Source organism: Chamaea fasciata, unplaced genomic scaffold (assembly GCF_029207755.1).
Source record: "Chamaea fasciata isolate MVZ Bird 193981 ecotype frontalis unplaced genomic scaffold, bChaFas1.0.hap1 SCAF_19, whole genome shotgun sequence".
In the NCBI taxonomy this organism is placed as follows: domain Eukaryota; kingdom Metazoa; phylum Chordata; class Aves; order Passeriformes; family Sylviidae; genus Chamaea; species Chamaea fasciata.
In genome coordinates, this window is record NW_027094104.1 from 954,316 (window position 1) to 1,026,404 (window position 72,089).

Consider the following 72,089-nt stretch of genomic DNA (forward strand, 5'->3'; position numbering starts at 1 on the left):
ATCACAGCTGAAGGGAAAAGTACTCTGTAATCTTCATGCAGTGCTCAAAGCAGTGTAATTCATGTTGTACTGCTGCAAACAAATTGTGGTAGGCTAGAACATGAATCACTCTTTCCTGTGCCATGTCTATTCTTTAGTCAGTGGGATGGAAGAAGACTCTATTTAAAGGTAGTGATCCTGTTCCTAAATTAACTTTATCTGAATGTAGCCTGGTTTTAATACAGTGACTCGTGACCTTATGCTTGCTGGGGAGAAAAGTGCTTTACCTTAGACATACTATGGTCTGGCACTGATTGTTTTGAATCCTCTAAGATAGCTCTTTTAACCAAGAATGGACTTCCTCTGTAGCTATATAAATGAAGCACAAAAAAACAGAGGCTGGGCCACCTCACAGAAGAAAAAGCTGTGTTTTAAATTGTAATGAAATGGTAACTTTAAGCCCCATACACCCAGCTGGCACAACACACACAGCACAAAGCAGTTGAGGCTAAGTTTTAAAACAATCCAAAAAGAAAAATGCTGGAGCTGGGGAACACCACACCCTCTTAATGCTGCACCTCAGCATCGTCTCAGCACACAGCCTTTACCTCATAGAAATCTTTAATTCTGCCCAGCCATTTTGGTGAATGGTGCCATGATGAGCTTCCTTAAAAAGCACTCAGAGGAAGCCCTGCATACTGCAGTCAGTTCAGATAGTTTAATGTTAGTCAGAACTGAATTGTGTTGGAAGGAGATGTGAGTAATGGATTATCTTGCTATTTCCACATGGGCAAGGCTGTGCAGCTGCTCCCTGTGCCGTTTATTGTCCTGCATTATGGATGAGGTAGCTTTGCCAGCAGGTACGTAAACACGAAAGGAGGGAGGGAAGAAGAGCACAAGAGAGCAAATAATGTATTGCCCAATATACAAATCTTAGCAATAATTTTTAAAACTTTTAACACTTGTGTGCAAATATGTTGGAACTGTAGCTCTGAAATGAGATCTTTCTGCATTCTTGCAGAGAACCCAGTGGCTTTACCATGAAACCACTCTTCCTTCTGTTGGAATTATCTTAGTTAATAAGGAATTATTAGCTACTGTCCTGCAATCCCAGGACATCTGCAATCCCAACAGTGTGCCCTGAAAACGTGACGTCACATCCTAAAAAAAGAGCTGTGCTCTTTCCTTTCTCATTGCTTTAAGGGGATTTTAGGTGCTAAGTCCATTTGTAAACCTGCTGTTCAAACTGCTAATATGTAGGTGTGTAGGGAGTAAGAAATGCCAAACGTCTAAAAAGCACCCACCAGGCACTGGTTTCCAAGCACCCACCATGCATGGATTTCCAGCAGGCACTAGGGAACACTCTGCTTAGGGATTTATTATATTAATCCTACTGGGCTGCCCTGTTGGTAGTCAAGTCACTGTGCTGTTCTGTCTGTGAACACTCACAGGAAGTCCTAGACCCTCACATTGCTGGGTTCTCCCAGGCTGGCTGTAAATTCCTTTCTGATCAGCACTCAGCTGCTCCAGAGATGTTCCAGCTGGTCCAGTGAGGCCAGTTCCAGTCAGCACAGCCCCTCGGAGATGTCAGGGGAAAGGTGAAGCTGGTGACTGTCACTGCTCGCCCATGGGAGAACACAGCCCTTCAGTCTGCAGCTGCAGTAGGACTAATCAGAATAAATCACCACTTCAGGCCAGGAAGGATGTCAGAATTTGGCTCTTTATCAGTTGTAATGTGACTGGCATGGAACTTGGCATCCACACAGCTGGGAATCACCGCTTGTATTGACCAGAAGACACTGGCATTTTGTCAGGGTAGTTTCTTAGCTTTCAGAGTAACACCTAAATTGGAAGGGTTCACTTCTATCTCTTTAAATCTTGTGAATGCTGTGCAGAACTGAAGGTCATTACAGTTTTCCTGGATGAGCTGTCATGGAGAGCAAAAGGAGAGACAGCACATTGCAAACCAGAGGTAATATTTAGACATTTTGTCTCTAACTATGAAATCCAATGGCAGAATCTGTGATTTCTCAGGAAGGCTGTATGAGCACAGGCGCCTTTTCAGGGTATAAATTGCTGTTTGTTAGTTCTGGAACAAGCTAACTGATGAGCACTGCAAGGGCACCGGAGCCAGGGACACATTTCATGGAGTGAAAGGGACCTGACAACCAGCACAATGTGAGACACCAAAGCTGCTTCTCCAGACATTCTTCCCTCGTAGGACACAACATATTCTAAATATCTGTTACATTTTTAGAGTTGGGTTTTTTTAGCATCATTTAATACTTACAGTGTACCACTTCACATAAGACTGCTTTAATATTGAGCACAAGTATAGCCCTTTTTAAAAACGAAGCCTTTTGAAGGCCATGACAGATGCCAAGATGTTTTTTCTATGATTTGCATCAGATGGGTAGAGATATGAACTACCAGTCCTGAGCTCATGGATTTGCCTTGTTGGGATTAAACCTTGAACTCAAAATATTACTCCTTCCTCATGCATCTTCCCAAAAATTTCTAGACCATGCCATCTCTACTCAGAGAGAAGCAAAAAGAGAACTCAACAGTCTCTTAGGTGAGCTCTAATTCAGATCCTCATAGGCTTTTGAGACTATTTATCCTCAAATATTACATCTTTGACCTGGCAGAAGAAACAAACTCAACCAGCTAAAACCATTTCTAAACTATACCTGGCAGGTTGGATCGATCCTTTCTGCATGTTGGAATTGCCACTAATATACTTAGAAAATAGTAGTCCATGGAAGAACCAGCCTAATTCTAGACAGTGTTAATACTGAATGCGAGAGTATGAGGATTGATAGTCCTTGTAATCTCTTATCTAAGCATAGAAGAGCTGCATATGCTGTTCATAAAGCACGGAAATCAATCATCATAGTGGCAGGCAGGTAATTGGGAAGCAAGCTCCTGCTTGTGCCAGCTAGGAAAGGATAACAGCCTTCAGCAGGTTTTTGGGTTTTTTTCAAAAACTATTCGCTGTCTCAGGTTTCAAACCTCAAAATCTAAAAAAAAAAAAAAAAAAAAAAAAAAAAAGTCACAAGATCCCTGAGTGTGAGCACTCAGAAAGACAGCATGGCTTTCAAAACTGCACAAACCTTGTGTTTCTTGCACAGCTTCAGAGAGCATGGGGGTTTTCCAGCACTTCAGATAGAAAGGCCTGGAAAAGAGGGGAGCCAGAGCTCAGTGCTGGCTGCTGATACCTGACTGCAAAGAGAGGATTCAGAGCTGCGAATCCTCTGAATAGAAATAAAAAACCAGTTATGTCTGCATGGCCCTACAAGTAGGATCAGATTTTAATTAAGTCCTTTGAAATGTTAAGATTTAAAACAATTATGTGACTGCATAGCTCTGCATTTTGACAATCAGGGTTTTGTAAGAGGGATCCTGGAGCAGTTAAGAACAGCTCTGTTTACATGTTCAATCAGATGAGGAGAGTCAGAAAGACTCCATAATTAGAGTTTGTTACTAAAAGCCTTCTCCATGTATTAAACATTAACAGAATGTTTCTAACTATGTAATGAACTAGACCTAACTAAACTTGTAGGAATTAGCACTGCTCACTCTCTGATTTTTCAAATTAGTTACATTAATTTTAAATACTGTTTTCTGCCAGGAAGAGGTTGTACTAAAACGCAATACTAAAAATTGACTGTGCCTCATTCAAACATTGAGAAAAGAATATACTCTTTGCATTTTTTTTAATTTTGGGGTTTTTTTGGCAAGTCATAATCCATGACTTTCATTGGGATTGGTGGCATATATCCTCTTTTATAACAACACCAATAATTATTTTGCTTTGTGTTTTATCGCTTATTAATAGGAATGGAAATTGTTTCCATTGCTTAGAGAAGCACAGTTAAGCTCTAAGAGGTGTCTGTGGAACTGGCAATGGTCCCACTTCTCTACACAGCACTACACAAGTCCTCTCAGTCCCTCAGATGGGAGAACTTATCTGTACTTTCATAATTCCAGAATAGCAGTTGTTTCCCTGATCAAGGAATGTGGTTTGTTTGGAGGATTTCTGATTTGTTTGAGGTTTTTTTTGTTGTTTGGTTTTGGGGGGGGGGGGCGGTTTGTTGGTTTGGTTTGGGGTTTCGGTGTTTTTATATTGTTGGGTTTTGGTTTTGTTGAGGTTTTGTTTTTTTTGTTTCCACAAATTGTGTTTAGGATCCCAGTCTTGCAAGGAGTGTGCATGTGGGCAGAGCTGTGCATCCCTTCGTCTCCCCTGAAGTGTGAAATGCAAACTGCTGTTTGCCTCGTCACGTCCCATCCCATCCCATCCCATCCCATCCCATCCCATCCCATCCCATCCCATCCCAGTGCTGGCTTTTGGCAGGAAGGACTGCTGGTATTAATGTTGTGGGTTGCAACCACAGCTTGCTGGAAGTAGAACGAGCTGACAGTTGGCTGGGTGGCAGTGGAAAAGCAACAGAAGAAATGTGGGAATTTTATTTCTTTTTTACATCCTGTGATAGTAAAGCATCTTCTTATAGCAGACCATGCGTTAAATCTTTGCTGCTGTACATTGCATTTATTCTCTATGAGTCATAGCATGACGGCAAATCCTATATTTTCTTCCTTAATATGGTGGTATTTTTAAAAGTGCAAACAAAAAAACCTCATCTAAGTTTTCAAATTACTTGAATAAATTGCTAGGTTTTCAGCTGTTGCACAGTATGTGTTAGCATTTGTTTCAGAGTTTCTTTGTAGATAGACAAAAGGCTCTGAAAAAGGTTGGCCCTCTTCCTTCTCTGGAGACATTGTCCTCTCCTTTCCTTTCCTCCCCACTACCTAACTGCTATCACCCAAACAGAAGACTCACCCAAGAAGAAGTTGTCTTGTTCTAGAAATATTTACATGCTGTTCAGCACAACAGAGTCCTGATTTTAACCTGATGTCTTTAGATGCCACCTTTATGCTTGTCAATAAATAACCATCCCTAAAAATACACATGGACATGAATCTTGATAAACGCAGCATCTGGGTCTGCATCAAAATTTCCTTTTTACAATTCTTCAGCTGTAATCCAGCATAAACTCTGTGATATATTACAGAAGAGCTCCCTGGTAACACCATAATGACTCAGCCTGCTCTGTCCAGCTGTGTCTTGCTCCTCCAGGACACTGCAGGGAAGGTGCAGCACCGGAGCAGTAAATTCATCCTAATTTTCTGCTTGGAGTCTGAAACCCAGATGGAATTGGCATCAAAACATCCTCTTGGGTCTAGATTTAAAATGATGCTTGGCAAGAACTGGAAGGAGCTTTCATCTCTACATGAGTTTGGGCTGACATGGGAAGCTGCTCTGGTCTCCCAGGGTAATGCTGAGAGCACACGGGTCCTGTTGGCTCAGATTAGGGCTAGGCCAGAGCCACTTCACATTTGCCAAGGATTTAGGCAACACCCTAGGGGTGCATGCAGGAGCCCTTATCCTTTATGAAGAGGATTTTACACTTCTGTTTTAAATTACAGGTTAATTGATCATAGTGCTGATTTTTCCCATTCGTGATAAAAGCTGCCTGTAAATGCACAGCCATCACAACTATTGACATTGTCAGAGTTTAAAACACATAATCTCAAACTGAGTACTGTCTTTTCTCTTTTTAAAAGCATGTTCTTTATAAAGGAGGCACTGCCTTAAATACTAGTTCTGTGTACAGAGTCATGCATGATCACTGCAGCCCACACAAAGAGCGAGCAGCAAGGCAGCTGCTGGGAGTGGCTCAGAGTGAAATCCTACATGAGCTGATGCTGTTGGAGCAAGGCTGAACGCTGAGAGCTGTGAAATGCAGCAAGTGGGAACTGCTGCACTGCAACTCACAGGCTCAGGTCTCTGATTAGAATGACATAACAGCTCTATGCAAATATTGGTCAATAATTCAAGGGCAAGTAATCAGGCAGAGCTGAGGCCACACCTCAACTAAGGGTCCTGAAATCTTTAATGGCAACAAGTTATTGCATTAGAAAAATAAAAGGGGAAAATGGGTTATTTTAAATTGGTTAAAATATTTAAATACGAGTGCATTTGAAATGTTTTGTCTCATGGGAAGTTCATATTTAAAACAGATATTTGGATGTCTATGTTCTCCAGGCTGTTTCTGTCAAGAAGGTAAAAAAAAATTGCTCCTGTTTTCTGGGGTTTTTTTTTGGCAAGTTATACCACTGGCAACCTGCAGGTTTTGGAAATAAAACAATATGTAGCAATTTTATCTTTTAGTTTCCTTTGCATATTGTCCAGCCACGAGAAATACTGGCATCTTTGGCTCCTTTTTTGGATCAGAGGGTGTGAAGTGTAGTTGTCTTATTTCCTAAGTATATCATCATAGATCCAAAATGATCCTGGCCCCACACTGAGGGTTATTAGCAGGTACAGGTTGCCCAGAGAAGTTGTGGATGCCCCAACCCTGGAAGTGCTTCAGTTTGGATGGAACTCTGAGCAACCTTGTCTAGTGGAAGGTGTCCTGCCCATGACAGGGGAGTGGAATTATGATATATAAGGTCCCTTCCAATCCAAACCATTTTATGTTTCTATACAAGAAATGTAAAACTGAGCATACTTGGAAGTCCCCTGTTTTTCTTCAGATTTTATTTGGGGTGAAAATGTTTATTATCAGAACACTGGAAGATGAAACATGATCCATCTGAAATTGTCAGTCAGTTCAGCTCTTTTAAGGAGCCACCCTTTCCTGAACACTTCCCAAATTAGATTTCTGTTACACTTATTTGGGGCTATTTCAACACCTTTATGGAATCAAGTCATCTTCTCTTTCAAGGATGTCACTAATTAAACCCAAGATGAGCTTGGTGGGTACGAGAGAGGCGTTGCTGGAGCACGCCTCCAGGAACATCAGATGGATAAATATTGCTAAGCTGTCCAAGAGCGAGTGTCTGATTCCTAAAGCAAGGGCTTGACTGAACTCTGGTGCCCGTCTGAGATTCTGAAAAGGTCTCCAAACATTAAACAGAAAAGGCAGTTTGCCACAAGGATTGATTTCATCCCACCCCTCCAGACTGAGCATGGGACACGGCCCCTGCCAGCTCTGCCCAGGTGTTCTGACCTCTGCACTTGACAGAAGAATTCAAGCAAGGATCTCTGCTGAGAGACACAACGTTGCCATGGAAAGCTGAACAAGCTTTGGTCTGCCCTATGTCCCTGGTGCTCTCTGTTTCTCCAGGCTTACCCGGCTGTGTACACAGCAGGGTCTAGCTCCAAAATCCATCCAACAAGATGCTCCCTAGATTTATAACAAGATTGACTGCTCCACATCCAGGCTGGCATTTCCTGATGGGCACCCAGGAACTGGATCTCTCTCTCTCTCTCTCTCTCTCTCTCTCTCTCCTCATATATTTTCTCCATGTAAAAATGTTTGGAATTTTAATGCTCATTCAAAGGCAGGAGGCCTTAGTCAAGCACAAGGAGTTGAAAGCAATTGTAGTCATGGTGCCTACATTTCCAGGCAGAAAATGTGAATATTAATTGCTCACCTCCAAGAAATTATTACACACTTACTTAGTGGTTTGGGTCCACGGGAGAATTGGTAAATAAGGACATCCGAGATTGTCTGTATTTTTAAGTTTTGGTAATCTTAGACTGCCTGCTTCAAGTTAGCGGTCAAAAGGCAAATGGAGATAAATAATTACCTTCTAAAATAAATTTTCCAAACTGGTTTTATTTGCTTCAATTTTATGTAAGTTTGCCACTGTTTCTGCAAGCATTCTTCTTAGAGCTTTTGTAGCACCTGAATATTTTTGTAAATAGCAGTCCTCATCACTGGAGGTCTGAATCTGCCCACCAAAATGAAACAAAAATCTTATGTAAGCCAAGATGTTAAAAAAACTTCCTGCAGCCAGTACTTTGAAATTCTCTATTCAAAGAACCAGACTGAAGAACATTACAGAAGTGGATTAAAAACATCATTACCTGCTCCAGTTATCAAAATAATGTTAAATTCTTCCTTGTGGATGCAGAAACACCCACTGCAACTCCATTTTTCTTTTAAGCCAAGTGGGATTTCAAGGCATGCAAAGCTTTTATAAGAATTCAAGGTTTACATTTGAGGCATGTGAAAACAATGTGGTGTTTTCAATATTTTCATTGTGGTCACTGCAGGACAAAAAGGCTCTCTTGAGTCCCTGTGTTTGTGTCACTGCTGTAAATTCCTGTGTCAGTGGCATTACCTTAACACAATGTGACTGATCTAACTAGACACCATGTGTCCCAGCAGCTGCACACCAGTCTGGAGGCTGGGAGAAGCCTTTCAAGTGATGGCAGCTTTATGTGTTCCTTCCACCTGTGATGAAAAACACAGCTGCTTTCAGCCTGGAGGCCACACCCTTTCCACTGTCCCCTGAGGGATAAGAGTGACACAGAGCTGGGTACAGACAGTGCTGAGCCCCATGGGGTGTTCACAGCTCCACCCTCATCTGCACCCCATAGCTGTGGGCACAGCTGGGCAATTTGGGTACATCCGGCTGGGCACCTCCACAGAGACCCAGTGCAGGGATGGGCACATCTGCCTGGCACTGTGATGGAGCTCCAGAAGCTCTTCCAGCACCACTGTGGAGGGGATTGAGAAAGGGGCCAGCAAGGGAAAGCAGGTGGATCTCCACTTTGTCTTTGCCCTCAATCCTCACCTGGTCACAAAAAGCACATCCACGACCAGCATTGAGGCCACTTTTGTGTAGTGGCAGTACCCTGGCAGGACATGGTGATGTATATGAAGCTTGGCAGAAGCTGGACCTCACGCAGCCCCTGGACAACCAGGTCTTCCTCTTTGACCACAACTTTAATTATCAAGATTTATGAATTGTAATACCCTGTGAAATAGAAGAAAAGGAGTGTGGGAAGATGATCCAAATGATGGGGCTGTCAGAGGAAGGAGTCATCAGTATGGAAGATATCATGAAACATGTCAGGCAAGACCTCTGCCAACATTCAGTCCTACCAGAGCCAGGCTGCCTTCCACAGCATTCTCCAGAAGAGAGAAAATTTTGTATGCCAAGTTTTCCCTAATTGATTTGGCTGGGAATGAGTGAGGCACAGACATCTCCGCTGAAGACAGGCAAACCAGGCTGGAGGGGACTGATGTTAATAAAAGCTTCTTGGCACTTGAAAGTAGGGGGTTAGACACGTAAGGAAAATATTACAGTGTTGTTTCCAGTTATTTTTCACTGTAGAAAGTAAAATTGGGCAGTTGTGAGGATCAAACTGCAGGAAAAGGCAAGAATTTACAGAAAATGTGTCTCACTTTATATAGGCAGGTTTCCCCCTCGTGCATTTGCACACACACACACACACACACCCCCCTCTATAACTCCCTAGACGGGGCCTGCTCCAGGGTCGTGTCAAACAGCACCAAAATCAAAGTTGTTTTTCCAGGGCAGGAGGCATTTGGAGTGATTTAAAAAGGTGTTGGAGTGCAAAGCACTGTCATCTCTGAGCAAGATACCTTTGGGAAATCAGGATTATTTGTCATGGCATAAGCAACAGCTTTATTACACCATCAGCTCACGTTATTCTCTCTCTCCTTCTTTCTTAACTATGTTCTTGTGAGACTTTAAAGGATGCTGGAACCTATCTTCAGAAAAATGAGACTAAAGATGATGGCAGTTGCCTGGCCGATGGGGAGAGGATGTGCTTTCTTTGCAGAGAGAAGCTGGGGAGTCAGTGCCCTGTATCAGGGGCCTTATGAGAGATTTGCCAGATCAAAGGGTCAGAAAAGCTGCATCCAAAAAAGCACCATCTGATAGTGCTTATCAGTGCACAACCTAGACTGGGGCTTCATTCCTGAGGGGAAATGCTGCAGAAACTTCTCTTTTGCAGGGAGGTCAAAGCATCAAGTATATATCTATGATTACAATTCCATTTGGAAATTAATTAGCATAAAATACTGAAAAGAAAACAAAGAAGTGGATGAACTTAAACTGTATAAATCATATCTAATTAACAGATTATAATCATCCTCAATTTCCTCACACTCTGACTGTTGGTCCCATACACCAGTTTGTGCCAGCAAATATTTAAATACCTGGCCTGAAGTCTGATGAAAAGAACAAAAGGACTTCAGCAGTCTTTGAACCAAACCAGAGATTTATTTTCAGTGATGAAATTACGAAACAGCAAATATTGTTTAAATGCTGGTCATCTCCTAGTAATCATACACTGTGCTTTTCAGCTCCAGTGTACTCCACAGGCATTTATTCTTTGGCATCTTATCTGCTTTGGTACTCCCAGCTTCAGCAGCTCATGGTGTTCAGAGAAACAAGAGACATAGGTGCTACTTGCCAGATTGAGATAAAAATCTGTTGTTTCCAGAAGGGATTTACCGTGAGAGGGTTTTCTCCTTTCTGAAAAGAAACTTTGTTGAGGTTACTTAGAGTGTCTCTTGGATTCTGGTGTGTGAAGTGCTCGATGGAGCAGGGCACCACAGGAGCATAAACAAGCAGAGGGTCTCAGTCCCTGGGACTGTCAAGCTGGCTCCCTTTTCTCTGGGTGTAGGAAGTGTTTTCCACACAAGGCATGAGACAGATTCACTCTTTTGGCTGCCTGTGCTCTGGTCCTTCCTCCAGGGCTGAGTTCCTGCTGTTCTCCTGCTGTGGCTGTGCGTTATCTGTAACTCATGGGCACAAACCGCTTTGGCAAAAAGGGGTTTGGATTAACTGAATTGGGCACAGTTCTAGAAACACGGTTAATGAGCTGGAACAAGGTCATATCAGGGTGGGATGGTTTGCAGGGAGTAGGAAAATGACTTTCATTCTCTCCCTGTTGATACTCACACGTTCAGGCAGCTCTTTGCAGCTGAGCTCTGGAGGTGACTCTTGAGCACAACCTACTGCTTCCCACAGCACCTGCAAAAGGAGTTAACTAAATTAGCTTTTTCCCTCAATTTTTGTGTTTAAGTAAAATGTTGATTAACCTGTTTTCCTTCTCTGATGAACTTTTTTCTCATATTTTCCTTTTGCTTTCTAAACGTAAATCCTGTGTATGTAGAGTGCAGAATCCCTTCTTCCCATTACCTGGACTTAAATGACTTCTGCCTGGTTTCCATGAGTTTGTAGCCACAGAATAAATAGCCCTCTGTATTTTGGGCTTGGAAATGCAGTTTAACCATGTTTACATGTGACTACAGAGCCCAACTCGTAAACTTGCAGAGATTCAATCAAAATTCCCTCCAATTTTTACTGGCCTTTAGAATGAAACCAGCACCAAAGAATGCTGCAGCATAGGTTTGCATCGCTCTGGTGACCATAAATGTTCAATTAAGTAAAGATCCTTAATTACTTACACTGAGGTCAGCCATTCACTTAGCTTGTTAAACAACTGAAACCCTTTTATGGGATGTGTTTTTGTTTATAACTGACTGTAGCTGAATGAACAAGAGGAACAATGGCTGCATAAATGGGACCTGGTTAATCTAATCATTTAATGCCTGATAATTAACCACAAATACTGCTATTCTGTTATACTTCAAGGACGTAAATCTGTTCTCTTCCTACCTGTGTCATTTCTAGGGGGGAGATTTCATTGCTACTGAGATACTTTACCTAGGAGCTTTACACATCCATAATTCAGATGCCTCTGCTTCACTTCAGTGTTTTATAAGGACTGAACACAGACATTCAACAAGTCAGAGCAATTCCCGTTGCAAAGACAGACACGTAAATGTTGGTCTAATTTTCAAGCTGCTGTCTTCCTAATTCTGACCTGGGAACAGCTTTGACTGAAAAACATACTCATTTTTCCACACTTCTCTAGTGTGCGCCACACAATTTTGTCAGAGCAGCACTGCAGTGCCTCCACTGCTTGATTAAACTCTTTGTTGGGGTTCCTCATCGCTGGTTCCAACTCTTGCATGTTCTCCCCATGAAGTCCTCAAAGGCTTGAATTTCCTCAGCTGAGGAATGCCCATATGCTCCCTTGAACAGGCCAACAGTTCAACCCATCACATGTATGACAGCTGAAAAAGTAAAATTGATTCAGCCACAACAATTTTGAAGCATTTAATTGCTTTGCCCTCTGCTCTCACACCCATTTGCCTTTCCATCTCCCACTCGTATTCAAGCTCTCTTTCTGGCTGTGACACTCCACACCAGACAATCAGCTGCAATATTGTTGCATGTATCTTAGAATCTTTCATTTCAAAATTTCTGCCAGCAGTGCCAGCTCTCATCTCTCACAAAATGCAGGTTTTTTCATTCCCCTTGTGCCTTCCAGAACTATTCAATTGTCAGAATTATACCTAAAGTGATTAATCTTTTAGACTTCCTGGTAGCAGAAAAAAATTACAGTAAGTAAGATACAATATAAATGTTTATAAAAAAGCATTTAAATGCTGAAAAAATATTTACAGAAAGTTAATCTTGTGAGTTTTGGCACCAGAAATAAAACATTTGAAAACTTGACTTCGGCAATACAACTCTGCTTAAACCTTCTTTGGTTCAGGTAGTTGAGATCAAGCCTGTGCAGGGCTTTCCTCAGTACCTTTGATAACCAGACTTTGTTGACCATTTGAAGACACCATTATTTGGCTTTGTTTCTGTGCCAGTTCAGGGGAACAAGATTTTTTCTTGAGGCCTGGAAAAGCCACATCTTGATTCGGTGCAAGAGCTCACCTGGGGCACACAGCAGCTCTGATAGAAGGTGGCCCCAAGCAGATCTAGGAGGGTTCAAGGGTAGAACTGGAAGTGAAGTAAGTGAGGTCCAACCCCACCAGCAGCCCCCAGCTTCCCAAAATGCTGCATCTGGAGTTTCTAACTCAGTTCTGAGGTTTCAGTCAAAATGGGAGCTGCGAAGAATGGATCAAAATAATCTGTACCCTGCAGAGACAGTCTGGGACAACAAAGCACCTTCTGGTCCTGACTCTGTGACAGCACTGTGCAATTTGCTCCATTCAGCATCAATTATAGCTGAATTTAGCCCTTTATTTTTGACTTTGTTATTAGCTGAGTGTTACAGCTCAGCCTGTTAACATGAGGCTAACTCACAAGGTTTTATTCAGATTTTTCTCTCCTTTCTGCTCAGACAAAGCCCAAGGCAACTGGGATTTTCCAGAGGAGAGAATGACTTGTCGCTAATAATAGCTTTAGTCAGCAACATATGTTTAGTGATGCACATCAATATTTTGCTTTCACAGTGACTAAGATTTTGCATTTTCAATGTCATTGTGTCCATGAGCATCCTTTTTCTCAGTGCTTTAAAACTGCATGTAAAACACTGGATTTTTATATCTACATTTCCCACTAGCTGAAATTCCTCTGTGCTACCAGGCAGCATCACATTGCAAACCATCCCATTTCCTACCTGGTACCAGACTCCCATGAATCTTTGAAATATGCACCTCAGTTATGATTTATAAGATACTTGTATAATTTTCCTTTTCTTTTTCTACAGAGGCAGGTAATGCCTCATAGGACATGTTGAAAGACTTCATGTTTTTAAGCAATTCACCTGGTGTTCTGCCTCACTTGCTCCTTTAGCTCTAGAAGGAATATGTGATAAAGCAGTGTTATTATTCCTCAGATTGTTCCTTCAAGTTTTCTCTCGTTTCTAGTTTTTTACTGAGTTATTCTTCTTGTGACCTTCTAATAATTTCTTCAGCCAGAGGCTGGAAGGTGACATTAGGAGAGATGAATTCAAGTGAAGAGGAAATCTTAGACTTAAGGATTCTGGTTACGTGCAAAACTGGCAATTTTTGTCTAAATAAACACAGAAATGTTCAATTTGAATCAAAATGTTTTCAAAAGCAAGCACAGTTCTGCCTGCAAAATAGAAAATTCCTGGTGGTTTCCTCAGACATTGGACTGGAAGGAGGAGTTGCCCTCCTCATTTTAATACCGGGGTTTTACTGAGTAGGTCTGATCAAATCTGCATGGTATAAGTTCAGCATCTCTTCCAGAGCATTGGTGGGTTTGTTTGCAATAACCCCTAGTTGTGTGTGCAGTTCAGGTGTTCTCTATCAGGAAATGATAATTGATCTCCTTCACATTTTGGAGGACAGAGGTTTAATGAAAATCTACCATATGGCTTTCATTTTTTTTTTATAGACTTAGGTTTTGCTTGAAGCAATTTATGTTTCCTAAACTCATGGTAAGATGCAAAACATCAGGAACCTCCTGGGCACTGACTGGTGACAGTACCATGCACCAAAATGCTTGTCCACTTTTTCTGACCAAGTCAGCTGGTCACAGAGAAGCATTTTGTGTCTTATGTTATGGCTACAAATGGGCTCCTACAACCACTGAGCACAGAGGTTTTGTTGTCTCTGCGTGAACTGTGTTCTTGATATTAAGGAGTAGAGTGGTAGCTGGTGAACAGCTGCTGCGTAATAACCTGTCTGGTTTCCTCTGTGTCTCACCCTGAAATTGATGTTTAAATTCATTCTCATTTGTTAGACTTCACTGGTTTTGCTCATCACCCAAAAGCTGGCTCTGCACAGGTCTTGCTCGCAGCCGAGCAACAGGGTATCACGCCACTCTGGTGCTTCATATATTGTTCACAGACTAGTTTTCATATTTTTGCATCATTTCAAGCAGTGTTAAGAATTTTGAAATAGAACTTTAGAGCCTGGATTTTGCTTGGCTACTTAATTCCATCCTCCAGCAGACTGTCCCCATCTCTAATTGCTGTGGGATGTTGCCTGTAATGCTTCTCTTTCATTACTTTTCTCTCAGCGCTTATAATTATGTCCTTTCCTTTTGGTCAGTTCTTATGTGACATCCTCCATGTTATCATTCCAGGGAGAGAAGAATAAATATCCTGCCTATCTCTTTGAAAGAAAGAAGTCTAAGCAGAACTGTTTCCATCTCTAGTATTTCCTCTGTTAAGCTTCCCACATCCATTTAGCTTTTTCTCCCACTTATGGGCAGTGGTGCTATTCTTGTGTGACCCATTTGCACAAGCCATGGCAAAATAAATTTTTTATTTTATTTAAACTGACTTTTATTTTACTTAAGTATTTATGTGCGTAATTTTATAGATGAAAAAACACAAAGAGGTGCAGGATTCATGTTTAGAAAAGCCTTGTGTGTCAGTGAGTGCTCTGGCTTTACTCTTTTGACTTAGCAGCTTTGTGCAATGGAGGCTGAAACTACCAATAACTGCAAATATAACCCGTTTTTATTGGCATAACAGTGACATCTATTGTTTGCTGTTATATACATCTGTGCCACTCTTAGCAACTGCATACAGGTATTGAACTATCTCAATTTCGTAAGGTACAAGCGTACAAAGTCAAATTATTGATTCAAAGAATTAGGTAACGGCACATGTAGTAATGCCATTGGACAGCTATGCAAAATTAAACCTAATTTGTTTTGTCACAGCCTAATTTACAGATCAGTGTGGGCTGATGCACAGAGAGAGGCATCTCCTGTTTCAGTGTCAGCAGATGTTGTTTTCATGTCACACCAGCCATGCTGCATCACCCCCCTGGGGACAGCCAGAGGTTAGCAGCACCCAGAAGATGATTCTCCCAGAAAATCTGCCTTGGCATCGCCCCACAGTGCAGCTGCAGAACATCTGCCCTCTGCCATCCCCACGCTGAACCACAAGAACCCTGGTATTGCAGGCACTGGCACAGAAAGTGAGTAGGGAGGGCAGGCAGTGAACAAAGCCCTGCCCATGGATTTCACTGAGCATCTGCTGTAAGGCAGACCCACAAACCAGGGCTGGTTCCTGCCTAGGCCAGCAAAGCTGAACCCTTCCAATCCAGCCCCAGGAGAGTGTGAGGGCTGCACTGTGCCAGGTACCAGCCCCAGGTGTTTTCAGACCAGCTCTTACACTGGAAAGAGAATTCCAAAGCATCAGCTGGGGGAGTTAGGAGAGTTACTTTAACTCCTCTCTTACTTGCCTAATTTGATTATCTCTGTTATTTCTCGCTTCTTTTAATAGAGAACACAGAATTCAAATAGGAAAGATTATAATATAGCAGTAATGAAATACAGGGACTATCAGTGTGTCAGACTCTGTGGCTGATTAGACTTTCTGATTCGTGGGCTGGCACTCAAGGGAACAGCAACTGTCTCTTTTACTGCCTTGTCTATGAAAACAGCAGAAGGCTATGTATGCTCATTACTATTTTATGTGATTCTGAACATTAGAAGAGAAACTCAAAGAGCAAAGCTATAGAAAGATGTTTTAATAATTTTAATGGAATACTGTGTTTAATTCTTATATAAGCAAACTCTAGCTAAGCAATTACTCTAAGCAAGAATATTTGGTACTGGTAAGTGAAGCACCATAGTTCCCCTCTTTTTAAGCCATAAGCTGTAATATAAGGATGTAGAATTGTAGGAAGCATGGCTAAAGGAAACACATTGCCTATAGACCCTGCTGTGAAAATAGCACTGAAATATGTGCTAAACATTCAGCTTACACTTAGAGTTCACTTGGGTACATAAATGCTGTCTTTAACAACCACAGCATATTCCTAAACTGAGGATATAAAGTTGGGCTGTTGTGTAGCTCACCAGGTTTTCCATCCTAAGAATAAATACTGTCTACTTCTCCATGTATCTGTACAAAAACAGACTTTTCCAAACCTCCAGGCAGCTGTAAAGGCTGCAGGATGAAATATTCATATTAAAAATCTTGGATTAAAATCTACAGCCTTTCATGTATTGTTGTCCACAGTGACAGAAACTTGCTTCTAATTTTCTACCCTCCAGCCTCCCTTTTTTTAGATTTTTCCACAGAGTAGCACCCAGCTGAAAAGGTAACAGCAGCTGCATTTCTAAGGGCCTGTGTTGAACTTCTGTGCTTTCCAAAGAGAGAGAAAAATAAACATTATAGGAACAAGTAACACAGACTTCATAAATAAACAGGTTCTGGAAATCTCACTGATACCTCAGCGGAGAGGAAAAATAAGTGTATGTAATGAAAGCTCTGAATCTGTGCAGTGTTGGAGGGGCTGGAGATGAAGACAGGCACCAAACCCCAGAGGAACAGATTTTATTTTTTTTTTTCAGAAAAGCACTGAAAGATGCTTTTGTGAACAAAAAATTGATGGTTCCATGGGTGAGGAACTAAGAGAGCTCCTGGTGACTACAAGGATCTGTGGAGGGGCCAAGGAAAATGGCTCTGCTCTCCCACCCTCGGATGCCTGAGAGGACTCTGGGTTTGCAACAGGCACAAAAGAAAAGCTGCAAGGTTTTTCAAAAGACCCAAGGGATGTGGGAGCCTGTGTCATACTGAATTCAGAGGGCACCGTGCTGTTAATTCCCCACACGTCCCCTTGAGGTTCAAGTCCTCTGTATTCATTGATTGTCTCGCAAGTTACATCCCTCTAAATGGCAAAAGCTGGGAGTGAGTGATAGTAGGTTCTGAAAACTCAGCATTAGTAACAAGCAGGCAGCCCCCAATCTGAGTGGAGGGCAGTAATTTATTATCCATTAGGTGCACTGTCAGTCAAAAAGGACTAACAGTGCAATAAAGTCTGAAGTGATCAGTTGAGTTCAGCCCATACCACTAGCTGGCTATCAGAAAGGTCAGGGTGGCGAGATGGATGATTTCCTCTTCTCCAGACACTCCATCTTTCTGTCTGGTGACACATGCTACTCTCTCTCTCTCAGCAAGTAAGATTGTCAGATATGTCCTATTCATGGAGCCAATTCCAACCCAACTGCATATTTAACTGTTTCAGAGGAAAGAATACAAAGTTTTTACATTTTGCTGAAACATTCTCAAATTAGGAAAATGGGTCCTGTTCTAGTGGTGTTGTAAAGGGGCTGCAGCCTCCAGTACAAAACCCAGCCTCCTTGCAAGGCTGATGGTCCACAGCTATGCAGGGCTCCAGGGCAGCAGGAAAGTTTCAGGGAGACTGTCAGAAGTTTTTCTCTGTTTTTTTCACTATAATCAGTGTGCCAGGGCCTATATGTGGGTCTTCTTACTTAGGACTCAAGGGGTGCAAGCTCATTTCTTGTGTTTGACCTGATCCATCAACCTGTGGGCTCCTCCAGGGTGAGGCCCTAATCATCCTTTAATAATGATCCTGGAATTACGGATTCACTAAGCCAGACAGAGAGATTCAGAGGCTCCATCCCTGGAAAAAGGGAAAACTCAGATTATGGTCCAAAACTGTGTCAAGTGTTTCATTCCCCACTTGTTCCAAGTAAAACAGGAACATTCCTGGAGGCAGCAAGTAATATGTGTTTTGAAAGGCTCCTCTGAAGCAGGTGGAGCTTTCCCAGCCTGCTGCCCTGACACATTAATATTTCCAACAGACTTCCCTAAACCCCAACCAGACAGTCTTGCTCCTGGGTGGCCAAGGAAATGCATTTCTCAGTCAGACTTGTAGCTCATTGGAGGGCTCTCTCCAAACACTGCACACGGCAGCCTGGAGCACACTCGTGATGGGGAATTAATCCATGCTCTGACACTCTCCTTGGCTCCATCCTTCCCTCCTCACTCCTCATTGCATTGACAGTTGTTACCAGTCTCTGCCTTGCAGCTACAGGCAAAAGTGTAACCAAACTTCCAAGCCCCAGGAAGGGAACTGGAAATGGTCCCAGCATCAGATGCCAGCCCAAAATGCAGCTCTGGTATTCCCCATCCTTATTGTCACTGCAATATCGTGCCCATGTTTATCTGTCATGCTCTAACAAGCCGTATGTGAACAGCCAGCTCCTTTGTTCTCAGAGGATAGATTAGAGCAGCCAGTCTCCTCCTGGAATAAGTGGAAGTTGAATTATTTATTTCCTTTTCTTCATAAGAAGCTTATAGCACGCTGGATGAAAAGTCAGACATAATTAAGAAAAATGCTCTGCATTCAAACAGAAGAAACACTCAGGGAACAGCTGAAATGCTGGTCACAGCTAGTCTCAGTGTGGGCTTCGGATAGGAAGGGAATCTCTCCTTGGTGTTGCAGGAATTACCCTGGAAGGATGCAGTGACTATGTGGATGCCTGATGTTTACCTGGACAAATTTCTCCTTTTCATTTTCAGCAGTAAATTTCTGGGTGAGGCTTTTTCCCAGGTGGTGTGGAAATCAGACAGGTGACTGCTGTCATGATGGGAGTATTAGAGAAGGGGATACTGAGGTACCAGTAAGGGGGTACTGAGGCATTACGTATAATGCTTGGTTTCATTCTCACCTGTATTGCTGGTTCAGCCCTAAGTTGTATCCTCCCACCTAGTTGTCCATCTTGCCTTAGACCATGCCCCTTGTTACAGAATGTTCCATGTCCTTCCTCCTACTCAATTGTCAATCCCACCTTGTGCCAGCCCCCTGCCTTGGAAATCCCCTATTACTCAAAGCCCCTTTGGCTTGTGTGAACTGCTCCCCTTCCCCCGTGCATCCGCACTGGTTTATGTACTGTAAACCCTGCCTTTAGATCATCCCCACTCCTCTCCCTATTGGTGGAAAATTTATACCCACCCCTAGATCTCCCCTGTATAGAAGTCCCTGCACAGCAGGGGTCAGTGTCTTTCATCCCTGGACCCTCCTTGGTAATAAACCACCTTGGAATCTATACGGAAGATCTCTCCCTCATTCTTGTCTCTGCCTTCGGTGCTTCAGCAGACCACTTGTAGAGAATAAATTGTTAGAAAGTTGATATAAAGTTCCAATGTTATAAGTTAATGAGGATAATGAGTTGAATGAGCTGTTGTGTAAATTCCCTTACCATCAGGTACGGCCCCTGCTGCTCTGCTCTCCTCCAAGATAGTGAACCACCTGAGACCATGAGGAGGAGGATGACATCACCCAATATGTAAAGGTCAGATTCCCATGAGACTTAGTGGAGAAGGAATTTGGCTAGTGGAGACCCCTAAAAACAAGGAGCAGGTAAAGAGTTGAAGTAACACTTCTAACCAGAGGGGACATCGGACGACATCAAGGCTCTAGTCAGGATCCCTCGCCTTCGTCACCCTAACCAAAGTGAGCCAGGAGTGACATGGGGACCCTGAACCTGAAACCAGCAGGCGTCTTCTTGGAGACTCTTGTGAGGAAGGAAGGCCCAGATCTGCCGGATGACAGAGCTGACATTCTCCTCCTCCACACCATATTGGGAGCTGCGGTGGTGTGCGTGGACCCCATGGGCCCTGCTCCCAGACTGTTTCTTAATAAAGCTGAAATCACTAAGGAGCTGGTCTCTTGGCATTCATTACAACTGTGCTGTAGAGGGCAAGCCCTGCTCTGCTGTTACTCTGATCACATCGCATCTGGGAACAGCCACTCTCGGAGCGTTGTTGGGAGCTAGCAAGTGATTCCAGCACCACATCAGAGGCTCAGAGAAGGGATGACATTTGGGGGCTTGGAACATGATACCCCTTTAATTATGCTGTCAGGTGTGGCTCTTTATTTTTAATATCGATTTAATAATATTGCTAGTGTTTTCCACACCAAGTTTGGAAATACTCCTTCTCTTTATAGGTGCAACTTTTTTTAAAACACCGATGCCTCCCTCAGAGGAGAAATTCTGCCTTTATGAGTTTCTATTCATTGGTCCCATACCTCAAGCTGGAATTCTGAGTAAAAGACAACATTCCCTGACAATGAAAGTTAGAGCTGGTTAATAAGGGGTAAACTAACATCCCTTTAAAAAACCAAACAACTGTTGCTTTACAGACACTGAGTTGATTTTACACTGCCCAAATACAGGTTAGATGTGTCAGCTTGGGAGTATTACAAATACTGACAAGTCCTTTAATTGTGATACTGATAATGCATGGAATAGGATTTTCTGAAAGAGATTTAAGGAAAAAATAAATTTCAGGGACTAAAATAATCAGTAACGCCTATTGCTGGAATTCTGTGTGGGAATAAATAGCCCAATATACCCACTTCAATTTAAAAAAGAAATACATTAGTATGAAGGTGTTTTGAATGAAAATGTAATCTTTCCTTCAACCCAAACTGAGTCTGGCCCACCTAATCATACTTTTTACTACACACAAATCCATGATTGCTCATAAAAATAGTTTCTTTAGGTCTAAAACCAATTGCTGCTCATGTTTAAGTGAAACAGCTCTTTCACCCGAGGCATGGCAGAAAATATTCCTCTCAACCTATCACCAAGCCCTTAGAGTTTAATTACTGACTGTGAGTGCTTGGAAATCATCAGGAAAAGGTAAATATGTGATGATGACTGCCTTGGCTCACCTGCCCTAGGAGTGCCTGGAGTTGAAAGCCTAAGCTGCTGCAGTGGAGGGGGAAGAGCAGGGCTGGGCTTTAACACCTTTCCCACAGGCCTGTGGATATCACACAACAGGGACTCGTGACCAGTGAATTACCCAAAGGTGTTATTCAAAGCCACAGGCAGTGTTCTACAGAATCCTCAGCAGGCAACCAGATTAAGTACCTACTCTTGGATTTGGATATTTTTGAGGTTAAAATCCTCTAAAAAATACTTGAAATACAAGTATTTTTCTAGAGCTGAGCAGAATCCAGCTGTTCAAAGAAGCTGGGATTTTCCAAGCTCCCCAGGGTAGCTGGGTACCCAGCTTCTACTGAAGCTCGCCAGATGCTAGTCCTAATTTTCTTGGAGTCTTTTGAAATCCTGGAGCTGGTAAAAACTGATTTACAAAGGTTTTTAGATTGTTAGGAAATAATAAAGCATAATCTGGATACTTCAATTGGGTTCCACTTACAGCTGGGACACATTCTTCTGTTTTTTCTCTTTCAGGTAAATCCTTCTGTATATATTTTAGGCTCCATAATTTATCATTTGTGAACTCCATAAATTTCCATTCTAAAAGTCACTGAGTGCTTCCCAGGCAGTGCAATATTCTTTGACCACCTTCCTGGATATCCTTTTGCTGGTGTGTTTCACAAGTTCTTTTAAAGTAGGTCAGTGAAATGTTCTCTCTGCTAAGGTGGTTTTTTGTTGTTGTTGTTGTTTGGGGGTTTTTTCCTTCCTTTGAATCAACCTCTCAAGAACAACCTCAAACTGCATTGTGAAATCCATCCAGGACATAATGTATAGCAGTATATGGGATACAAGATTCATTGACTTAGCTGGGTTTAAAAAACTAATCCTTGTTCCCTAAATCTTTGATGAAACATTATTTTAGCTTGAAATGTTGTGTTGTGTGGCATGTAGTAATTCTTCCTGGAGTATAAAATTTTATTTCTGCTTCAAGCCTGTTTTGGAAACCTTGGCACTTTCAGCTTACTGCAGTCATCTGCCACAGTATGAAAAGTTCTTTGTGATATTGGAAAAGCAAGGTGCCCCAGTGCTGTGTGATGTGAAAACTCAATTAATTACAGGAAGGAACAATATATGATAATTTCAGAATTAAAACATTATCAGTGCTGGAAGCACAGAGGTAAATCCTCTGCTGAATCCAATATTCAGAGCAGAGGAGTGACTGACAGATTCAGAGGATTGCTCTAATCCCAGGTTGCTTAGGAAATCAGGCCACTGCATAGGTTAGAGGACCCACTGAGAACTGGTGTGACCTCCAGGAGATGGATGCATCAAGCTGCAGGGACACAGTGTGCTCTGAAAACACTGTCAAACACTCTCCACCCAGTGGAGACCCTCCCAGCCAGGAATGTGGGCAGTTCAACAGCAGGAGAGAGCCTGGATATTGTTAAGAGCCCATCCTTATTTTATCTGAGCTGGCTCCTTAGGAGATCTGTTGGATCTCCTAATCTGCTTACAGCAGATCATATTTCCCTTACTTTGAAAGTTACCTTTAAAAAAAAATGGTCAGAAGTCTACAAGCTGAATATTTTGGGAACCTTTTAAATCTAATGCTGTTCTAAATGCAACATTGGAGATTTGGAGACTTCTCCTTTCTTGCTTTTGTTTCCCACTTAATTGTTCAGCATCACCTATTTTTGCTTTGCAGGCAGATGTCCTAAACTCCAGTATTTGTATTATCCTTATTACCTTTGCACATTCTTGTTTAATTATTTTTAAACATCCTGACCCATTATAGATTAAAAGTCATGAATGAGGTTAATGTATAATTAATGAGAAAGGATGTTCATGGTGACAGCTCAGAATAATGATGAATGAGCTGAACAAGAGATCTGACGAGCTGCCCAAGGTCAAATGGCACATGGGAGTGTTAATGTTGCCTGACACAGCTTTATTTCTTTCTGATTTCCTGTTTTAAACAGATTTGTTATTCTTGCAGAGCTGTTAAGCCATTTAAAGGGATGCCAGGGTGTCCTCTGACCTCTAAGTAAGGAGTGCTCCTTGCTGGTAGTCCTTTATATCATCTGCCGTGAAATATGTGATCCAAAATTCACTCTTTTCTCTTGAAAATATCCATTAGATTCAGAGGGCAGCTGATCAGAGGGGCAAGGAGGGAAGAAGGTAAGAAAAAGCACCTGAAAAAGGACTGAATTATTGACTCAATGGAAAAAAAAACCTCTTTCCCATTTCCATACAGCAAATACTTCATCTACTGAAATAGTTACTTGGTGACAGACTGCAAACAGCATTCCTGGCTGATTTTTCTCACAATTTTTATCAAAATTCTGCGGTTTCTGATACCATGAGAGTCTTGCTGTTTTCCCCAGAGGAATCATGAACAAAATCTGATGTGGAATAGTAGCTGACTGGTGAGAATGGTATAGAAATAGTATGTTCAAAATTGGAATTCATGGAGCTGAGGCATATTGTGATCCAAGGTCCTGTCCTGTGACCTAAATCCCAAGGCTGCAGAACAAACAAAAGAAAGGTTTTACAGCAGCAGCAATTAATTCTGCCCTTTCTCCTTACTTAAAGGTGGGGTTCTTCGCCAGTAGCTTTCCTTGGAAAATAAGGAGGATGGATAGATTGTGTGTCAGGATTGCTGGGAAAACCATTTGTGCCTGCTGACTTCAGGGTTTGTTGCTCTGGACCGTGGACCCAGCCTGGTGAGTGCCTTGGAAATGGGCAATTTGTCTCCTTGCCATGTTTTCCACCCAGTATTAATTTACAGTTGCCTGGGGGAGGAAGGAAAGGTTTTCTGTCTCTCCAATCATTTGCTATGTAAGTTGCTGCCACTTAATTTGTTTTCTTTGGTCACTGTTGTCCAAGTTTGTGCTCCTCTCTCAATCGTGCACGGAGTTAACTGAGTGCACTCCCCATCTTTCTGCCCTCAGCATTCCACTCCATCAAAAGGAAATAGCACAAAAATATTGAATATTTTATTTTTTCCTGACCAGTAGAGATTCTGAAAACACTGAGACATTTCAAGCTGTTCAGGAACATAAACATGAGCTTCCCTCAGCATTAAAACTGAAAGAGAAATCCCACAAGCTGTAGCCACGTATCAAATGTGATAATGATTGTGCTAAATTACTTAAGGAAAATTACCACAATGTCTGAATTGCACAAATTTAGAAATTGTTTTTATTTTGTCACGTTCACAAGTTTAGCATTTGCATAGATTAAGATGGTTTAGAATGTCAGGAAAATTAATCTAAGATGTCAGATGTTTACATCCAAAAAGGAGACAGAGGAGTCCTGTAATTTTATTCTAATAAAGGGAGAGGCCATGGACATTTCCCATGGGGTCTCTCAAGTTGTTGGAGGATGCAGACTCCTTTTTATCCTAATTTCCCAGCCGCATTTCTCTTCCCCACTGGCTGAGGTACTTGAGTGGTACAGACGTCCCTAATTGCTTATTCCAGACTCCCTTCTAATCTGCACCCCACGGTTCTTTTTCTTTGTGTCTCTGTTCTTTTTCTCTAAGTCCAGAATTTTAGCATGGCCTAGGGTAAGCAACAGTCTGTGTCAATTTGTGGAATTCCTGTGGAATTTCTGGTTTCTCCCCACTGCTTCTTTCACCTATCAGTATGTGGCTTTACCTACCAGCAGGCCCACAGTCTGTTTGTGAAGACACCTCCCCTTTCAAGCAGAATATTTACCTGCTGGTTAGTGCCCATAAACAGGATTAAGGCAAGCTAGAAACAAGCAACCCTTTTATTTCCCCCTGTGCCACATGCAAAGCATGGTAAGTCACTCTGTACACACCGTACCTGTGTGATTTTTTTTCAGTTAAAGGTTAAGAAATATCTGAAAATGGGCAAAAGTTGCAAAACACAGCACAGTTGTGGCATTATGCGTGTCATAACTAGAGCAACCCGTTCAAGTCAATCAGAGCGTGTGAGACCTGCCTCAGGCTGGAACCTTTTCAAGGATTGGGTCTCTCCAAGGCAGGAGGGTGGCCCCAGAGGCCCTGTGAGAGGAGGCATCGCTGGGATCACAGCACCCCAGACAACTGTCCCAGACCCTGATTTGTGGTTCAGGAAGTTCCTTTGTTAAACAAACATGTGTGCCCTCACTTCCATGGATACCATCCTGGAAAACATCTGCAGTGTTTCATGCTCACACATCTCAGGACAGATCCTGAGTTCAGATGTTTCTGTAGAAGCCACAGGGTCCCTTTGCTGCCTGGCAGAATAAAGAGGCTCCATGGGCAGAGGCAAACTTGCCTGGCTCCTGCAGCTTCACTGGCTCCTGGCTCTGCTGGCTCCTGGCTCTGCTGGGGATCCAAGAAGTTTTCCTTTGCTTTGTGTCGCAGTGGAGAGCAGGACACTGACCCCACCCAGCTCTGCAGCCAGGAGGAGACAAAGGCAGGAAAGAAATGAGTTTACTATGCTTTCCACAGCACTTTCTGTCACTCTAATCTTCATAGGTATGAAATTTTGCCTGGAATAAAACACAACTGCGTCACACATTTGACATCAGGGACCAAGTGTCCAAAATATATTTCTTATTTTCTCTTGCTGAATTTTCCCTTCTGCTTCCTATATTTTCTTTCAGCTGCTAGGCTTGAGATTGACTCAATATTCAGGTTAGAAAAATTTCACATGTCCTTCTTTGAAGGTGTAATGCTTTATTAATGTTTATTGTTTTCTTGCAGTACTGTTTCCACTACCTTTTTTTTCTCCCCTTTTCTTGCCATGAAGCCTGCTGAAGCAAATTCTTAAAAACAAGGAAGACAAGATAAGCAATAGCCTTTCTACGTAAAAAAAAACATGAATTCTGGCAAATTTTGAAATGTGCGTTTAAAGAGCAAACATTCTTCTTATTTCTGAAAAGAAACTTTCCCACCACTTGGGAAAAGGCAGTTCCTCTGATATGATTTATTGTCACTTCTTGATGTCCTTCAGTAATGACTGATCCAACAGCACCCTCCAGGCATAAGATTTTACCTTGATTCGGATGAATTGCCACCAAGCACTTTCTTTTAGGAGGAAATAAAAGACCACCTGTCCCACACGTACAACCCCACCTGGTACTGTGGAAGTCATGACTGCAAGAACTGATCTTTGTGAGCAGTAACACAACTGTCTGAATGGATGAGAAAAGCTGAGTTTTGGGTCTGGGTGGGGTTGGTTTTGTTTTCTTCATTTTGTTTTTAGAAGAGAGTTGAATAGGGGAAGCTACATTGAAAACCACAATAAGCAATGTCCCACTTGGAGAGGGTGGCAGCATTTCGGTCTGGGCCATGTGGTGTGTATTGGTTGCTAACTCATTAGTTCTGAGCAGAGTTTAAAGAGCTGGTTTGAATCCTAAAGGGTTGACGTGTGCCCATCCTTCTCTTCTCTCTTCTCCTGCGCTGTGCCAGAAAATGTAGATTTTCACCATTCTTTATAGCAAGTGAATATTTCCTTTACTTTTTGTGTTGGAATTAAAAAATCCCTGCGTTACCAGACCCTGGGTCACTCATCAGTTAAGCCACAGGGGCACTGCAGGAGCTCTTTGCTGAGAAGGGCTCTGTTCATCCCCTCCCATCATTTCCTTTGCACTTGGTATCCCACAGCCTCTCTCCCTCCATGAAGTGTCACCCCTGAATAATTTTTTCCTATCCATTTGAGCAAGTCTGAGGTGGGTAAACACTTGAGTGTCTAATTCAGGGTCTGGAAGTTGTCACTGCCTCTTCCAGATCAGTACCTGGTGTGTTAATCCGAGAAGTAATTAACAGCATGGAGTGTGATGCTAATGGAGTGAGCCCTGTGCCAGGCTTGAAACCACACAGGAGGGAGGGGAACATGATTCTGGCATGTTTTCCTCCTCAGCATATGTGCCAGATCCTGGGCTCTGCCTTGTCAGTAAAACCCTGGCTTCTAAGTAACACTTCATGGTATTTTTGTCACTGATGCTGTGAATATTTGCAACAGCCAAAATAATTTTGATAAGCCTGTATTGGTTAGTTACCATGGTCACCTAATACGCAGTGGCTTTGGGAAGCCTTTGCTCAGGTGTAAGGGAGGTTTTACTGTGCCTTCTGCTGGTAAATACGGATGGAAAATGTGTTAGGCTGTTTCAAGTAGTATTTTTAGTTTTGCAAATAAAATTCCCTTGATCCAGACCGAATGTTAGGATTTCAAGGAGTTGTAACAGAGATACAGACAAAGCTGGAGTTGCTTGTCAGTGAAATGGCTTCATGTTAGAAAACAAGGCTGAATGTTTTCTCTTTCTCTTAATAGTCAGTTTTGAGATAAAAGTCCTAATGCCCAAATTAGACAAGTCAAGTACTCTGTTTATGTTTGTCATCCTCAGCATTGAGTCACAGAAGCTGTAGAACATGTGCACACATATTTTTGCATTACAATTTATTGAAAACATGATTTTTTTTTTTTTCAGGAGAAAAACTAGAGCCCACTTGTCCAGCAACAGAATCAGCCAATCTTACGGAGTGGAGGGCTGCTGCAAATGACATTGAAATACCCTGTAAGATGCTCGGAAAGGTAGAAAAAGGGGAATAAATCCGTATTTCTTGGTGGGGTGGTGGTATTGTTCTCATTGTCATGTCCTGCTGGAAAGATAGAAAAAGAGAAATAAATCTAAATTCCTGGTTGAGGGGGTGGGAAGTTTCTCAGTGTCTGGTCTTGCCTTGCACTTGTTTGGTGCTTTTAGAGGAGGGACAGACCTATCTGCCTCCCAGCTTTGGGCAGTTGGTCTCTCTGGCCCTCAGCCTTCTCTGGCTCTGAGCACCAGCACTTGGGGCCACGGCTGCCACAGGGACACCAGTGCTTTGGTGGCAGGACATGAGCACCCAGCTGTGTCACTTGTGTGACTGCTATATGTGACCCCCTACATAACACAAGGGAGCTCAACCTTTACTCTCCAGCTCCCAATTTAATGATGACCTTTTGAGGTTCATCCTGGATTTTTGACTAAAAAAAAGTTGTTAAAAGAAACATGTCCCAAATCATCCCCCTCATCGTTGCTTCTTTTTCCTTATCTAGTGAACATTCTTGTGCAGTTTGTTTCCCAAAATACCAAAAATATATTTGAAAAGCTCTAGTGCTCAGTATGTAAGAAAAACAATTTTTAGCTCGTAAAACAGAAAAGCTTGTAAAACTCATTTTGGGCCAGCTGTACTTGGCAGTTTCTGTTCAAGTTAGGGGATGCTGAGCTGGTGGGTAGAGCTTGGCAGAGTGAGGCAGCAAAGCTCATCTGTAACACGGTCATTATTGTCCCCCTGTTCTGTTCTCTCGCTAATTTCATCTATTAAACAAATAAATGAGTGATTATGCCAGATGAGTTTTTTTGTGTGAGAATATCTTCTACTAGCATTGCCATCTTTTAGTGGTAATTATGCAGTCATACAGCTGTTGCTTGCAGGCAGGTTTGAAATAATATTTTTATAAGCTGTACAAATCACACCATAAAAATAAATGGAGAAAAGAGTCTGGTCTGAAGACAGTAAAGAAAAAAAACTGGGGATCTGAATTATGGAATACCTAGAGAAATACAGTCAGTGGTGACTATAACTGGGCTATGTAGTCACATAATTGCAAAACGGAATCATAGAATGGTTTGGATTGGAAGGCACCTTAAAGGTCAACTGGTTCCAACCCCGTGCCATGGGCAGGGACACCTTCCACTATCCCAGGTGGCTCCAAGCCTCATCCAGCCTGGCCTTGTACATTCCCAGGGATGGGCCAGCCACAGCCTCTCTGGGCAACCTGTGCCAGGGCCTCACCACCCTCACAATGAAGATTTACTTCAGTAAATCTAATCTGAATTTCCCCTCTTTCAATTTGAAGCCATTCCCTCTTGTTCTGCCACTACAGGTCCTGGTGAAGAGTCTCTCTCCAGTTCCCTGCAGCCCATTCAGATCCTGGAAGGTGCTCTGAGGTCTCCACACAACATCCTCTTTTCCAGGCTGAACAGCCCCAACTTTATGAACTTGTCAAGCCTAAATCAATCAATTAGGGCTCTGGAGCTTAAAAAAGAATTACACAGATGCTGAAGTGTCCACATCATGGGCAAGTCAAATATTTTTGATTTCTCTGCCCAGATTCACAACGAAAAGCTGGGGGAAAATTCCTGCTGCAGAAAGTCAAGTAGATGTGTCATGTTTTGGAAGATAAAAGCAGACCAGCATGAAAGTGTTGAGAAACCTAAGCCCCCAACAGTCCCAAGCTCACGAACTCCAGCATGAAAATGTTGAGAAACCTAAGCCCCCAACAGTCCCAAGCTCACGAACTCCACATGCAACACTTTGCTAACACATTGACTCATACTTTTGGATCTAGCTCCTTCCCAACATATGGTCTGAAATGGGTCTCTCCTGTAAATTTCATGGAGTTATTTTCTTTATGGCTTTATTCTTCCAAAGCTCAGTAAAAATGGCTGTTCTCTGTTTATTCTGGCTATTTAGTCTGGCAATTATGTAACGTTCATGAAACAGAAGCAGCACATAATTTTTATGGTTCATAATATCTCTCCTCAGGAGAAAGGTGTCCACTTAGAGGAATTTTCTTCTCCCAGGATGCTTTTTTGGTGATGACTTTTTGGCAAAACCAAACTGCTGCAGCCTGGAGGGAGTCATTTTGTAACTGATTGACTGTTCTGTTCTTGCTTATGAGCATTCATAGCTTCCATTGCTTCACTCCCATTTCCCCTTTCTAGCTGAGGCAAATAAGAGATGAATGTCTAATTTTGGCTTTTAAAGCTGCCACATTTCAGGATGGGTTGGTTGGTTGGTTTGTTTGGGGGTTTTTTGTGGGTGTACTTTTCAATTGAGAATTGAAGAGACCGCAGATGAAAAAAAGAAGAGAAAAAAGTGTCAGTTTAGAATTTAGAGGTGCGGAAAGTTCATGGAAATTTTCTGTCTCCTGGGTTACAGTTCAGATGTGTTTTCACCATACAGCTGTGCTTATAATATCATGATGGTTTTGTTTTGAACCATAGGACACTAATAGAAGGATGCAATCCCAGACTTGTCTCTCATTTTCATGTAAACCCACAGCAGTTCCGTTGAAGCCAAAGAATTAGTTAAAAGGAAAAAGACAAAGGAAAACTAGGAGACTTTTTATGAGAAAAGTTTTACATCTGAATTTTAAGCAAATATAAATTAAGTGGAGGAAAGAGTTGGAAAATTCCATTTATTAGGCTTGTATACAGCAAACGGACATGGATGAAGATGAAACCTTTATTTGAATGAGTGTTGCAGTTACTGAGATAAATATTTATAGGAAAGGTGTGAATTATTTATATGTGTTCCAAGATAGCAGAGTATAATAGCATCCTTCCTCTGGATTTATTACCCTGTAAGCTGAGGATTGCATGCACAGTGATATGGTAACTGATATTAGAGGATTTGTGTTTGACATGAAGAGATTGCAGTGGAGGGAGGGAACAGCCCTGTGTTTGAGTTTGTATTTGAAATTTGTGCAAAGGCCAAAAAAAGCTCACAGCTCAGAGTAAAGAACATTCAGGGCCCCATAAATCATCCACCTAATGTTATTATGCTACAGTGGCAAATTATGCTGGGTTTGTCTCTGCAGTTAGACAGAGCAACAGATGGCAAAGATTTGCACAACCAGTTAAAATTCTTGGCAAAGCACATTTTTTGAATTTGTAGCTGAAGAGTTAGTTGGGATACACTGGAATATTTGTACCAAATGGGGGAAAAAAAGCCCAACTTTTTTATAGTCTCTCTTCCACTTAAAAAACTATAATTTTAAACATTTGCCTAACAAGCAGTGCTGTTACACCAGCAGGTCCTATTCATGTTTGCACTGTGGTGGAGAAAACTGCCAGCCTCAAATTATCCAGGAAGCTGTTTCCAAAGGGTAAATGCAGAGCAGAGAGAAATTACCCCTCTTAGGGCTATTCAGGAAATTGCTAATAATACAGGCACATCGTGTTTGGCTGCACAGAACAGGCTTGCTCTGCTCCTCATTTGCAGATTGGTGATTTCCAAATCTTCCACTCTGGGCCCAGCAGGTGTAAAGGAAAGTTAGACCATACTCCTCAAAGTGGATTCACAAGGGGAATATGGTGGAGAGGTCTACTCAAAACACAAACTGGTCTATATGCTTATTTCTCGTCTTTAATTCATCATTGTGTTACAGTCATAACCTACACTACAAAGGCTGTAATTATGTTGTAGTTTAGGTAAAAAATTACAACACGTTTTCAGTGCATTTTGATACATAATTATCTGTTAGTTGATAAAGCTGAACAGTTATGTGTTTAGAGGCCTTTTTTATTCCAAAGGAATAATTCTGAATACGTGTACCATTAAAATCCAGATATTATAACAAAACCATACTGCTCCCATGTTCATTCTCTGTTATCCAGTGAGGGGAATTGGGGCTAATTTTGAAGTCAGTGCAAATCTCTGTTTAACAGCAGTGCAGTTTTCCACTAATGTTCAAGGGCATTTTTCTCTGCTGGTTGATTCCTGCACTGACTCACATGTGCAGAGGGGTGTGGGACATGGGTTTGGTCCTGCTCTAATTTGCTCTTTCTTGAGTGGGTTTTGCAGTGAGAACTGTGCTGAGCAGCACATCCAAAAACAGTGTGGAAAGTAATTTTCAGTGCCAAAGGTGACCTGACCTGCTCATATTCAATGCCACGGCCGAGGGCACTGCAGACCTTAACTGGGGAATCTGGCACGAGGCTCACACAGGAGCTCTCAGCAGACATTGAACAGAACCATGGTATCATTAAGGTTGGAAAATAAGAGAATGACAGAATCATTGCAGTTGGAAAATCCAACCAGCACCCACTAAACCACATAGTAAAGGGTTGGATATCACACGTGCTGTTCTCATTTCCTTCTACTGCCAAAAAGAATCAGCCGAAAGGTTTTGGGATGCTCATTCAGACTTCTCCATGGCCAAGGCCTCACTTGTAGGTGAGATGCCTCTTCCCACTGGTGCCTCAATCAGGCAACCTTGAAAGAGCTTAGTGGACCTAAAAAGTCCCCTGAAACATTTGAGCCAACCAACAACACCCCAAGTCTGGCAAGGGCTTGGACTGGGGCAGCAGTGGGGCCAGCAGGGCTATCAGCCCTCAGGAGGTTTCTCCAAGGAAGATTCTCCTTCATGCTCAGGCTCCTGCCAATGCCCCACGGTCATCTCCTGCTCAGCTGTGGATGAGAGACTGTCACAAAAATATCAGAATACTCATTCTTTGGTGAAGAAATACTCATTCTTTGGTTTTTCCTCTGAGGGCCATCAAACCTGTCTTCAAGCTAGGGCTGAATGGATGACTTGTTTCTCTTTGATCTGGTTTTTATTTTGTCAGTAAAACACTACACTGCTGGGGAGAGGAAAAGCCAGCCCTGAGATAAAACAGATGATATTTGTTCATTTCTCTACCAACTCACCCTCAGTAAGGAGAGAGGTGAGCAGCCCAGCCTCACTCAAGAGAGGGATTTTTGAACATTTCTGATAAATTTTTAACAGAATTTCTCTCCCAGTTCTTCTGTATGACTCCTGCATGCAAAGCAGCATTTTGAGCTTCACTGGATGGTGTGCTCTGTGCTGCTCTGTCCTGCACATGCCAGCACATACCTCTGCCCAAAGGATAGGAAGTCCTTTCTGCCTCAGGCCTGGATACAGCTGAATTTAAGAACCCAACTCCCACTGAAGTCAATGTAACCTCTGTATCAAAAAATCTTTGGGAGGCTGTATCTGCATAAGATCACATCCCTGAGACAAAAGACAGAAGCTGCTGTTTCGTAACACGGTGAAATAGGAAGCAATTTCTTTTTAATATAAATAAATTTAAATAATGAATTCTAAATTGTGTGACTCCATAATGACACAAAGAATTTCCTGTTCAATATCTCTCCTTCTCACAGAGTCTTCATGAGGGCAGGCTGGATGTTTCAACATTTAGGTGCACCAGACCATTCTTCCTGGATTTATGTGGTGCTATTCTATTTGTAACTTTTATATTTTTAACTGTAGTAAATGTTGAGCCTTAAGTTCCCTTTGCAGATAAGCTGTAGGTGGAAATAAAACTTGCTAATATTTTACCCATTTTGTTTCATTGGAACAGCCCTATGGAACAGCTCAGCCTTATGGATTTCTGCCTAATACGTTCCACAACTTTAAACCACTTCTCAACATTGTTTCTCAGACAAAAGAATTAGGTTTTGGGTTTCCTCAATCATCTCTTTGGTTACAAACTAGGGATTTCCATGCTCCTGGTACAAGTTTTCAAGTTTATAACATATTCCTTGGATTTTCATCTGACATATTTGTTATTTCAGTTAGTTGCTGTGGCCTTACATAGCCTTCTCCTGAATATGCAAATACTTTCCAGCCATATTCTGGCAATATAATTTAGTAGAAAAAACTGTAACTTTTAATCTCAACTGCAATTTTATATTCACATTTAGCAATGAATTAACATGATACTTTTCCTACTATCTAGCTACAAAACTAAACATTTCACCTTTGCAGTAGAAAATATTCAAAATAATATATTCAGAGTAATGGAAAATAAAATAATTTCAGGGTGGTTACAAGAATCCCTAAAGCTTTCTGGGGCAAATGTGCAAGTGGAATTCTCTTTTAGCTGAGAGTTTATAAACACTCTGCTGTTTGTATCACAGGATCTCCCAGTGAACTGCCCCCAATAAAAATCCTACTGTAAAAGGCAGAACAGACATTGCCCATCGTCCTCTTCTTCACTTGAACAGTATATAAGGCTTCTTTTTTTGGTTGTTATTGCCAGAAGCTGGAATAATTTGATTTGATGGCATCACAGGAGTTTCTCAGGTTCTTATGGAATCATTCGGGTCTAAAATGATCCAGCTCAGAAGAAAAATCTGATCCTCAGACTTTTCTTGTTCTATTTTTATCACCAACTTGCTGTGTAAGGAATTTATCAGCAACCTGTCCCATTTTCTCCTTATTTGATAAAGGAATATCTTGACGTGTTCACAGGAACAAGTAGAGGGAGATAAAAAATAGCACAAAATGCAAAAAACTTACTCAGCTGGATGATGTTTTTCCAGTTTTGTCATAAACTTCATTATGCACAGCTGATTTCTCTAAGGATATATATTCCAGCTAATTTGAGATCTTGCCCAAATGTTCAGTGCTGTAATTTAAGTTTCTGTTAGGGACAGGAGAAAAACAAAAAAGAAATGTACACAAAGTAGTTACCTAAATGAGCAGATATGACAACAACACTTCTTTTTGATATAGTAACTTTAGAAAAAAACTGTTAAAACTCCATTCTCGTGCAATTCAAGAGATGGAATTGAAAATAGTTCTCTTATGGGGTTGGCTCCTCTCAATTTGTATTACTGCTTAAATCAGTCTCTTTTTTTTGGTTGAAAAGTGGGACATCCTTCCTGTTTTCTGCTTTTAACTTTTTAACTTTAAAAAGCTGAAAATCATCCTTCTTTCAAGCACCTCATAAAAAAGGTGAGAGAAACAAATCACTGTTTTTCTTCAGAATGAGTCAATTGAGAGAGAAAGACTAAAAAATCCTCAATCCTCTTATCTGCCATAAGTGGGTAACAAGATCAAACTAAACAACATGACCCAGGAGGGTCCTGGGGAATAAATTCCGGTCAGCACATGTGTGAATCCAGGAGGTAAAGAGGGCTGAGAAGAATGCAGGGCCACAATTTTCCCAAAACAATAAAAGCTTTGTTGGCCGGGAGGTGGGTTCTCTGTTGCCTACCAAAGCTTTCTTTGACGGGCTTCCTTTTAGGAAATATGGCTGCTATACCAGAGGTTTCTTGTGCTGCATTAATGACTGTTTAGTTCTCCCATTAAGTACTTGAAAAGTGAAACTGGGTGGGTGGGGGGGGGGAAATAAAGGGAGATAGGTGAACAAGATCAATGACTTTTAATTTTCCCTGGTGTGTCTTTGGATAAAAAATTAAATCTCCTGGAACTGAATTTGTTAAAATAGAAATTGATACTGCTATTCTTCATCCAGTGAGACTTTATTTACTACAAGAGTAGAAAATCTATTTCTTCCTATTATGGCAAGAGTTTCATTTTTAGCCTTATTTCCTAAAGGACCAATAGTCATCTCTTCCTTCATCCCCCACTCCTCTCCTTCATGATTTGAATACACTGAGTAGGTCCAGCCCAGCTGGCAGAAAGAGCCTGAGAGACAATCACCTACTGGGGATGCCACAGGAGGAGGTGGCTGGGTGAAGTCACTGAGAGCACTCCTTTGAAGAAGGGGCTCTATGGAGAGTTCAGATCCTTTCCTACTGTCAAATAACCAGCACAAACAGAGGTGTTAGGAAGAATTCAGCTGCAATTGGATGTTGTAATTCTCTGGGGAATGGTTTCTCCCCCCAAGACCCCTAATGCCTGTAACCGTATGGTTTGACCTTTCCTTCCTTTCTTGACCTAATTGGCTGAGTGCCAGCCATCCTCCCAGAGTGGGAGAGTACATAAGACCCCTGTATTTCTTTGTGCTCTCTCTTGGCCCCTGGAACCCTTGAGAATAAACGCCTTGGAATAATCCTGGGGTAAGAGCCTCTTTTGGGAATCTTTTGTCCTGTCCCTCTGAGAAATCCCTCCAAAGCCTCTCAAGAGCTAGTCCCAGGGAGGGGCTGCGGGGGGATATTCTCAATTGGAGGCACCCACGAGGTGCAGGGCCAGAGCTCTCCCTCTGTCACTGCTGCTCCAGGGTAGCCCCTGTGATCTTTAGCCAGTGCTGTGCAGGTGCTTGGTGTTTTCACAGTTCACAAAGCTTCCTGCTGTCTCTTTCTGTCAGCCTTGTTTTGGACAGGTGGCTCTGTTCTGTCCTGGCAGCAAGGAAAGGGGAATGAGAATATCTTTGCTCCCCAGTGCAGCGGCATGAAATGAACACCACTGCCCTGCTCTCCACTGCACGGAAGCTGCAGGGGCTGAATCCCTCCAGCCAGAGTTGGATAAAAAGCTGGACAACCTTGTCCAGTTATTCCCCAAGCCAAAAAAGGAAATAAGTCTGTTGTAAAGGAATAAAATTCTCCAAGATGAGTGCCTGGAAAGGAATAAACTAATAAAAGTGTCTACCCTGAGGAAGAATACTTATCATTTCTGAGGCTAAAATTCTTTCTATGCTTTAAAGGATGGGGCATTTTGAAAACCACTTAAGCTAAATTGTCTGGTTTATAATACAAGATGCTAAATCCCATCCTCCTCACAAATTAACTCCATGCCCTGAAATATGTGAAGTAGTTAGTTTTTGAGTTGGGTCTTGTTAGGTCAATAATCAAATAATATCTTCATATCTTTTCTTCATGTTTCAGAATAATTATGCTTATAAACATAAATATTAATTTCTGCTCAATATGTATGTGCTTTTGAGTCCCTAGGTGTGAATAAAATTATCTAATTGCAGAAGCTAAAATATTAATTAACTTCTGTCAGATAATTTTTAGCTGAGTGCATTACAAGTCAGATATGTGCCAGCAGGAGGGTTTTCTGCAGAGCTATGTAATGCTCTTCGAAGTTCGCCTCTGGCCAGGAGGATATCACAAAGTACAGCTGCTGGCATAAAGGAAGAGAAATAGAAAAGGGCTTTGTGGGGCAAGAAAGACTTTACATTACTGTACCAGATATGTTTTGTGAAGTTAATTCTACTTCCCTAACAACCTGATTAGTATCTTAAAAGCAGTAATTTTCAAAATCATTACAAGTTGAGCAACAGTAAGATAATAATATTTATGGGATGATAAATTGGTGCTGTTGTAAAAATTATGTTATGTGGGGTTTGCTCCTTTCTGTCATTACCCGAAATCTCCAGAAACTTTGCACACTATGGAGAACAGCAAGTAGAACAGTGGACATGACTGTGAGCACTCACTTGCTTCTTAGCAACAGATTAACATGCTAAAGTCAGTTTTGGGAGTGTTTCCTGAAATTACAGGAAATAAAACCTACAGGTTTTACCTACAGGAGGGAGCCACCCCAGCCAGTGTCAGGTCTCGGTGTTACTGCTCTCTGATATTTGACTTACATTGCTGTACTTTGTCTTTATAGAAATACACAACTTATTCATTTGCTAATAAGCAATGCATCTACATAATTAATAGCCCCAGTGTGTGTTTTGTCTCTCTCTTTCCTGAGTCCAGCTTCCCGAACAGAAAAAACTCGTGGAGGAATCCTACAAATTCAGGCACTTCATAACCTCTGTTTTCGAACTCCTGAGGCTCTTGTCTGAAGCTCCACAGGATCCTCCCAAAACCTAACTCCCAATATGTTCATCCTGGCTGAGTGTTTTAACTCTCAGAACAGCCAGAAGGTGTTTGTGACTTGGTAAACACAGCACAGGCCAGGCAGCACATCCCAATCCCACACCACTCCGTCTGCTCCGTGCTTGGCAGTCATGCCCACGTTTGTTACAGCTGACTCATCTTTAAGCAAGATTCATTGATATATCATTTATCTGCTTTTTCTGCTGGAAGAAACATTAAAGAAAAAATAGATTCCTGTGCCATATGTAATCCAAAAATAGAATAGTTTAAGACAGGAGTTTTAAGGAGAACATCTGCTAGCCTAGCTTGGTTTTGGTTTTTTCCTTTCTTAAATACGCTAACAACAATGGCTACCTGATTTCAAATTGAGATGCACCATGAGTATCAGGCTGTTCATCCATTTGGACCAGTAGTCATTATTTAGCTCTATTATTCTGTTCACAAAAGGCTTTGAATTTTTTTTCCATGAACTTTTTTGCTCAAATCTATACTTGCCATTACCTAAGTTTTGTTTACATTTGACTGCTTGTGTGTGGTGGCATCCAGCTTGTTAATTGAGTCAGGTCACAGCGTTTCTGATTTCTGACTAAATGCCCCGAAGTTTTTAAACAAGGAGTTAGTGGTGAATTAGCAAACACTCTGACTCCCCCAGGAATATCTTTCTTTGCATGAGAATATATTCATACAGTAACAGCCACTCCCCAACCATTTGTGCAAACAAAACATGTTTTCTTGAATATTCATGAACAACACAGGGCACAAACAGGGCTGAAGCAAACAGCTGCTCAGAATTCATGAACCCGTTCTGTAAACAGAGTTTGGCAGTATTTGACCAGCTCTAGGTATTGCTGTCAGACAGGAGCACAAACGAGCTGAAATGTCGACAGTAGTAACAGCAGATTAAAAAATAAAAGTAATCAACGATGCATTTACATGCCCACTAAATCTTACTGTGTATAAAGGCCAACGATGATTATGAGCCTAATTCCACTTTTTTTTGTCACTGTGATGATGAAATGCAGTAACAAAATAACACATCTCATTGGGAGCCTTTTCTCAGGCTGCTTGGCTGTCTCATCTCTTCAAGTATTTCCTTCATTATCTTATTTCCATCCTACAGTCTTGATTGTTGGGATAAATTTGTTGCTTGAAAATGGCTCCTTTATTAAATATTCTGCTTGATTTCTTGGTCCTTTTCCACCACTGGTGTCCGTTTTTTACAGCAATGAGCAGAATGATGCCCCAGGACTGGAAGTAGAGCAGAAATCACCTTTTTAGGTTGTGCTGTCTCATCTGCCTCTTGTTCAGCTCCCCAGGATGGTGCTGCTCTGCTCAGAAATGCCAGCATTTCAGCTGGAGACAAAACTTCCCAGGTTGGTGAAAAAAGTGGCAAGGAAAAACAAGCCTGTGAGGGCTATGATGATTAAAAAGGCAGACAAGTTTTGAAGAGTAAACTGGAAACTATCCTCAATTAATTCTTGAACTGCTGACTTCCCAAACTAATTTAGCCATTCATCCATGAAGCTGAAAGGACTTGGTTGCTGTTTATGTCTAGGAGAGTTGTGGAAGCTCCTTTTTGTTGTTTTTTGGGGGTTTTTTTTGGTTGTTTGTTGGGGGATTTTTTGGGGGGGTTTTTTAATCTGCATGTAATCACTGCCTGCTGTGGGGTTTTTGCATGCAAAAGTGCAAATTAAAAGTGTTTTCTGTGATTTCTGGAGCTGCAAGTGAAAATCTCTGAGAGAGAAATTAAGTCCATTGCCCTAAACTGAGCAGATCCTAATTTCTCTGGTGCTTTACAAACAAAAATGAAATGCAGTGTTGTTACCTGTGGGTGTGTCATGATTCAATTGGTGTGATGCTGACTTAATAATGGGAAGGTCTGTATTTTAATAATTGTTCCACAACCAATTTGCTGTGTTGGCTTTTGCAAACTGTGGTTGCCCCATACACAAAAATAGAGAAAGAGAACTGTAATTTTTTTTTTTTTAATTCACACAAAGCTAAATTAATCATAAAGTTCTTTGTGTGTATTTTCCAATATAAGCGAAAGACAAGGCACTGCATGAATCTCACTTGTGACCCTCTGGGGCTTTTTCCTCCCTTTCAATCCTCCAAAGTAACCAGTGTTAAACAGGACAATTCTTTCTCCATCCTCACGGTTGACTTCCTGTGGAGCACCCCACATTTTTTATTATTACTCAGTTACCCTGCACCAATATTATGACACCAAAGCAGATGCAAGCACTAACAAGGTAGAGATTTGTATAAAATAATGCAATTAAGTTGCTTCTGCTCATGCAGTTTGCCACATTAAGTAAACAGTCATGGGAGTTATTCAGAAGAAGGTGGAATACATTTGGAAAAAATTGCATATTTGCATAATGCAGTGAATTTCTCAGCTTTTGTGCCCCGCTGAATGTAGATGAGATACTCATTTAAGGAGTTTACAATTCTGCATCCATTCCAACATCTGTTTATAATAAATAGCTGTGACTAGTCTGAAACGAGGAAGGTGATCTCCACAGCCTTTGGGCATTAACTGCTGCGAGCAGAGACATTTTTAGCCTACCCTGTTTATACTGAAATAAGATGTTTGCCATGGAAACCTACATGTTACAATAAACCACCACTTTCCACAGGGCAGGGAAGCTTTGCAGTGAGTACCAGGAATGTATCAGCCGGTGTTTTTGTCTGAAATTACCTGTTCTAAGTAGGGTTTCTTAATATTTCTGATTGATTTGATAAGGATTGTTCTGACCACTCAGTTTGTGAGGAGAATGGGAACTCCCATCTGCAAAGCATTAGCTTCCTTTTAATCCTCTTTTCCCTCCAAATTCCTTTTTTTTTCTGTTAAGGAAAAGCCTGAAAGATGTTTTGAAACAGGTGGATCTGTTTCTTATGGACAGCAGGGAACAGTTTTGCATTTTATTTTGGTTTGCCATGAGCTGATGTATAACTGAGTATTAAAAAGTACAAAATTATTGAAATTTTTTTAATTTGAGAAATATGAACGTGAATTGTTTTGCCCTTATGCTCCTTTTGCTCTCTTATTGAAAAATAATCTAGTGAATTTCACATAATTCTCTTTCTTTCCCTTTCACTTTATGTAACGGAAAATCCAACTTCTGGAGGGCAAGGGGCACTTATCAAAAGAATATAATAAAGATTGAAACAATGGGAGCATGATTTTCTTCTTTCTCTTTCCCTCACCTCCCTCCCCACTGCTGATTTTTTGTCTGTAGCTGTCTGAGCAAGTCAGTCTTTGGAACATACCCGAGTGGGTCTCTTGTTCTGGCGTCCTGTGGATATTGTGCAGCCCCACAGCCTGTTTTGGGAGCTGTGTAAAGGACCCCCATGCTGGGATTCCATCCCCTCCTGCACCCAGGTGACTTTTCCTGAGCTGCTCTGCCACAGGACTCTGTGACAGGATGTGATGGGGTTGAGTGAACAGTGTGCAGGTAACCTCCTTTGTCAGAGATGGAACAGGACACCTGAACCCAGCCCCTCTGAGATCACAGAACCAGGTGAGGCACAAAGACACGCACTGATACTTTCTTCTACTCACTCCTCTTTCTGCTGGCTTACATATCACTTTTGAAATAGTTTCTTTCAAAAAGTATTTCAGTGCATGAAGAGCTCTGCTGCAGCCAAAACAGATGAATAAATTAAAGCCATAACTCTTATAGAAAGCAGTTGAATAACCAGTGTGGCAGACACTGCTGATGTTAAACCTGCTTTGAAGTCTGTTATGTAGTTAAACTGAAATTTCACATTAAAAATATGTTATTTCCATTTGCACATGCTAGCCCAGCTTTTGTTAACAGCACTGGAAGATTAGATGTAAATGATCTGAGGCCAGTAATATAAATGCAACAGTCTGAAGACATCTCCCAAAGAGGCTATTACAAGACTGGGGGAAAAAGAAAAGAATTCAAATTCCCAACCATGTTCCAATCATGCAAAGCATATTTCCAGATGCCAAAACAATCCCAGCCAGCAAAAGTGAAACTCATTTGCTCAAGCTTCCCATTTGCTGAGCTTGCCTAATAAGACACTTGAGACCTAAGTTTACATTTTTACAATGAAAATTGGATGGAATGATGCAAAGTCCTTCTTGATGTCTCTTCCCTTGATGTTTCTGCTTCTCTAACTTTGGGTTGTTTAACTACAACATCTGCATCTTCCCCAGACTTGGGGCTGCACTGCTGTTCTGATTACTGCTGGGGGGGGAATAATTCTAGGACTTTAAGAGAATAATGGATAATGTATGGAATCTATCCTGCTGATTTCCCATTTCAAATCTTGGACCTGAGTTGGGTAAGACAGATGTGGCTGGATTTGTTGCCCGTCCTTTACCTTTAGGTTAAAACTTCTACTTAGGCCTGGAGTCAGATCTTGGATGAGGTATTTGGTTTTAGGCATCTGGATTTAACCTGGGTTTAGAATTTAGTCCTCACAGTGTGCGATTTACACTGTGCCTGTGTGGAGGCAGAGACCTCCAGGTTTTGGAGGGGGTGTTTTTATTGCAGACAGGCTGATCAGCAGCTGAAAGGGAAGTAGGGTACAGCCTGTTCTCTGGGGATAATTGTGTTAGCAGTTACACTATTTTTCTCCAAAGCATTATAGAAACATCAATTTTTTTCCACAAAGTACAGTCAAGATGAGCAGGGCCCTGGGTCATCTTTTGGCAAAAATTAATCTTATTTTAACTCTGGGCAACTCGTAGTGACTTTTTCTTTCGCTGCCATGAAAAGCTCAAATAATCATACTTCTATTTGGAATTAGACCTCCTCTATTCTTTTCTGCCTTATCAGTCACCACTTTCTAGATACTCAAACAAGAGTTCCCATTCTGAAAAGTGTTCTCCATTCTGAAAACAGGTTTGATTTTCTGCAGTGTTTCCTGCTTTTTAAGGCAAACCAGAATTTTGACCACTTATGAACCACACACCAGATTCTTCATCTGAGACCAATCACATGTGAAAAACAGTACACACCTAATTTTTCTTTCAGTGGTTACAGTAAGGAATAAAGAATTATTTTATTAAATATAATTCAAATAATCGACATCTTCGGCAAGTGATAATTAAATGTGCTATTAGGAATGAAAATTAAAATGGAGAAATAAGAGCATATTTTAAAAAATAAAAGATCCAGCTGAGGCCGTTATGATCTGGTTTTGAAAGGTCTTCATCGATTAAGCACTTTTGGGCTTCACTGAGAGCCCTGGTCCACCAGTACTTCTGATAATCAAACCACTACTGCTTTTGACTTTTAAGCAACTGTCAGATGTTTTTTTTCTGGATCATATTAAAAGGAAAAAAAACCCTGGAGGAATTTCTCTCAATGATTTTTGTTTCATTTGAAAAATCTTTGCCTCTCTGTTTTACTCTAGCTTTAAATACCTTAAGTCACCTCTTTTATTGGCTATTTGCTTTTTTAAAGGTGAAATCTGATTTTGAAGCACCTAATTAAATTCAAATTTCTTATGTGTGAATTACTGGGATTTTTAGACTACATTTTTGTTTCTTTTTTTCATATTTTTCAGTGCACTTTCATTATCAGTGCACCTTTTTCCATTTTGGGGGCTGGATTGGTTTCTAGCCCCACTCTATCACTTAAAAAAGTTTTAAAACCAGAAGAAACAGCACAATTTTCAATAAATACCTTGATTAAAATCCTGAAATGAAAGTTACTTGCATACTTTATGAGGCCTTTGAATAGCATCAGATGAATAGCCCAGTGATTGATTCTGATCACAAACCACATATTAAAGAGTTTTTCAGCACTCTGGAACTCATGCAGCCTTTCACGGGGGCTGTGTGTGTCTGTTGCCTGAAATGTTCATAAAGTCAGGCCTTGCAAGCATGGCTGGCCTGAATACAAAGGAGTAGACCACAAAAAGATGTGACTGTTCGGGTCAAACTGATTTTATACTGTACCACTGTGAATGTGGCCTCACAAAGGATAGAGGCAAAACAGAGGGATTCTGTCCAAAATTCATTGGAAACACATCTCGTGTCCCTGTCTGAAAACCCAAAGCTGTGTCATTGAACTGGTGTCTGTGCCATGTCCGTCAGTCCCCTAAAAACCAGACTGCCAACAAGGATGGATGCCCATTCCTATAAAGCTCCTTTTTGTTATAGCTGTCATTTTACCCAAAGTGGTAAAACCTCACTTTGTTAGAGGAAATTATCTGGAAAGTGAAGATCACTGATCCCCAGTGGTTTGAAAGAAAAAGAGCTTGGGATTTTCAACAACTCGTACAAATGTTAGTGCCTGGCTCCCAGCCTTGGGCATCACACTTGTTCTGGACTTTTGAAAATGTCAGTCCCAATGCATTTATGCCTCTTCTTTTCCTGTTTGTCAAACTGAAAGAATTTCCACCTTTTAATTGTCAAGATGAGCTCAATCAAATAAATATGTGTGAAAATCCTTATTTACTGGGCTCTAACTGTATAATGCATCCATAATGTTTTAACAGTTAACATAAACCATAATGGTCACTCAGCTATTTTCAGAAAGCAATACTTTGCAGGAAGGTTTTCCATCTGATTAAACTGAAACATGGTTTAAGCATTAATTTGGTGCTGGCTGCAAAGCAGAGCAGCTGGTGTGGAGCATTTTGACAATATCCTCCCACGGCTGCTGCAAAGCTCCTGCTGACATTAAACCTCTTGATGCTCAGCAGAGATGTCACCACCAGCACTGGTCAAATACTAGGTGACTCCTGGTATAATTCCACACCAAACCAGGTGGGTAGAACTAAAGCAGTCAGAAAACTAGACACACCATTAAATGGCAAGGTGGCCTATCCTGTAAAGAGGATAAACGTCTCTCTGAAATGAGGCTTGACTCAAGCTCAGTGAGCTCATAGCAACAGAAAGAACTCCAGTTTGTGCTTTCTGGGATGTAATACTGCAGCTGGTGGACACTTGCAGTAGAATGTAGGAGGTGTCAGCAGAAAAAGTGTCCTGCTGAAATGTCTCCCTGATAGGACTACACTTGGAATGGGTCCTCCAGGAAAAGTGGGAATAGGTTCCCCTGACAGGAACGTTCCACCAACAGATGTCTGTTGCTCACTGAGTTGCTGCCTTATGGCTCCTTCATAGTTGGCACCTGGAAGAAGAGATTGATCTGACTTTAGTGTTTACTGAAAGATGAGATAAATCTTGACCTAGAAATGTCCTGTCTTTACTTTGACTGGATGGAGTTGGGGACTATTTCAGGTCTTACCATCCAGCTTCAAACAGTTATTTAACTTTTAAGACTGAAAAGGTATGGGGAAATTTTAGTTTCTACAGCACAGGCCAAATTAATTTTTCTATCAATATGTGGACATCAAGGGAAAGCAAATTACATAGTGAGAGAAACATCATTCTGACTTTCTCTGATTTCCTGTGACCATGAGTTAGACTGGAGGGTCCCAGAGCTCCTGGACTCTGGGACTGGACTCTTACTACAGCAAAATCTCTGGGAATTGTTTGCCTGGCTCAGGAGAAGAGAATATGATTTGCCTGTATAAGCAAAGAAAGAAAGAAAGAAATCTTAACTCATTGAAACCCTGACACTCAGTGGTGTTTCTCTGTGTGGCAGCTGAAGTAAGTGGAGGGGTGATTAAGCCTCTGCCACGGTGTTGCCATACACAGATCTCTGATTTCTGCCACTTACATCTCCTGTCACCATTCAAACCCTGAGGTGATTTTGTAGGGGAAACTTTTTCTTTAGCAGAAACAGCAAGAGTACCCCATTGCCTGGGTGTTTGTGGTACTGCTCCTGGGAAGTGACTGAGAGGCTGTCTCTGGATCTGTTGCTAATTCTATGTTAAGGAAGGAATCTGAGATTCCAAGACTGAGTGGGCAGATAATCAGATCTATGTTCAGTTTGGTATGTTTCATGCCAAAGGAAAAGAAAGGGGTTAACAATTAATTTTCTGTTCTGTCCACTCTTCAATGATGACACATAACTGATAACTTTCAAAACTTTTCTAATGTACAAATGTACATTCATATCTTTACTGACTGTTCATCCGTAGTGGATGAGAGTATGATATCTGAGCACATATTAAAACAGGTCCTAAACTTTTTTGTCTGTTTTGTTCGCTTTCTTCATTTTAATTTTCAGTGAGTCTTGCAGCTTTTATTTTTTCCTCCTTGGCATTTTAGTTGCAGTATTTATCAGCTTTAGCTAAGTGAAAGCAGTATATTGGGTAAAGAGATACATGAGCCATATTGATCTCCTACTTCTTTCCCTGTCAGTCCTGGGGGACGATGACAAAATTGTTGCAAAATCAAATGGCAATTTACAATTGTCTTTCCAGAGCATTTCTGCCTCAGTCTTGTCATGTGTAAAATGTCAGTGACATTTTTAAGTGTCCTGAGTGCCAGCTTTGAAGTTTCTCCTTTGATTTAGTTAAATTGAGCATCTCACACGATGTTTATATATCAAAAGTAAAACCAGCATCAATCTTTCTTTTACAAGTTAGTATGTGAGTCTTCATGAATGGTGTCACTGTTTCCTTCGCACAGGTTAGATGAGGGGCTGCTGAAAGGAAACATATCCATGCAAAGGATCTCCATCAAGGACAGTAATGTTAAAAGCAGTGGGCATTTGCTGTAAATGTCTTACAAAAAGTTTAAAAAATCGTAGAATTCCTCTATTAATCTATTGCTGGCAATAAAGATCCCAACCACTGCTGCTGGTACCAAGAGTGGTTGCTCTGTGACACATCATCATTCTAGGAAATGAACAGAAAGAAAATAAGAGATATGACATCAAATTTCTCTGAAATCAGATTTCCTGGAAGCAATACTTCTTCCTTGAAAAGATGAGAGTTTCCCTGGAGATGAAAAGACAGCACAGGAGAATGGTATGCCTGATTTTTTTTCCTTTAGAAGATAATGGCTCCCCTATAACTTGCACATTCCCTGTGGCAGACAGTAAAAAATAATTTACTGATTTGACTGCTCCTCATGTAGTTACTCCTTCCTTCCCATGAGATGGACCTGGTCACTGCAGTGATTATACAGTTATTTATTTCCTTTAAAGAAAAAAAAAATTTGAAAACTTACTAAGTGTATTTCTCAGGGGTTTATTTTCCACGTTTTTACAGCTCTGACTTTGTTGTGTTCCTGTGTCATCTGCAATGGGAGCTGGCTGGTTGGTGCAGGGAGCAGATGGACCTGGGTGTGCTCCTGCCAAGGACTGGGCATGTGCACCAGGCTCCGGTGTGGCCCAACCAGAACGGCAAAACAGCTACCTGTGGACGACTCCCGCATCTGTCCCAATAAGATCTGCCAACAGTCCTGTGATTTGGAGCAGGGTTTGTGTTGGAGCTCTTTGAATGCACACAAAGCTGGAGCAGCGACCCCTGAGTTTGGGGTGATTTACTCCAGTTTATGCTGCACAGAGCTGGGCTCAGAAAGGCACTAAAGGAGAGAGTGCTGGGGAAGCCAGGGCTGGTTTAGCGTGGTTTCAGAAATTCCTGGCTCTCTCAGGTGGTATGGGAGTATGAATGGGGAGTTTCAGGAGATTTCCAGGAGAACAGATGCAAAGGGAAGGTGCTTTATCAGCTACTGGCACAGGAGAGAGAGAGCAGAGGATTCCCAGCCACTGGTGGGAAGCAGTTTCTCCAGTCACATTCCTGGCATTTTTATATAAACTGGAGCACTTGCCAGCTTGGCTTTCACCTTCATGGGACTGTTTCAGACAGGTTTTTTTCCTTTTATAGGGCTTTTCTCTTAAGGAATAAACCAAAGTTGAAGAATTCCTTCTGGAAAGTATTTCCCCTCTCCATTTTATTAATCTAGCACTTGCTGTCTGGTATTTTTTTTCCTGTAACAAATAATCTCTAAAATTCTCTCAGACATTCTGAAACTGCTACAATAAGGGCATAGCTCCTGCCCTTTGGAAGAGACAAGAACCATTTCTGTCTGCAGCTGCATCTTGCCAGTGAAGTTAAAAATGCTTTGGAACCTTTTCCACAATAAAAGTTGAAATAATTGCGCTATTCTGGGGTTGGTTTTTTTTCCTTGTTGTTCTAGTGCTTTTACTCTCAAAGGCCAACTGGCATTTAGAATGATGAATGTTTTGCTTCCTCTTTCCTTCCCTAAAACACATGCCAACGTCTACTGGAGATTTCTGATATTACCAAAAATACATTTTCCTGATCAGTTTTCCATTCATTTTAAATAGTCCTTCCTGGGATATGTAAGAAATTATCAAAGCTCATGGCTTTTTTGGTTTGGTTTGGTTTGGTTTTGTGGTTTTGGGAGGGTTGGGGGGGTTGATTTTGGGGTGTTTTTTTCTGTTTTGTTATTTTGTGGGGTTTTTTATTATTATTTTGTGATGGTACTCAGTTCCTGTAAATTGGGATTAATAATTTGGGGTACAATAGAGTAACTATTGAGATCCATGGAACCCTATTCTGTGGCACAGCTCATACCACAGCAACACCATGGATTCAAACACTCTTCTGCTCTATGTCACACTTTTTTGGTTTCATATCTTTATGTTCAAGAGATTTAAGTAGTCATTCAGGTCCAAAGAGTGTGGGATGAGTTTCTTTAAACTGTTAAATTTCTACTCCCCTTTTATTTTGAAAAGAAATCTCAGATTATTGGGTATCAGTTTTCATTCCTACTTTGCTTATGTCCCCTGTCTCTGTAAATCTCCTGTCCTGGCTTTGACTTTAAATGGATGTAGGGTGACCATTACATCAGCCCATACTAAAGTAAGGGCAAGCTAAATGCACTGAAGCCACATCAATATGTTGGAGCTAATACAAACCACTTAGAGAAAAACAAAGTAACCTGAGGGTGCTAATAATTTTAGACTAAGAATGCATCAAGGAATGAAGGCTAATCCATTAAACCAGGATTGTTTTGCTATGATTCTAATGTAAATCAATGTCAGAAAAGTTAAATATATTAGCAGCAACTAAGCAGCTTTACCAAGATCGAGCCAAGGTTTGAGAGATGTCCTCCTCATTCTAGTGGGTTTGCAATTGTTTTTCTTATTCCTCATACAAAATTAATCAGTAGCACAGGAAATAATTTAGTTCTACACAAAAAATAAAAAAGCCAACTCTATTTGAGACTCCCCTGATGTCTGTACAGAAGTTATAGAAAACCCCTGAAACTAGGTAATTATGTACAAGAGGAAAAGTAGTCATGAAACAAGAATCAATTCTATTTCTTTCCTGACTGTTCTTTAAACTACTGGTGCAGGTCAAAGCTATAGGAAGGAGCATGACTTTTAAGCCAGAAATATTCTTTAGACTGTTGCTGTTTATTATGCAATACCTTTAACTGCTGGAGTGCATCTCACACAAAGAGCTGTCCCTGTGAGCCTCTCCCTTCCCCTTTGAAGGTGAGGCACCACCTGCCGTGGGAGTCTGAGCACCCAGGCTTCACTAGAACAGCTACTCCTTCCGTCTTCCTTTTTTTTCTTTAGGGAGAGATGCTTTCAAGAGGAAACCTTTATTTTGAATATTTTCTTTTATCAGAGAATTTCTAGCAGTTTCCCTTCAATCCTGATGCTGCAGCACATTCAGGCATAGCTGAGATGAGGTTCCAAACAGCCAGAGCCTTTGACTGGGCACAAAGGAAGAGGTTTCCTTGGCAACTGCAACACCAGAAAGGTCCCAAAGCAGCACTTCTACCTGCCTGAGATTTATTTTTAATTTAGGAGTTTGCACATTGGCTTTGTGTGGAGAATTGGGTTCTGTCTTCAGGCTTTATTCACAACACAAGTTACTCATAGGAATAATGTAGTTTTTGCATATGAATTCATTCTTTGGGCCGGCTTGCTGTTGACTTAAGGAGTGACAGAGGAAGCTGCAGTGCCATGTGGTGGGATTTGGGGAGGACAAACAGCACTTAGGCTACAAAAACCAAAGTGTTGCATGGGAGATAAAGATTCTGTCTAGAGAAGAATTAGTTTGCTCCTGTGTCTGTGATAGAAATTATGAGATCAAGGGAACTGCCAGATCAGCAGAGGTCTTTGGGGTTTACTAGATTTGTGAACTTTTAAGATGAAACAGGCAAGACAAGGCTATGGCATAAGGAAATAAAACCCCAGATGGTGTGACAATATTAACACAGGGCCAGACTTTAATCTGTAATTGCCCCAATTAACCCAGAGCCTGGGCTGTCACTCCTCAGCTTCACTTCTACGGTCTCAGAGGGATGGACACTTCATAAAGGGAGGCTCTCATGGACTTCTGGAGTCGCTCACAGCCACTCCAGGCAGTTTTTGGATGATCACTCTGGATTTAGAAGAGCTTGGCTCCTTTTACCCCCACACAGGGTGTGCCGCCTACACGGGGTCTGCCCAAAGGTCTTGGGAGCTGCTTCTCCAGAGAACAGGATAATAAATCCAACCCTGCTGCTGGTTACTGGGGGGGTTGTAGATTGCTATAAAACCTCTGATACCCAAAGGGCTGGGAAGACAAAGGGTGTTCCTCCAGCATGGGCAACATCTGGGGCCAGCAGAGCCCCCTGGTTGCACAGGGCTGGCACTGGAGGAAACTGGGGATAGTTCTCTGGCCTCAACATCCCCATGAGCAGCAGAGACATGAACTAAAAGATGTCATGAATTAAAGATGCAACAAATGACATAAAGAGCTGCAGCAATGAGGGGCAGGGGCAGCCTGAGGTACCCAGGACCTGAACTGAGGGAGAGGAGGTGAAGGAAATAATCCTGAACTTCGAATGTATATGAAACCAGAGCTTGGATGGGTAGAGCTCTGCCCATAGTTTTGAGGTAGGCCTATGGGCTGAAGGTGAAGCCCAAAGCGTTTCTTAAAAAGAAGACAGCTGTTCCTCGCAGGTACATCATTGCCTTTCCATATAACATTTTTAGCTTAATTTTGTATGACTCTTCTGCCAGGACAGGCCCACTCTGCTTTGGCTGGGGCTGTTGCTCTGGTGATACCTGTTTCTGCTGTGAGGTGTTTGTGTGCTCAACAGGGCAACTTTTATGCTAGTGTGGACTAAAGGTTACCAGGATATGTTGGGAGACAGAGCCACCATCATTTTATTCTGCATTTGGTGTCAGGCTCCTTCTCCACCTTGTTACATTTTGTTAAAGGTCTTTGCTATAGTGAATTGTCTGTCCCAAGGTTATTTTCCTTTCTAGATTGTGTGTCACCTTCAGATTTATCACTGTCCAATTTCATAACCAATCATGGAGTTTTTGCTGTTGTTTTATTGGGGTGAAGTTTTCACCTATGTAAGAAATGTGCCTTTGTGCACTGCCTGGATATCAGATCCTAAGTAAAGAGATTTTCAGTCACTGCTTTTAACATGGGAAAATGAAATCAGAAGTCGTGTTCCTCTGCTTTGACAAGACTGTATTTATTTCATAAATTTCGATCTAATGTGTCCCTTTTCATGAAGTACAGCTGGAGAGGGGCTGTGCTGTTTAGCTTTACATATTGCACTCAAAGCAGGCAAGTAACCCCCCCAGCAGCTCTTCTCAGGGCCACAGAGTTGCAGGTGCCAACCAAAGCACTGAAGGAGATAACTAAAACTAAGTCATGTGACTGTCCCTTTATCAGCTCAGTTCCCAGCAACCAATTAATATTTCCTGAGTGAGGAGACTCAGAGTGCAGTTCTGTGCTGAACACGGAGAAGAAAAATTCTTCCCAGCTGCAGCAGCTCTTTTGATCCCCCTTTGACAGAACTCTTTTAAGCTGACACTCTTTTCTCCCTGGCAGGGATGGATCCTGCTGAATGGAGGTGTGTCAGAGACTTTGTGACCTTGGTTTTGTTGCTATTGTGGCAGTAATTAAAATACTTGGCAACATAACTGGGTTTTAGTGACCGAAATAAAGTCAACCCCAGAAGCAGATTTTCAGACTCCATGTTTAGGTGTTGGTGGAGGGGAGGAGACATTTCTTCTTTTCCAAGCCTGTGCTTGGAGAATGATTCTAATGCCCAGGAGAAGTGCTCTGTCAATAGAGAAAAACAAAAAAAAAGAGGTTCTCAGGTGCATCAGGAGTAAGAGCTGTGTCTGCTCTCCAAAGCACTGACTTAATCAGCCTCCTCCTTCCTGGTCACCCTCATAAGCATTTATTATTTTCATATCGTGCTTCAGTAGAACTTGTGAGTCCTCGGGCTAAATACCAGCGTATGTAATCTCCATGTATTAATGTCCCTGTCTGGTTTCCATGTCACTAAAATACTGCCAGCCTGCTGGGTTGTTTGGTTATATATGTGTGTGTATGAAAGAATAAATCAAGACAATAAACTGAGTGACAGCAGTGTAAGGAGGAGACAGGGAATGCTCAGCCTGATGGGAGGGCCTGAGACACAGCCCAATAAATTAAAAGGACATGGAAGTGCCCCCATCAGCAGATCTGTGCACATGCTGCTGTGTATTTAACAGCTGCAGGGGCAGAAGGGGCTCTGTGCCACTGCTGCCCTGCCCAGGGTGACAGTCCCCAGCTGGAGTGCCCAAGTACAATTTCTCTGGCGCTTGGGCCCCCAGCTCCTCTCTGAGAGAAACTGATGGTGCCCTTTATCAGCCTTCCCTCCTGGGCTCACTGCAGGTACTCTCAGCTGCTTTGTTCTCTTGCTTGGACAACTCCTGTGGCACAGACCATCCTTCAGACTTTGTAATTTAGATAAAGGGACATATCATGTTGCTGGATGCTCAGCAGTCTTCAAAGGAAGCCACCACAGTAACGGTCACAACATCTCAGTATCAAGGGGACCTTCTTCATGGTGAGACACAAAAATGTTGGGCAGGAGTAATGAGCACAATGATTTGTGTATTTTTGGGGGGTTTTTTTCAGTGTTTGAGCGAACGATTCTCTCTGCTCAGTGAAAATCATGTACAAGGATTCTTGTGAAAACATTTGCTTTATATCGTGTACTCACAGCCCACTTGTTAGTGTCATGCAGCAGAGAGGCAGAAACAGCATATTTTTAAACCACAGAGAAAAAAAATTGTTGAATAATATTAAGCTTTTGAAAACAAATCTATTACATGGAAGCAAAAACCACTAAATCAATGCCGTGCACCTCTATTTAGTAATTTCTATTTTGTACTGATACAGAGATAAACATGATTTTAAAAGCCAACAGATGCATGAACATTGTGTGACAACCCAAAATAGCTGTATATTACAAAAAGATAATCAGCAGATCAATAAGCCTGTCTGAAATGGTTGTCTTGCAGCAGTATTGAATTTTAGTTTTTGCACCAGTCAGTGTTTTCTGAAGGGATGATTTTCCAGTAAAGCAGAGTCATGTCATGACCAGTTGCTGGGCCACTGCTTTTTAGAGCTGAGGAAGAAGAAACTAACAGATCAGATCTATCTCCTAATAATCAGGGTTCTTGATCTGAGTCCAGAGCTTATTCATAGGAGGCCAGGCTGTCTGAATGAAGAAATTATGCATTTCAAATGACCTTGGATCCAAACCATGCTTCCAGTGACCGTGGTGCACCCTGGCTTCAGCTGTGCTGAGCAGGAGCCACGCCATATGGTGCACAAGTCCTGTGCAGAGAAGGTGTCAGCTGATGAAAAAATATCACTTTTTAATTCTGACTCTAAGCAAAAGAAAACAGAGGGGAGGATGAAGTTTTCCAGCCCTGGCTTAATTGTTACACATTCTCCAAACCGGATCTTTTCTTCCCGTGTCTAGAAGGCATCAAGGGAGGCAGAGGAGAGATCAGCACATACTGATCACTCGACCTCGGTAGGAAATGCCTGGGCTGAAACCACAGGATCTGTCCATGCAATTCCACACCTGAAACAGTGCAGAGCAGATAGAAATCAAAGCAGTGTTGACTTTGAGTCTGCTTTCAACACTGATACCTAATTTGAAGAAACATCAGATGGGACAGAGGCCATTTGTCTGGGTCATTTTGTGGTCCCCACTTGCACAATTCTGTGCTCTGAGAAAGATATGCATGGGAGCGTCCATCAGCTGGGATGCTGCCACAGCAAGGAGAGCTCAGAAAACATCGAAGTGGGGACAGAGGGAGGAAGATGGCTTTGGTACAGCCCAGAGGAGGTTTTGAATGTCTAGGAATAATTAAAATTAATACAAAATATGCATGTAAAAACAAATACTTTTCTAGAAATTGCATTAAAGTGTGGAATTTCGGGTAGTTACAAACACCAAAAGAAGTAGCTGGGAGCTTATGAGGCCTTTGTTTTATGGCAGTAGAAATTGAAAAGGGAGTTCAACATAAATTGAGAAAGGACATTTAATTAGTAGAAATCTGACTAGAAACAAATCATTCCAACTAATGTATTTTAGATTTCCTACTCGGAGACATCAACTATCACTGAAATTTCATTGAACATGACTAGTTTAATTATTTTGTCCTTAATGAAGAGTGTTAATTAACTTGGCTATGATAAATATGCATCTTAATATCATTTGGAATCCCTACAGGTCCTAATTATTCTTAAAGACCGAGGTGTAGACCTTGCTATAATAATTACTTTTTAAAGTAAAGATTTCTTCAAGGATACTAGCAGTTCCAAAGGTGAGTAGTTTTTGGTTTTTTCTTCTGAAAAAAGAGGAGGCAATTTTTGATCAAAATCTGAGGTGAAATTATGAGGGCTCTGAAAATAACCTTGAAGTGTGTATCTTGCTTCCAGCCATGGGTTCTGCCTATGAATTGAAGCCAAATGAAAATCTGCAAAGGGGGATTGGTTAACTGCTAACCATTGTAGCAGCTTTGAATATGTAATCAGTGCATGTGTGAGAATAGCATTCCTTACACTTGAAGGGGAAAAGCGAGGATTTGGCAAACCCTCTTAAGCATCCATCAGGGCTTAATTTTGGGGCCATTGTCTTGTAATCACTGTGGAGTGAAGACTTTCCTTTAAAATCATTGTGCCCTTTCTGGAAACTTGGAGTTCATGATTTCCCTGACTGTTGGCTGGATCTGTGACTCTCTTATGACTTAGAGAGGAAAAAAAGGAAAAGAGCTTGCTCTGAAAACTTTTTATTTTAATCATCTCTCTTTGCATTTACTACCTAGAAAACTTTTACTAGAACAACCCTTTTTCTTTCCGAATAGATGGACTATTGATACTGTTGGTTAATCTGTTCTACAGTTTCCTTTCTTGGCTTCTTGACAATAAATCATAAATTAGAGTAGATGTAATAATGGAGTCAAAGTGTACTAATTAAAAACTGAGTTCATATAGGTGTGCAAAGGTGTTTCATGGATTTGCTTGGGTCTTTTGTTACTGAAATCTTTGTGTCAGGACATGCTACTTTGTAATCCTTGACCCTGTCAGCTAATCAAACAAAAGCATGCTCACCTTCTAATTACCAAAATAATTTCCTCTGTGGATGCAGATGTTCCTGTAAATCTAAGATAAACATTAATTCAATTCAAGAGCAATTCAAGTTTCTGAAATTCACTTTGGAATACCAATATGCCACAGTATTAAGCATTTAAAGAACTGTTACTCAATCGCTCAAATATTTCATGGTAGGTTAGGGGTTTTGTGGGGTTTTTTTGTTTGTTTGTTTGTTTGTTGATAGTAAAAAGGATGTTTTGCATAAATTCTAGTATTGTTACTAAAAAGAGTACTGCAGCCACGTTGTGGCCAGGAAATACTCTCTGTCTTCAAATGAGATAATTATAGGCTGAAAATATAAGATAAGCCTGATCTTTTTTCATCTACGATCTTTCACTGGAGCCTCTTAAAATTGCAATAATACAAGGGACATGAAAAGCAAAAAGGATATAAGTGCCTCAGCTTACAATGGTAATAAGCACAACAGTTTTCTGGAGTAGCAGTAAATCAAATGTACTGTAGCTATAAAAAGCCCATAAGACATTTGGATGTGATCCTGGACTGTTCCTGCAACAGAGGTGCTGTGCATACAAATGAGAACCTATCCATGTCATGTTACGGGGAGCTCTGCATTATTGAAGCTGGAAGGTTGATTATAGGAAGTTGTTTCTGGAAAACTACTGAAGCTGAGCTTCCTTCTCTTGGCACCAATATAGGGCAATTACATTTGGGACAACATCAATATCAGTTAAATAGAGGAAATTCAATAAGGAAGGCATATGGAATCATTAAGACTATAAATTATATTAAATTCTGCAGATTAGGGGACTGCATATTTGAGCTTCATTTTAATCTGATTTTCCCCCCTCATTATTTTTTTTCACTTTATGCTTTATTACTTTTAACTTTGTGTTCTTTCTGATGGTCTGGCTAATGCTTATGACTCCTTCCTGCTGCATGGTGAGCTTAATAGAATTCTTTAAACAAAGAAAGCTTTTGGAGTAGACGTTCAAAAATCAATGTACTGAATAGAACATAGGGCTGAAAAATGAAGGAACGTGGACAGGATTGCTAGAAGATCATCTGAAAATTCTGTCAGGAAAAATATTCTGTAGATTAAGATAATATTTGGGACTTGTAGGACCTTCATTCAGTTCCCACCTCGTAATGTCTTTGCGGTACAACTGTAAAAGCAGAAAATCCTTCTTTCCTATTCCCTATGTACATCATCTTGTTCTAAGTCTTTAATAATGTTTAGGCTGGGTTTCACCCTGGGTGCACTTTGATTAGCATTCTGGAATCGAGGTGTTAATTCCAGTGTTTGTATTATTATGGGAGAATTTTATGCCACTTGTTATTAATGGATATAGATTGTCAGTGTTGATGGATTTTCTCACATGAGCATTATGCTGGGACAAGGCTGGAACTCCCTGTACCTGGTCTTGTCTGGACTGAACTGCTCCATAGTGTCCATAGGTTAGATCTAGTGGGAAAAACCTTAAAAAACAAACATGATGGTGCCAACAAATTTTTTAGTTTCTCTTCTCTCTGATTTGATTTTAGAAGTTGTCTTGAAGGTGGAAATTCTCACCATCCATGCAGATACCCACCCAACTGTAGCTGATTTTTTTTTCAACACATGCAGAAATCTAAAACATCTGCTTAAAATTTGTCACAGCTGCAGCTGGTCTGTAGCTGCGAAGATAAATTTGGCCATAACAGACCTCCAAACTCGACCAGCCTAGAAGTAAACGAGTCCCTGGGTGAGCAATGATAGGATGGATTTGAACCCAAACAAGGAAGCCCAGCCAATCCCGTTCAACCCTGAATGCAGACACATCACTGCTCAGGGAGCTGGGCGGTGTTGAGAACCCAACCAACCAGTCGTCTAAGCCCAGGAGTTTTGAACTCTGTATAAAAAAGGATGTCGAACAATAAACCAGGTTGTTTGTCGCATGGTCCTTGGTGTCCTGAGTCATGTGTCTGTCTCCAAACTACAACCTAATGTAAGAAAAATTATTGCAATTGAGTGTTCAATTCATAGATTAATATGTCAGAAAGTAATTGTTGTAAGGTGTTCCTGTTGTATCAGGCAGTGTTAGTCTAATTTGATTCAGCCACAAAATGTGGTGGTTAACAGCTGGCCTGAAGGCCTCACAGTTATAAATAACCCTAATTATAATTCTATAACTGAAGGGTGAGTAATTATATAACTACCTTGGTTATAAAACTTGACTGGTCTGAGCTGTTGGGGACATGGGCAGCTAATGGCCAGTTAGCCGGGTAGCAACTAATTCAGCCAATCAGGACTAACTGCGCGGACTTTCAAAACTATATAAGGAGAACAGCACTTAATAAAAGTTGGCTGTTGTCTCATGAAACTCAGAGTGTTCTGTCACGTGCCTGTCTTCAAAACCGCAAAAAGTGGTGATCTGCTGATGGGATGCAGCAGCTCCCACAGGTAGATTGGGGAGACAGAGGGCAGCGGGGATAGATGCCTGCAGCCTGTAGAGCTGCGGAGAGTGGCATGGAAAGTCACAGTAGTCCCAGCAGAGCAGCGGGTATAGGTGTGAGCAGCATGGAGAGCTGCGGAGAGCGGCAAAGAGAGCGGCATTGGTCCAGACCCTTTGTGAATAAAAGACGACACCAGGAAACGGGAGGATGGGCTTCGGTGGAAGAAGATCCTGTGATCACAGTATGGAACCTCTTTTTAAGGAAACGGGGGATAAAATGTGATGAGCAGGCCTTGCTAATGTGGTCCGAGAACCATGTTAGGGTTAGACGTGACTGAAGGAGCTGCCCTTGACTTAAGAACAGGGGAGCAGGCTGGCAGATCTATAATTGAGGCAGCCTCCATAGGTGATGAGACCGTCATTAATGTCATAAAGCCCTGTGGGGTCATCGTTGACATATTGAGGCAATTAAAGACCAACTGTGACATGAAGATGGTGGTGGGGACAATGCAGGCACCGCCAACTGAGGCGTGCAGCGAGGACAGGGCGCCTGGCGGGGCAGCGGGACACAGAGGCACTGCACTGGGTGCCCAGGCGAGGAGGACGGGTGAGACAGCCACGCGAAGTCACGCCACCCTGTGCCAGGACGCCTTGCCAGCAGAGCATCCTGCAGCCGTGCGAAGCCACCGCGAAGCCATGTCAAGCCGCAGAGCTGCACCTGCCGCTGAGCCATGCCATGACACTGTGTCAGGTGAGCACTCTGCAATCGCACCAGACCACGCTGGCCCTGCAGTTGCACTGCAGTGTGTACACCAAAACGCCTGTTGCCTCCTTCCGGGGCTGATTGCCTTGGCTCCAACACCATGCCTATGGACCAACCTCTGCTGGGCACACCCACTCGCCACTGTGATTCGTGGGCAGACCTCAGAGAAACATCACCGCGGATACCCAGATGCCATACCAACGTCATTCCCAGAAGTAGCGGTGGGATGGACGATCCCAAAGGCACAGCATTGCAAGCTTTGCCACCGGCACGACTGGAGCTGGAACAGCCCCAGGGACAAAAAAGGGGACTCAAAAGACACCTACAGAGGGAACCTGAGTCACCACTCTCCTGCTGATCCCCAAGAGAATGCCTGATCTGCTCAGCATCTGGCAACTGGTAAAGCAAGCGGATGTCGTGAGCAAGGATTTCAAGGGAGCAGACAAAATTGACGTGCCCGTGTCAGGTGATTGGCACCTTGGGGCCAGGATGGTTGAAGCATACCCAGTGGTAAGAGGCAGCAGAGCTGTGCCTGATAAATACACACCCTTCAGGTGGCCAGTTCTTTCCAAACTACACCAGCTTGTTGCAAAGCATGGACTGGGGTCTCCTGCAGTTGTTAACACGCTGCAATTTCTAACTACTGAAGACGTAACACCCTTTGATATTAAGCAGCTAGCAAAATTGATCTATACCCCAGTTCAATAGATGGTTTTTGAGTCAACATTGTGCTGCAGTGCAGAACAGCAGGAGCTAAGAAACGTAAGAGTTTCCAACAAGACCCATGTTTTGGGGCAGGGGTTTCTCAACTCCTAGGACTGCCACCAGTGGGGGATCTACAATTTCAAGCCTGGTAACACCCATTAGTGCTGGCACAAGTAAAAGACTTGGGGATGCAGTCATTATTTAAAGTGGCAAACATGGCTAGCCTGACCCAAAGGTACTCAAAGATCAGACAGGGGGTTAAAGAGCCATACCTGCAGTTCATAGAGAGACTGCAGGATGCCATGGAAAAACAAACTGTAAACATTGAGGCCAGAAATCAATTAATTCTACAATCAGCAAAGGACAATGTGAATGAAGACTGCAGGAAGATCGTAGGCCTGTTACCAAATGAAAATCCATCTTTAGACTAAATATTAAATACCTGTGCTGAAGTTGGATCTGAATCCCACAGTGTGTGTTTATTAGCAGATTCCGTGTCAGCTGTTCTAAAACTGACATCCCAGGGCTACAGATGTGGACAACAAGGTCACCTGAGAGTGAACTGTCCCCGTAAGGCCATTCTAATTGGGACAATTCAAGGACAGAGGAATGTAAACATACACTGCAACTGGTGTGTGAAGTCCAGTCATGTGGCCAGACAATGCAGATCCAAAACCATATTAACAGACAACTTCTAAAGGATCAAGGAAATGGAAGACTGAGCGCGAGGCAGAGATGCATGCCAATACAAGCATCTTCTCACCTTTCTGTGCAAGCCCAAGTGACCAGCTCACAGGAAAGACAAGAGGATCAGCTGGAATGGATGTTTCCACCTCAATCCTAACAATTATAAGTACTTTAAAAGTACATAAGGTCTCTCTCAAGGCCCAGGGGCCCATTGGGCAAGGACTGAGTGCACTGTTGATCAGAAGATCCAATGGCACTCTAGAAGGTATCTTTGTGCACCCTGGTATTAAGGCTCCAGTTTTAGAGGACAAATACATGCCTTGGTACCAACCCCTACTCCACCTGTGACTATCCCTGCAAAAAACCTGAATTGCTCAACTCATCCCTTTTAATTCTTCTGTCCCAAAAACAGATCCTAAGGTGTGAGGAGACAGAGGTTTCAGGTCGACAGGAGAACCCCAGATGTATTGGACCCAGGTCGTGTGTGATCAAAGATGGATTATACCATCACAATGCTTCAAGCAAGTCCCTCACAGATAAAGGTCATGATTGTCACAGGGGCACACATCACTATCATCTCTGCCAATATTTGGCCTCTGGTGGCCAACCATGGCTGTGGGATCTGCTGTTGCTGGACTTGGAGGAATTACATAGAGCTGTTGGAGTAGCAGATCTGTGTTGGTCAAAAATCTGGAGAGTCAGACAGCCATGATTCAGCCATACATCACCACTGCACCTCTTAACCTGTGGGGGAGGGATGGTCTGTCTGCATGGGAAGTTTGGGTAGGGACAGATTTTTAACAGGGGTCACTGTATTAAAGAGCATAAAATACCCCACACTAGCCCTAAAATGGCTTACTACACATCCTGTGTGAGTACCACAGTACTCCCTTGAGAAAGAGAAACTACACACTCTAAAATCTCCACTACAAGAACAGTTAGCTCAAGGGAACATAGAACCATCTACTAGCCCTTGGAACATCTCAATATTTGTTTTAAAAAAAAGTCTGGTAAATGGAGGTTGCTCCATGACTTGAGAAAAATCAATGCAGGCATGGAAAGCATGGGTGCTTTGCAACCTGGTATGCCATCTCCTACTATGATACTTGCCACCTGAGACATTTTGATTGTGGACTTAAAAGATTGCTTTTTCACTATCCCATTATATCCTGAAGATACCCCAAAGTTTGCTTTCATGGTGCCATTCATTAATAATGCTGCACCAGTCAAGCGTTAGCAATGAAAAGTTTTACCACAAGAAATGAAAAAAAAAAAACCACAATTGGCCAAAGGTATGTTGCACAGGACTTTCACTGGTAAGAGAACAATTTCCAGGGCGTACTGTTACCACTACATGGATAATATCTTGATAGCAACCCCAACCAAAAAAGACCTTTCGTAGATTTGGCCAAGCCTGATGCAAGCATTAAAAACATTTGGGCTACAGATAGCACCAGAGAAAATGCAGCAGAAACCACCCTGGAGGTACCTTGGACTCAAAATAATGGATCAGACCATATAGTCACAAACAATTTGACTCTTAAAAAAATATTCAAACTCCAAGTGATGAACAAAACCTTTTGGGTATCATAAACTGGCTCAGACCCTATCTGGGATTCACCACCCCACAACTGGAACCCTTATTTAACCTCCTAAAAGGTGATCCTGATCTAAATTCTCCCAGAAAATTAACCCCAGAGGCAAAAGCCACTCTTGAAATAGTAGAGCAGGCTATCACAAACAAGCAAGTCCACCGGACATGCCCAGAGGTGTGCATTGCTGGATTTATTTTCATCATTGATTTTCATCCTACTGGGATTATTGGACAGTGGGATACACAGTGGCCCTACTCATTGCATATTTCAGAGTGGATGTTCTCACCTCACCAACATAAAAAGATGGCCCCTAGCATCTTTGAGTTAATTGCACAATTAATCATCAAATGTAATCAGAGATGCTTACAATTAAGTGCAAGAGATCCTTCCAAAATTGTTATACCTGTGCCACAAGAACAATTTGAATGGTGCCTTGCCAACAGCACAGCCTTGAAAAGTGCCTTGCAAAATTTCTCGGGACAAATTAGTTACCATCGGCCAAGCCACAACTTACTGCAGTTGAGTGGGACCACTGCATTATCCCTAATTTCTCTGAATAGTTGCGTGCCCCTAAAAGTGTTACAGTGTTTACCGACGATTCTGGGAAAACAGGAAAAGCCATTGACCTCTGGAAAGAGGAAAGTGAATGGCAAACATTGGAAGGTTGTGAGACTGGATCACCTCAGCTGGTGGAGCTACGTGCTTATAGCTATGGCTTTCCAACAATTTCCCCGTATTCCTTTAAATGTGGTAACTGACTCTGGGTACGTTGCAGATATTACACAGCGATTCAACAAAGCCCTATTCAGGGAAATTGACAGTGCTCCATTATTTGACCTACTAAAAACTTGGTGGCATATCATCCAGGCCAGAACTTGCCCTTACTACATCTTGCATATTAGAAGTCACACAAATTTACCAGGTTTCATTGCAGAGGGCAATGCTTGAGCAGATTGGCTAGCTAGTTGTGCTTGGACAGCACCACAGCCAGATATGCTTGCACAAGCAAAAGCATCACGCACCTTCTTCCACCAAGGTGTTCAAGCCCAACAGCAACAAGTCCTGCTGTCAAACACAGAGGCTCATAATATAGTTAACACCTGTGCTGACTGCCAAGGCCACACTGCACCACTGCAGATGGGAGTTAATCCTCGTGGTTGAGCACTTTACAAATCTGACAAACAGATGTCACACACATACCTGAATTTGGATGGCTAAACCATATGCATGTCTCAACTGATACCTTCTCATCAGCTGTATGGGCTTCACACAGGGGAAAGGAGTTGGGATACCATCGCACATTGGCAATCAGCCTTGGCTGCTTTAGGTATTCCCCCATACTATAAAAACAGACAATGGCCCTGCCTTTTCACAAAACACAAGACAATTCCTACAGCTCTGGGGTGTGTTACATCACACTGGTATTCCCCACTCAGCAACACGACAGGCCATCGTGGAATATGCACATGGCACTTTAAAATGTATACTTGATAAACAGAAAGGGGGAATGTGTGGTGAGACCTCACATCCTCCCTGGCTCTGGGGCTGCCGTGATGGATGGGAGCTGGGACAGGGTTTTGGGGAGAGTTGGTGGCATGGCAAGAGGCAGCCATTCTCTTCTGGCAGGTGGTTCAACTGCACACGTTGCCGGTATCTCTGACCAGAGATCACAGAATCACTGAATTAACTAGGTTGGAAAGGACCTTTAAGATCATCAAGTCCAACCTATGACCTAATACCTTCTCATTAGCTAAACCATGGCACTGAGTGCCATATCTATTCTTTTTTAAACACCTCCAGGGATGGTGACTCCACCACCTACCAGGGCAGATGATTCCATTTCCCAATCACTCTTTCAGTGAAGAAATGTCTTTCTAACATCTAACCTAAACTTGCCTTGGTGCAGGTTAAGACTGTGTCTTCTCATTATGTCCATGGTTGCCCAGGAGAAGACACCAACCCTCACCTGGCTACAGCCACCTTTCAGGGACTTGTAGAGAGTGATAAGGTCACCTTTGAGTCTCCTTTTTTCAGTTTAAACAACCCCAGCTCTCTCAGCCATTCTTCACAGGGCTCATGTTCCAAGCCCCTCACCAGCCTTGTTGCCTCCTCTGGACACATCTGAGCATCTCAATGTCTTTCCTAAACTGAGGGGTCCAGAACTGGACACAGTACTCACACAGGACTCAAAATGTGGCCTCATCTGTTTCTTGCTGTTTCTGTGGGTTTTGCCTGTTTCTTTTTTGTGTGTTTTTTTTTCTTCAGCACTGTGACTGAACTTGCCAGCCGGGCTTTTTGGCCACTCTGCTGTCAGGAAGCTCTGAGCCAGTGTGTGCCCCTCCAGGACTGGAGACCTTCCTTGTTTCCTGCTGAGGGCTGCCCCCACCCTCTGCACAGTATGGAACTGAAGGACCTGGAAGCGTTGGTGAGAAAATCCCAAAGAGCCTTTTGCCATACTGCGTTCGGGATCGGGGCTGCCCCTGTCCAGCTGGGACACCCCACGGCTCCAGCTTCAGCTGCAGAGCTTCTAATACATCTCATCTACCACTCCAGGACTTTGTTCATCCCTTCAATTCCAGCTTGCTTCTCCTGAGGTTCCTGCTACAGGTCCTTGTGCTATCCAGATGGGACACTGGGACCAGCTCCCACTAGGGGCTTGTAAAGGAAACGCCTTCTCCATCCCATCCTGCTGGCTGCGACCGTAACTACACCAAAGGGGAAATTGCTCAAAGAGCAGGTAAAGACTCTTCATTGGGTTTTCTGTTCTTGTTTGTTGCTGATTAGTGTTAGTTGTTGCCTTGTTATACATAAACACACTAGTAAAGAACTGCTTTCCTTTTCTCATATCTTTGCGTGAAATACCCTTAATTTCAAAGTTATAATAACTTCAAGGGAGGGAGGTCATATTTTCCATTCCAAGGGTGGCCCTGCCTTCCTTAGCAGACACCTGTGTTTCAAACCAAAACATTTCTTTATGTACTCTTTCCACATATGTGACCCCCTGGTGATTAATGGGACCCAGGTGCATTAACTCCCACAAAACACTAATTCCTACATGAGTGGATCATCCTGGAATGGGAATCAGAAAGCCAAAGACCCCTCATAAGCTGATTTTATAGATATCCTTATTGATTTCCTCACAGTTGGTGTCAGAAGGTACCTGAGAGTGCCCTGAAGCATCCAAGGGGTAGATAAACCCTCCAAAGTGTCATTTACTTTCAAAAGACTTTTCCTCAGGCTTTCACCAGATTTCTGATTCTGGCTTCAACTTGCCCCAGCTGGCAGGGAACAGCAGAATTTCCTCTACATCTTGTTCTCCTGTAACACTGGTGGGTTTATTCCTCAATCACATTGTTTGCATCTGATGGATGCAGAGCAAAAGACACAGTGGGCAAGAGCCATGTCTCAGTTTATCTTTTCCTCGTGAACCTGGTTGGTGCCAGCAGGTTTGTGGGGAGCAGGTGAATTGAGTGCCTCTGGGGACACATGGTAGTGCAGGTCAGGATCTTCTGACTTTATTTCTGGAAGGTAATATAATGACAATATCAAGTTTATTAATTCCATTCTATCTACACACTGGGGTTTTGTTGCACAATATTAGTAGCTCATTGGCTCTTACAACTAGAAGAACTCTAATTCAGCCTGTATTGCATCTGACAGAATGCTTTCTTCCAGCTGGGTATTCTTTTACAGAAAGTACAGGCTTATTGGGTTTTTTTCTTTCAAACTTCATTGATATTATTTACTATGGAAATGCTATTACTCTCCTGGGCCTCCTTATTTTCATGCCAGAGCTAGTTGGCAAGGACAGATACCTGTCATGACTTAACACACACATAAAAATAAATTGAAGTGGGAACTTTGCCATTTGTCAGGAATGGGAACTACTGAAGAGAGGCATTCTCATAGATAGTTTAAAAAATAAGCGGGGTGTGGGGGGGAAGTTCTCACCTGTTAGAGTATGCAAAAGAAAATATTATTAAAAAATGATCAAGTTTAATCCTTTTTGCTGTTGTTGCTGAGGTGGGCTGGAAAGAAAGCTGGTCCACTGTGTCAGTGGTGGGGTTGGATACAGGCAGTGTCAGGGTACTGCCACCAAATCCTGATGTCTTAGAAATAGTGATTCCTCCAGACCAAACCTCCTGTGTATGTGAGGAAAAATAATGAGAGAAATTGAGGGAGAAGCAGCAGTGTTACTTTGTCATGTCCTTATTCAAAATTCTTTTACAGCATTTCTAAAAATAAATAAATATTTGAGGGGAATCTTTTGGGCTGTTGTAGGTAAATTCTATATCACAGAGAGGCTTTGGATGGGTTCTGTTTGCAAGGCTGGTTGTAAACAAAAGGAGGAGAAATAAAAGTGGTAGTAGGCCTACCAAATTACTGTATAACTGGCATAACCTGAAATATTGTGAGCAAATAAAGGTAATGTGTCCAAATCCTGAAAAACATATCAAATGTACTAAAAAGGAGAAAATCTGGAATCTCAGCAGGAAAACTGAGAAGGAAGGGAGAAAAACCATAGAGTGGTTTGAGTTGAAGGAACCTTAAATTTCTTCTAACCCCCTGCCATGGGAAGGGACAAGTTTTGACTCCGTAGTATTTGTCCTAGACAATAAGCCATTTTGGAGAAAAAAAACCCAAAACAACATTGAATCATTCTTCAGAGAGGATGGTTTCTTTTACACACAGCAATGGTATATAAGCACAAAAGTGCACATTATTATAACAGATATACACACAAAGTGAGCAAATATCTACTCCAAAAAATATTACTTTGCTGGGGGAAACATGAGAGAAGAAAAGAAAAAAAAAAAAAAAAAAAAAGCAATGCATTTATCCCATTTATTTGAAACCTGCTAATTATTATGTTATGGGGTTGTAGGTTGGAGACAGTCACATAACGGGACTCACTGAGATCATGAGACAAACAGCAAAGATTTGTTATAGCTGCCCTCTAACATGGGGTCTCAAAACTCCTGGGCTTAGATGACTGGTTGGTTGGGGTCTCAGCACCGCCCAGCTCCCTGAGCGGTGATGCGTCTGCATTCAGGGTTGAACGGGATTGGCTGGGCTTCCTTGTTTGGGTTCAAATCCATCTTATCATTGCTCACCCAGGGACTCATTTACTTCTAGGCTGGTGGAGTTTGGGGGTCTGTTATGGCCAAATTTATCTTCGCAGCTACAGACCAGCTGCAGCTGTGACAGCTAATGGTAGTGGATGATCCTCCCTAAGATGCTCTTGGTAAAGTGAAGGAAGTAGCAAAATTATTTTGTATAAATGAGTTGCAGCTTTGGATTCAGGACCCTTATCCCTCTCTCAGGTATGTACAGGATCTAGTGAGCCACTCCTCACTTAAACCTTTGAGGTTTAAGGCTGAGGGCATTTGAGGGAGACACTTATAGTCAAAACTTACTGTGCTTTACATAAAATCCCTGGCTGGATTCCCAGACATCACATTAAATGTTTATCAAAGGTGATCTGTCACTGTGGTACCTGTGTGGTTTTAAGGCTGTAAAAGTGCCTCCTGTTGTGTTTAATCTCCCCAGGCCTGTGAAGAAGACAAGTGTTATCAGTTTTGTTTATTGATGAAGGATCTGCAGTGTCCCCTGAGTGGAGTTGCCATAAAACATTCAGCCCACAAATGAATCTGATTATTGCAACACCAGCACTGCAATGCCCAATATCAGGCACAACTCCAGGCTTGGCTCCAGATCCTCTCCTCAGGATGGAGGGAGATCTCCTGGGGTGATTCACTGCCCACAGGCAGAATGCAGGATCTTGGTGTGGAACGGCTGAGCAGTGTCCCCAAACTGTGTTCAAGAGGGGGAATGATGGTACCCTGCTAATGGCAGCGAAAGGGTTGAGTGTTTTTCAGAGAAAGTAAACCTTGATTTTGCTCAGTAAATACCCAGTTTCAAGCCCACCCCAGTGTGCAGCCAGGCTGTTGATGTGTGCTAGTGGTTTGCAGAACTGAGGGCATTCTTGCTGAAAAAGAGAGCCCTTTTCTGTTAGCTGGCACCAAGACAAGAAATTGTACCTTTTTGCCTCAGCAATTAGATGGAAACATATTCACAAGCACCCAGAAGTCATCCATCGCTGGGCAATGATGCACATCTACCCTGATGCATAGCAGTAATTTGATTATTTATCCATTAGCTGCTCCCAGAATCTAACCCTTTCCCTCAAGATTCAGTGTCAATATATTTGGTGCTCCTGTTTGTTTTGTGAGAAACTCGAGCTGTTCCTTTTAATGGATTTGAATTGTTAATATGAACATTTGAGCTCATTATAACTCTGAAATGTTTCCTTTGTTACCAGTAGCTGAAAAACCTGTGCAGAGTGTTCAAAAAAAACAGCTAGTACTATTTCTAGGATTATATTTTCTTCACTGCTGTGCACAACAATATGCTCCTGCCTTCGCTAATGAAGCTTTTCTTTAATGAACACAATTAGAGCTAGGCAAACAATGGAGAAATATTTTCCCATGAATATTCATCAGGAGTCGTAAATGAATTCCCTTCGGTTATGTTGGCACACATTCATTGTCCTCTTCTAGTGAAATTTTCCAAGATTCAATCTTTGATGCTTGAGTAATGAGGGAGGAAATCGAGTTTCAGCTCAGGGGTTACCCTTCTATTGTCAAAGTCATTATTTCCTACGGGCACTTGCATTTCTGCAGGAATATCTGGGTGGGAAGTAGTGCTGGACAAGAAATGTGCATCTGGCCAGTGACACAGAAAGTCTGGAGGTAACACAGAGCCAAAAACAGGATTTCTGGAGGAGAAAAGGGAATGAAGAGGTAGGTTCAACTGGTTACTCCACAAGTAGAGCAACAGCTGCTGGGGACAGGGATTCTGTGAAGGTATAGGCTTCCTTTCTTTCTTTCTTTCTTTCTTTCTTTCTTTCTTTCTTTCTTTCTTTCTTTCTTTCTTTCTTTCTTTCTTTCTTTCTTTCTTTCTTTCTTTCTTTCTTTCTTTCTTTCTTTCTTTCTTTCTTTCTTTCTTTCTTTCTTTCTTTCTTTCTTTCTTTCTTTCTTTCTTTCTTTCTTTCCCTCCCTCCCTCCCTCCCTCCCTCCCTCCCTCCCTCCCTCCATTTCAAAAACTTCAGGTGCTGTCACTGCTGAACAGAACCCTGCTCAATGCAGATATGCACACAGCACCTTAAGTAGTACTTCAGATTTCAGCATTTATGCAACAAAATAAAGTTTAAAACTTCTAAGAAATGCCACTGAATAATCCCAGACAGCAGAGAAAGCTGAGGGGTTAATGATCTGATGTTAGACATTTTCCTGAAGAGTAAAACAGCAGCAATTAAATCAATTACAGACTCTTTCCTAAATTCCAATTACATGTAGCAGTGTGGAAGAGAGCAGAGCCTTAGCTGAGGGTTGCAAGGGGGCTGGGGAACCTTTCATGTTCATGTACAGAGCATTGGTGCAACATCTCCGGGGGGAGCATCTGCAGTGTCAGATCCTGCCAGGGCTGCCTGGTGGTCCATGGGAAGCCCCGGGCTGTCTGCAGGGAGCGAGGACGTGCCTGACCAGGGAAGGGGAGCTGCTGGTGGTGCTGTCATTCTAAAGGGATCTCCACAAAACAGGTGATGAATCACTCCTATCATTTCTGGGTTACTTTTTTCTCTTCTTGTTCTCCTCTTCAAAGCACAAATCACGACTTCATTGTTAATTTTCCATGAAATTTCAGTGAAGAAATGGGTTTTCTTTTAAATTCTCCCCCCTTAACTTCTCCAAGATTTTGCTGTCCCTAAAGTTTATCCTAGGCTGCCTCCTGACCAAGAGTCTAAACACACTTCATGCCTGTACTGCAAGAGTTCAGTGGTGAAATCAGAAAATGAGTAAATATAATCAAGATAATGAGGAGAGGCTTCCTGGCCAGTTTCACTAGCATGTTTCGTAAAGACAATTTTAAAAAGCAAAACTATCAAACATTTTCAGGGCAAGTGGTTACTGACTGGTGCCCAAATCAGCTCCATTTTTGGCATTTGAGGGTATGGGCAAAATATTGAAACATAAATGTGAAGACTTAGCCATAAATACAGAGAGCTGTTGTCTTCAGAGCTTTAGGAATTAAAGCTTAAAGCCAACCATCTGATGTATAAGCCAGGTGTGTAAAAGCAGATTATTATGCATTTCATATAGAAATCTCCTGCGAGGTCATTTAGAGTTATAAACCATTCGCGTTTTTCAATTTTACATAGTTTCTCCCAGTCCTTGAGTTCAGAGACATTCAATAAATATGATATAACAAAAAGATCTTTTATTTTGCATGTTTGGTAACTGAAGGGAAATAGAGGACCTTTTATGGAGCAAAGCTTGAGATAGTTTAAGATTTCAAGGTAAACAGCTGCAGAAATCCTCTTACTGCAAAGAAATTATTAAAATGAAAAGGTCCAAACGTATTCAAAGGACACTGCTTAATATCCTGCTGTTTGGTTGTGGTTAAACCAGGCAGTTCCTTTTTGTTTTGTTCATTACCTAGCTTGGTAGAAGCTTGTAAATCAACAAGACTGTGGTGATCACTTTTAAATGTTACTTGCATTGCAACCTTGGCACAAGGTAGTTTAATGTTAAAAGCTTCTGCACTGTGCTCCCTCCTCGGTGAGGTGATTGCAGGGCCACCTGAATTCTGTTCACAGTGTAATGGTTATGAGAATATATATTTCATGTGGTGAGGGTGGCAGGAGGATCCAGGCAAGCATAGTTTAGCATCCGGTTTGCTCATATAAATCAAATATTTTTGCTGGGGACACAAGGAAAACAGGCGGAGCCGCAGCTGGAGAGGGAATGTTGAAACTGGCAAGAGGGGTGTTGTGGAAGGGGGAGAGGTGCTGCCTACACCTGCCTGAATGTAATGGAGCATTTAGGTAGGTGTTTCTGTTCATTCCTAATCGAGAGAAGCATTAGGAATGCAAATTATGCCACCTTAAACGGCAGTGGCTGTGAGATTAAAGTGCTCCCCAAGCAAGGGCAGCTGGCAGCACTGCCGAGGTGTCTCTCCTTTCCTGCTGTCCCTGATTCCCCCTTACACTGCCAAAGAATGCAGAGACACTCAAATCTCCCCTGGGCCCTCCTTGCCTTGCTGCCTCAGAACTGGTTGCTAAAATCCTCAAGGTTTGCCTGGTTAATGTTGGATCTGATTTTTGCAGAAGACTCATTGAGAAGACTTTTGAGAAGACTCATTACCTCAAAAACTGATTGTGGATCTTGCTTGGTTGGTCTTGATGGGAAGGCTGGTGTCTATTTTTGTGCAAAAATAAGGCATGAGGGTCCCCTCTGACAAAGCTTGATGCATCAGAAAGTCTTTGAGGTTGGTAAGAATGTCTTTGAATGATTTTCAGCTTCCTCTGTATTAATTCTGACCATGTTTCCCACTGGCTTCTTCAGTATCAATAATATAAGCTTTCCAAGGGCCTGGTCCAAATGCTTTTCCAAGGCCCAGGCTGAATACTTAGATTCACTTGGTGTAAAATACTTAATTTTTACATCACATATATCTTCTTTATTTTCTCCCCTCTGGCTCCCATTTTGTGATTTCTGTCCTAGTCAGCTTTTCCACTTTGTGTCAGCCCACTGTCAGAGGAACAGTATTGAAGCCTCCAGTTGAGGCAGTTCAGTAATAAACTGTAGGGAGAACAGAAGTGGTTGAGAAAATGCACTTGGAGCAGAAAGGGGTTTCCTTGAGATTTGCTTTTAAATAAAAGCTCCAGCAAACTTGTTGCTAGATCAGCAGCTGCTCTGAATTATGTTCTGGGTAAATGACTTTTGAGAGAGTCCTTGTTGCCATAATGAGAAATCTTTTAAGAAACAGACACACACAGATTGTTTTTCCTAGGGGAAATTTGTATTTGGAGAACTCCAAGGCTTTGTATTTTGTTCATGACAAAAGCAAAAGGACAGGACAGTGGGTGCCCTACTAACACTGCTCCAACAGAGAATTTCACTTGGAGCATGACCACTATGATTCAGCAGCTACTGTTACTTTTTCCTGTGTTTTGCTATTTCAGGGTCTGAAGCTGATGATGGTGGGCACTTCTGAAAAGCTCCTCTTACTCCTCTCCAGCACAGTGGTTTCAGACTATTGCTTTTATGAACTGGCATTTCACTTTGTCACTGGTGCATCGTGTTGGCTTGGTTGTTCTGAAAGAAAAAATAATCAGCCAGCCTGGCAATGATGGCTGCAAAGACTTGTTCAACAAATCATAAACAACCAGTTTTCTGTCTTTGACATATAGTATCAAAATACGCAAGGCATTAGTAACTAATTACTACTTTTTATTTAAGTCTTCATCAAAAGATGTGAGCTGTGTTTGCTGACATAAATTTAGTATAAAAATATCATGGTAGTTTGTGTAGTTACAAGTCATCACTTGTGTATTCCTCCTTCTAATCAGTGAGCATCTTTTGTAAAGTGTAAAGCACTAGGTGTATTATTGGAGCAATGTGAATGATAAATAATGCTCACATACAGAAAGATTATAATACACTATTCAAACCAACAGCTAAATCTCTGATGTTAGATTATTTCTCTCCCTCTATGCACAAGGACTTGTAGCACTGGCCAGTTCAGAAGCCGTATTCCTTCCCTTTCTCCAGCAGGCAGAAATACACCAACCTGACTGATGTAAACACTTTTTTCAGGTGTTTCTTGACAGCCTGTGGAGTTTGTGCAGCATCCATGCAAATTTAGGGTTTGGGGGGGTTGAGCTAAATTACTCAATTTGCACTTCCATGCAAATCAAATCAACTTCACATGATCTGCAAACAGCAAAGTTGAGCCATGGAAGGTTTCAAGAGCTTCCCTCTGTTTGAGATGAAGAACTGCAATTCCCATTACACAACAAATGTCTTCTATGTCTTGGTGTCTTTTTTTCTAATCCCCTCCCCACAGAGATTGGTGGTGGGAAACCAGAATTTCTGGAAGCTTCAGTCTGGGGAAGAGCTGATGGTAATTTACTCTTTGCTCAGTGTCTCTTCTCTATGTCTTTTTCTAACAGTGCTCTGAAATTATTGACTTTTGTATTCATCGTCACCCAAATTTGGATGTTGCTTAGTTGTGTTGTGTGGAAACCCTTAACTCTCTTAATTGACAATTATTTTAGTGCTGTGAATTCTCTTTAGAATGAGACTCATGACTTTTTTAATCACTTGAAGCCTCTTTCCCCTGCTCCTGCTAAGGGCTAAGAAAGCAACTAAACAAGCAGAGCTGTAAAATGATGGCTGGTTTGCAACATCAATTGCCAT

The 72,089-nt window shown here is 41.9% G+C and overlaps 2 long non-coding RNA genes across 4 annotated transcripts in view; both read left to right on the plus strand.

Annotated features, from left to right (window-relative positions):
- The first annotated feature begins 21,180 nt into the window (after window positions 1–21,180).
- LOC136299210 (uncharacterized) lies at window positions 21,181–31,424 on the plus strand. 2 transcript variants are annotated; one of them, XR_010723462.1, is made up of 4 exons: window positions 21,181–21,318; window positions 23,674–23,804; window positions 27,526–27,629; window positions 28,962–31,424. It is a non-coding gene; the product is annotated as an uncharacterized lncRNA (long non-coding RNA). The 2 variants fall into 2 exon arrangements; XR_010723461.1 differs by lacking the exon at window positions 28,962–31,424 and having other exon boundaries at window positions 27,526–27,705.
- A 38,126-nt stretch (window positions 31,425–69,550) lies between these two features.
- LOC136299253 (uncharacterized) overlaps window positions 69,551–72,089 on the plus strand; it is a 2,677-nt gene continuing 138 nt past the window's right edge. The window contains exons 1-3 of one of the 2 annotated variants that reach the window (XR_010723471.1): window positions 69,551–69,712; window positions 69,995–70,155; window positions 70,853–72,089. The exon at window positions 70,853–72,089 is cut by the window's right edge and continues 138 nt beyond it. This is a non-coding gene — a long non-coding RNA (uncharacterized lncRNA). Of the gene's footprint in view, window positions 69,713–69,787; window positions 69,837–69,994; window positions 70,156–70,852 lie in introns of those variants that run through there. The other variant, XR_010723472.1, reaches the window with a different exon arrangement.